This window comes from Schistosoma mansoni (assembly GCF_000237925.1).
Source record: "Schistosoma mansoni, WGS project CABG00000000 data, chromosome 3 unplaced supercontig 0077, strain Puerto Rico, whole genome shotgun sequence".
Classification (NCBI taxonomy): Eukaryota; Metazoa; Platyhelminthes; class Trematoda; order Strigeidida; family Schistosomatidae; genus Schistosoma; species Schistosoma mansoni.
In genome coordinates, this window is record NW_017386007.1 from 1,190,450 (window position 1) to 1,250,613 (window position 60,164).

Below are 60,164 nucleotides of genomic sequence, written 5' to 3' on the forward strand. Positions count from 1 at the left end.
CCTCCAACCACTATCTTACTTCCATATATATAGTGCACGCAGTGTCGAGCCACCTAGACTGGTGGCCACATTGCAACTTGATCGATAGCAATCGATCAGCACTAAGAAGTGGTAACGTCTCTGACTGTGAAGCTGAGTGATACGCGATCGAATCCGTCAGGGAGCATCGATTCCCCCAAGATTACAGGTACACCTTGCTGACGAGTGCCAAGTAGCATGAAACCCGGGTCCAAGGTTTCCTGTTGACTACCTCCAACCACTATCTTACCTCAACACAAACATCTTAGTAGTATAATGAACATTTTACCTAAAGACCTTCATGTAAAATAAATATGTAACATACTTACTTGATTTTGGTTTTTTTTATAATTGAATAGGGATTTGTGAATTCATGAGTCGATTAAATCTTGACCACCATCGAAAGTCTGGAAGCATTGGACTTCCGTTTATTAATTACAAATAAATCCATGTACACATCCGCTCTAACTATGATGGTGGTCTAGGATAATAATATTCAGATAGGTTGTCTATTTCTATACCTTAATGAATACTGAAGCATAAATGGATTGTCATATTGTACTAAAATGTTTAGGGAATTAATCTGTTTTCTCGTAGTGAATAGTAGATTAGTAGATTCATCAATCATGTTGAATCAGGTTTTGGTTTAAGTATTATCAAATTGTTGTCTTATTATTAGAGTTCAGTAAGGTCTGAAATGTTATGGATCTAAAAATAACAATGATTGAGCTGCTCTAATTGAATCAGTTGTCTTCAGAACTGAAAATAGTCAATTAGACCTAATACATCAAACCTCAATGACTAATATAGGAAGAAGATGTAATTGCGTGTAACTTAATATTTGTGGTAGGACAAAGAACTTAACCGAAACTGGCACAAAGTTGTCAGTACAGTAGCAGGATATGGCCCTTAAGCATGTAACAAGTTAGCAAACGGGGTTGTGGATACGCACAACTGACGAGCCCATATTAGGACAAAACGTCGTCCAGTGCTTTCAAGTCTTCAATGGTGGTCTAACATCAAACGGTTCATGATCTAATTAAGATTTAATAAAACCTTACGACGAATCAGGGGACAATGGTCATACGAAAAACCGAATTGATAGAACATAAGCGAACTCTATTTTTATAATCATTCACAAAGCCCATTTGATGTTATAGCGACCATCAACTTGCTATTAACAAACCTTATAAAACAGTTTCTTAGTATTCTGGTAAAATGAATTATTATTCAGAGTGAGTTGGAAACGAAATGTTAAGACTAAATAAAGAATGTCCTATTACGAAGTAGATTATAACTTAATAGATGAATTCATCAGTAGATCTCAGCTGAACCACCACTAAAAACCTAGAAGCATTGGACAGCCGTTTCATCGTAGTATGGGACACATCAGCAGTGTACATTCACGATCCCACACGCGGGACTCAAGCTCATGATCTTTGGTCTTGCGAACGAACACGTAACCTTTAGACTACTGAGCTAGCGGGCATCCAACGGTGTTAATGTGTAAATTCAACCAATTTAATGTAGAAAGAAAGACTTGTGTAAAACCATAGATCGATTGACGTTAGACATTAACACTGCTGAATGTCAGCTCAGTGTTCTAGAGGTAAAACGTTCATGAGCGTGACTGAAGGTCCTAGTTTCGAGTCCGTTTGTTGTTGGGTCTTGGGTACGCATCATTGAGAAATTTCATACTAGGACGAAATGGTCTTCCATTACTTCCAGGTTTTCATTAGTGGTCTAACTTAGATCAACTCATGAATTTAACTATTAGAACTACTACAATCTCCACGAATCCTTCATTCTGATAACACTTAACATTTGAGTTATTTAATTCAGATAAGTTAGTACAAATGTAAAAGGGACACTACCCCTAACTCAGGGTCTGGAAAGTCGGAAAAAATGAACATTTCGCAAATGCGATAAAAGTGATCTTGGTGGTCTTGTGTTAGTATTCTGACATCAGACAATGAGATTTAAGCGTTATTTATACCCTAACACTTCAGGCTAGGCTATTACGCTTACTACCCTATATGTGTGTTGTATACAGTATAAGCTATATGGCCATTTAGACCTGAAGGTCTCACATGAGACTGCAGGTTTGCCATTGATATTGTGGATAGTTCGGTATTTCATTGGCCTGTTACATTCTGTGATGACTCTGGATAACTTTACTGATCGCAATCGGCCTTGTGTCAGCGACGGATCTTTCTAGTGTCTGCCCTATCAATTTGTTGGTAGGTGATTTGCCTACCATGATGATAACGGGTAACAGGGAATCAGGGTTCGATTCCGGAGAGGGAGCCTGAGAAATGACTACCCCATCCAAGGACGGCTGCAGGCGCGAAAATTACCCACTCCCGGCACAGGGAGGTAGTTATGCAGAAAAGTGTGTTCACGAAATCCACTGTCTCCGGCTTTTCTATAGAATCTTGTCGTACGCACCTTTCTATAGGAATTTTCTAGGTCACATTTTCCTTCATAACTTTTGAACGGATTGATATTTTTCAATGGGGTTTTCTTTTTGTTACTTATCTAATTAAGTGCTATTAAATGATGTATAATATGTACATGTACATTGAAATTTACATTTTACTATTTACACCTGCTCTTACTCGCCATGTTATATAGGGATACTACTCCTAACTCAAGGTCTGGAAAGTCGGAAAATTTCGCAAATGCTATAAAAATGATCTTGGTGGTCTTGTGTTAGTATTCTGACATCAGACAATAGGTTTTAAGCGTTTTTAGGCCTCAATGCTACAGGTTTGGCTGTTTCGCCTACTACCTTATGTATGTGTTGTATGTTGTATAAGCTATATGGCCATGTAGATCTGAAGGTTTTATGTGAGACGGGAGGTTCGCCATTGAAATTGTGAATAGTTTGGTATTACTTTGGCAAGTTTTGCTGACTGTTGATGTGATAAGTTGGTTGGCAGGTTAACCGATTCCATTCATACTGGTGGTTGCTTCTCAGTGTTCTCAAGGGCTTTTGTCATTGAAGCATTGTAAGGCATAGCGTCATTGCTAACATTAATGAGTTTGACTGTCGTGTAAGCGGAATGAGTCAACTTTGGCCTGTTCATGCTGTACATAATTGATTTAGGCGATCACTGATCAGAATAATTATACACGTGATGTGAATATGTGTATGAATGATGCGAATAGTCCACCAGGATACTTGGTACCTATGTGGTTGAGACACAGGATTGATCTGTACTGTTCAGATTGTAGCGTTGAAGCCAATTTAGTGTCTGGTTCTCCTATGGGATTGAGCTGTACTGCTTGGGTTAAGCCTGGGTAGTGTCTAGCTTTCCAGTTAAACGGGATTGAGCTGTACTGTTTGGATTGTCACGTGAAAGTCTGGATAGTGTCTGGTACTCCTGAAAATCAGTGCAAAATTACCCTAGCCCATAAGGGTATATTATATAACTTATATAACTAATTACAAATGTTAAATAATGTTAGAAAGCGTTTTAGGTGGATCTTGTTTTTTTAAGGGTTGTCAAAAGTTTTTACAAAACGATCGACATTTATGATGATGATAGCAGACAAAAGTTTTAAAAACTCGTTGTCATAGTGATTTTGACATTTTTGTGTAGGAATGTATATCCGTAGTTTGTCATATGTATAGTACTAGTCACTGTAGTTGAGATGGTTATTCTAACAAACAGCTAATGTCAACTAAATCATTCACTTATTTTATTTATTTATATAAACACATAAATACTGGTACAAGGAAGCACCAGATAAATATGCGCCGCACAAATCTCATTCGACTTGTGTGAGGGCTGTGGTACTGCCAAGGTGCCCAAATTGAAGCAGGTGGTTTTCTGAGGGGGCCACAACCGGAGCCTTTAACCTGAAGGTCTAGTCCACAAGGCAGTGGAGCATCGTGAGGAGATGCAGTCCCATGGTAGCCGGTGACTAACGATTGATTCATACACCATTTGTTTCTTCAGGATACTGGAACCCATGTGCACCATTGGTTTGGAATGAGGGGTTTCCAACTCCCCTGGGTGAACTTTCCGTGTCCACCAACCCGGTTAAAGCGCTGGGCGTTCGCTTTTCGTCCTCTCAATTTCGTAAACAACAGTAATGCCACGAGAAGGCAGTGAGTAGTACTTCAATATCTTAACCATATTACTCTAGTATATCATTGATGATCCTAATTTCTGAGACTAACTGAAAGAATGATAGAAATAATCTATTCAAAATTCAATTCAGAGACCTTCCAAAAATCAGTAGTTCACAGGGAAAACATATTGAAGTTCTATGGGAATTATATCGAGTTCAAGGGGATAGATCTCAAACAAGCTGAAATGGAGCACTTCAATACTATTGTTAGGGATTATTCCACTTTATTATCAGAAGGGGTTTTAATGGAGATTTAGTATTAGTATTTTCATAGTTGAAAGCTTGAGCCAATTGAAGCTAGACCACTAGGGAAAACCTGGAAGCACTGGACGGCCGTTTCATCCTATTGCGCACTGCTGAGGTATCCCACTTTACTAAATACTAAGGTCTACTTTTCATAACCAAACAAATTGAATGTGTACACAATACTGAAAAGAACATCTAACAGACTCTTACCATTTACTTCATACTTGATCGACATCAACTCATCACCTTAAATAAGGTACTTTAAACTTATAATTCAGAGCATTCATTTAAATTAAGGTTCCAAGATTCCCCTGAATACTCTAACTTCATAATTATGACTAAAATGTTGTTTCTTATACTGAAGATTTAATCTCTGAAGCTAAACAAAGGACTTGTCTTGAACCACAATCTTATTAATAATAATAAGACGGAGAAGAAGAAGAACTTGGTAAAGTTAAACTTTAAGGGTGAGCTTGAAAGTCTAGTTAAGTCATAGTAAAAAGATTCCTAGCCAATTCAGTCAATCAGAAAGCAAGAAATATGGATCATTATACTAGGATTATGATTTATGATAAGAAATCCAAATGAAGATAAATGTTTGCATCATAAACTAACATCAATGTTTGTTCATTTGTGACGGAAGCAGATGGTTTTCTTAGGGGCCATACCCACCTGATCCGCAAGGCAGTGGAGCATCGTAAGGAGATCAAGTCCCATGGTAGCCGATGACCGACGATTGGTTTATACGCCATTTGATCCCTCAGGATAATGTAGCTCATGTGCAACTCCCTTAGATGGACACTCCATATCCGTCAACACGTTTAAAGCGTTGGACATTCGCTTCTCGTCCTCTCAATTTCGTGAAGAACAACCTTGCCACGAGAAGGCAGTGAGTAGTACTTCCCTGGCAGAGGCTATGTACGTGTGGCCATGTGAGAGCACTTCGAGAGAGGGCGGGCCCTCCCCACTCTCGACCGTACCTGGGCATTAGGTGTTAAAAAGTATCCTTACATTATAGCTGTTATCAGTTCATCATGAAAACCATAATCCACTTTTAACTTAATAACTAAAAGAAACTTGATGAGATCATTTTGTAATACCATCCAACACTGTTCATAACCTATGATGTCTACATCAGTAAGTAATAATTCCTCTAGGAGATCTCTTATTTTATCAACCATAGATACCGACTTTGAGGTGTTTTCAACACGATCATCATTAGGTCAGAGTTATAATTCAACTTTACCCTAACTTCTTACTATAATATTCTAACAGTTTACATTTAACATAATACTTAGATAAGATGTTATCATCTAAAAATCATCTTCTTCCATATACTACAAGATAATTTATTTATAAGCGCTCGCACATGAAACTGATATGTCCTGGGTTCGAATCTCGCTCACGAGGCGGGATCGTGGATGTGCACTGCCATTGAGGAGTCCCACAATAGGACGAAACGGCCATCCATCGCTTCCATGTTTCCTATGGTGCTCCAGCTTGAATTGACTCATGATTTCTCCACAAAAACCCTTCTGTTAATGATAAATATCTACTCGAAAAAGGAAGATATGAAAACCAGAACAACAGTACACTACTACATTCTTACCATATTTATCACATTCTAAAAATGCTGGATTACGAAATCCTATCTCTTCTATTACTGTTGTTGTTGATGTTGGTGGTGGTGGTGGTAGTGGTGGCGGTGGTGATGTTAAATGTAAACTATTTAAATTCATTAAATCATAATCTTCATTATAATCAATAAATCGTACATTATCTTTTAAACCAAGTGTACGTGGACATATAGCACCATTATGATGAGACGATGAGGATGTCGATGATGATGATGATGATGGTGACATATTACTATAATCTTGACTACTTCTTAATTTATTTGAACCTAATAAACGTTGACATATATCTATTCAGTAGTATAGTTAAATGGTTCAGTAGTGTAATACATAGACAATTATATATATAGATATAGATAGACACATATACCATAAAGAGCGATAAGATAGAAAGCATATGATTATGAAAGGAGTTCAATATCAACACATCGTTATAACACCATGTTAGTTGTCAGTTGTCATAGTAACAGTCATAAGAGTCAAATACAGTATTAGTAGTAGTAGTAGTAGTAGTAGTATGTTTATTGTTGTTGTCACATTCATACACAAGTACAAATAACATTCAATAGTATATATATAACCGATTAGTTTAATTATAAATAAGATGCATGCATGCATGCAGTTTCAAGACAATAGTAAGTTTATTTGTTTGTTTATTCGAACCAAAAAAGGAACAAACAAAAAGAGAAAAAAAGAGAGAATCGTTTATTAATAAACAGAAGATAAATAAAAAAAAATGAATTTCATAGTGTTTAGTAGCTTAAATTAAAGATGGATAGTGGCTAGCAGTGGAATCCAGTCCTAGTTGAGACTTGTCAGCTGGATGTACTTGCATCTCAGACATGTTGATGTTCACTCTGGGACTCAAACCCAGTGATTTTCGATTCAAACACCACCGCGTTATCCACTCAGTTACTAAGTCCTGTTAGTCATTGGGTTCGAGTTCCAGAATGAACATCAACTCTGAGATGCAGCTACATTCAGCTGACGAATCCCAAATAGGACGAAACATGCGTATTTGCATACATACATCTTTGCTTATAATACTTGTGAATTAAGGCTATATCGAGGCAATACGCACTGGATGCACATATGCCAATAAGAGACTGACCAGTTGCAGTCCTAAACATTAATGGGAAGATTCAAACAAACAACAATCCCCAATTTAACGAAACTACTAATATTGAATTTAAGTAGTATAACATTAACGCATGTTATATTAAATAAACAAAAGAAGATTTTAATAGTTGAGATCATAAATCAATTGAAGCTTGACCATCATGGAAAACCTAGAAGTACTGGATGGCTGTTTCGTCCTATTGTGAGACTCCTCAGCAGTGTACATCCACAATCTCGCCCCGTGAGATTCGAACCTAGGATCACCAGGTTTCCTATGATCGTTTAGCTTCAATTGATTCATGATCACAACTATAAAAAATTTACTATAATATCCACCAAACCCCTTCAGAAGAAGATTTGTAAATCAATCACTTTAATTAACAATATTTACCCAATAACAAAAAGGGTACACCATAGGAATCATGTAAATGTATATCAAATAAACTACCTCTTATGTAAAGGTGTATATATATATGAATTAAGCTTTCTTTCATATAGTTAACGTTTTCATGAATGGTATAAGTAACAACTTGGTCACATTTGATAGAATAAACTATTCAAACATCAATTATACTACTTAAATTAGATCAATCAGCAACCAATAACCTTTCATATACTTTATATTGTTAAATAGAAATAATGATTTATATCCATTGAACACCTTGAATGTAGACTATAATTTATGGATGAACCAATCAGATTGATGGTAATACATCTTTGATTTTGGCGCCTGTAGCGTTTTGGCATTATAACTGATGTCAGTTCATGATGAAAAATCCTAAATCTAATTCTTAACACTAATCATCATTTAACCCTATTAAGTAGGTGAACATTCTTAAGGTTAATTTAGCATCGTTCAAAAAGTTGCTCATAAATTATGGTCTCATCAATCTTGATTGGTTTAGCGGGGGGGGGAGGTAGATACAACGTGAGAAATACATATAACTCATTGTTCAAGCAAGTGACTATCAGGATTCAGTAGGTGAGTGGATAACGTGATGGCGTTTTAAGCGAAAGGTACTAGGTTTGAGTCCCAGAGTGAACATCAACAAGTCTGAGATGCAGTTACATCCAGCTGACGAGTCCCAAATAGGACGAAGTGTCACGCATCGAACTGGATTCCACTGCTAGCTACTATCCATCTATGCTTAGAAATACAAAGTAATTTATAAACATTTATATATAATAATGAATCTTACCAGCTCCTTCTAGCCTTTTTTCAGGCATTAATTTGGCTTGAAATTCTTTACTTAAATACAGAGGATGATAAAAATCACCAACTAATGCTTTGATCACTTTACCAACATCACGTAAAGCCACTTTAGATGTCTAATTATAAAAAAAGGAATAACAAAAAAAGCAATAAAGAAAATCATTAAAGAGAATAAGCCCGCAAGGCGAAATCGTGGATGTGTACTGCTGAAGATTCCCACAGTAGGACAAAACGGTCTTCCAGTGCTTCCAGGTTTTCCATGATGGTCTTCCTTCAAATGACTCATGCTTTCAACTATGATAATAATTAACAATTGAAAAGAAACTACTGACTAGATTAATAGATTGTTCAGTGTCTATAATGTCTCTAAGCTAAATGACAACATTTATGTATGTATGGTATTCACTTGTTTCATACATTTAAGCTAATAGAACAACATTAACATGCAACTACAACAACATCTATATTGAATATTGAAAAGAATATTGGAAATATACAAAATATGATATTAAGTTTTAATTAAGTTTGTAGATAAGATATCAAAAGTTAGCTACCACTGGGGACCTACAAACACTGGACAGTCATTTTGTTCTAGTATGGAACTCGTTATAAGTGCGAATCAACGATCTCACATCAGATAGTTTCAAACCTAGGACCTCTGATCTTGTGCCTGGACTCTTAACTTCTAATGTTACTAGTGCCTAGTGACTAGCTCCAAGAAGTGACTCTCGAAGTTCTAGTGGGAAGCTGTGATCGGTGAAGTTCAATTAGGTCTGTTGTGAGGTAATTACCCAATGAAGATGACGAAGGATGATGCGCCAATATCGTGAATTGGTTGATGTTAGACATCACTCACGAGATTGAAGGTCCTAGATTTGAATGTGAGATCGTGGATTTGCACTGTTGACGAGTCTTGCACTAGGACGAAATAGCCGTTAAATACTTCCAGGTTATTAATGATGATCTAACATTGATCGATTCATAATTTCAATTAAAACTCAACAAATCTCCACAACCTTATACTGATTTATAAGTACTTAAAGTACTGAAAAATAAATTATAAAGTCCAAAAGTCAAATACTAATTTAAATGTAATGTGGAGTGTCTAAGTCATTTCGTCCTAGTATAGAACTTTTCAACAGTGCACATCCAAGATCCCATAACAAAGGGACTCCAATCCCGGACCTATCGATCTCGCACGCGAACTCCTAAGCTCTAAATCAATGAACTAGCATCCAATTTTGTTAATGTCTAACTTTAACTAATCCACAAAATTGCTTCATCATCCATCATTGTCTTCAGTGAGTCACTGTCTCATAACAGACATGGTTGAACTTCGTTGATCACGGCTTTTCACTAGAACTCCAGAAAATAAATCTGGAGGTCAGTCAGTAGTTAGTACATGATGATTACTATCAGAAAGTGGGGTTTTATGGAGATTGTAATAATTCAATGGTTGAATTCAATATATATTTGCTATATATAGTACAATAAAATACAGATAGATACAATGTATTGATTTGTGTACACTAACTATTGTGCAATAATACATGATTGGTGAATCAAGTGATACATCATAAAATTCAACAGAGCAATGAGAAGATCAAGTTGACTTGATCACATCAACTATTTCCTTACATAACTCTATCGAAGTTTGTAAAAAAAGACTAATACTGTATTGTTTGTTTGAATCTTCCCATTGATGCTTACGACTGCAACTGGTCAGTCTCTTATTGGACATATGTGCATCCTATGAGTAATTCCTCTATATAGCCTGAAGTCGCAAGCATTATAAGCAAAGATGGATAGTAGCTAGCAGTGGAATTGAGGACTCGCGACACCTCGTCCTATTTGGGACTCGTCAGCTGGATGTACCTGCATCTCAGAGTTGATGTTAACTCTGGGACTCGAACCCAGTACCGTTCGCTTCAAACGTCATCGGTTTATCCACTCAGCTACTGAGTCCTGATAGCCACTTGCTTGTGCAACGGGGTGTAGTTTAAATTCACTCAGTATTGTTTGTTTGAACCTCCCCATTGATGTTTAGAACGCGATGGAGTTTGAGGCAAAAGTTACTGGGTTCGAGTCCCAGAGTGAACATCAATTCTGAGATGCAGGTAAATCCAGCTAACGAGTTCCAAATAGGACGAAATGACGCGCGTCAAACTGGATTCCACTATGAGCCACTATCCATCTATCTCTACAATACTCTTAACAGATCCTAATCAGATATATGATCTAAACCTTTTAACAAAGAATTACATTTTCTATACTCTAAGTGTAAACTCATAATGCATGCATTACAATTATAAATATTTACACAAACAGATATTATAAGAAAGAAAAATCATTAAATACTACTTCATTAAACATACTACTATTAAATCACTACTACTACTACTACTACTAATACTACTACTACTACTACTATTACTACCACAACTGTTACTACGGTTATTATTATTACTCTACTGTTACCTTGTGTTCTTTGGATACAGTTCTGCCTAGTTTCTAAAATATATATATTGATTATCGTATACATTTAAAATAGAATAGTTTGTAGAGAAAAAAATAAAAAATGAACGAAAACTGCTTAGGATTTGATTAGCAACAAACTTACCATAATATTTTATATGATAATAGAATACCGAAATGTATAGTTGGATAATTCTTTGACTGAAATATAGTCAGTTTTTCACAATAAGCTGTTGTCTGTTCTGAAAGTATGACTATCGAACCATTTAGGTCATTTAACTGATAATTCCTGGGTTCGAATCTCATTAGGCGGGATCGTGAATGCGCACTGCCACTGAAGAGTCCCACAATAGGACGAAACGGCTGTCCAGTACTTCCAGGTTTTCCATGGTTGTCTAGCTTCAATCGACTCATGATTTCAATTAAAAATCTCTACAAAACCTTCTTCTAATAATTAACTGAAGTATTTATGAATAAGATCTGAAAGGTTAGGATGTTAATCTTTTTTTGACAACAATGAATCTTCTGACGGATTTTTAATGAATAATTATAGAATGTATTGTAGTTTACATCAAGGACTGACTTTAATTAGACGGTCACTGAGAATCAAAAGTCAATGGATATCTCTTTTTTCAAAATCCTATCGTGATAGTCCTCAGAAGTGTACATTTACGAATCCATCGAGGATCGAGACTCAAGTTTGAATAGTCTATTTGAGTGCAACCAAGAATGTGATAAAATCTCAGTCTTTTTTTTATTTACATTCATGGCGTACTTATCTGTTAACATTTTCATACTGACACTTCCTTAACTGCTATTGTAGTGTGGTCTACTTATATCCATATAAGTAGTATATGGTGATGATCAGACATAGAATATATTTTGGCAGAAGATCGTTAAGGAACGAACATAAATGAAGCTCAATCGGTATGAAAATGCATGAACAATGAAATTAGAGAAGATGGATTGATATTTACAGAAGGAACGGGGAAGATTGAGACCATTGATTGTTATTTTGCAAATGAACTGTTTACTGTATGATTATCAAAATTTAGTGAGATAATTTTGTGCTTGAAGACATTCGATTGTCCCCACCCGTGTTCTTGTTCACTACTCTATCATAGATAGAGCATTCAATATTCAGATGATTTGGAATAAGTTTGTTACATCAGTGCTATTCATGCGAACTAAATACTATTTAGTGATACGATTGTTTACAACGAATGTGATATCAGTTGATACCAGTTACTCGTTGTAAACGGAACTAGACTGATAGGTCAACGTAAGAAAGGAAATAAAACTATAGAAGACAATTGATTTATTCATTGAAGATTAAATAAACGATATCCATTGAGTAATATATCCTTTATTCTTTCTGGCTAAATTCAACCTTTCAATATACACCAATCGAATTACACTTGACGGAGAAGCTTTGGAGGATTTGGAAACTTTTTCATAACTGGTAAGCATCATTGATGAACATGGTGGATTTGATGCAGATGTGAAGGCGAGGATCGGCAAAGCAATAGCAGCATACTTACAACTGAACAACATCTGGAACTCAAAACAATTGTCAATCAACACCAAGATCAGAATTTTTAATACGAATGTCAAGACAGTTCTACTGTATGGGATGGAGACGTGGAAAACTACGAAAGCCATCATCCACAAGATACAGGTGTTTTTCATCAGTTGTCTACACAAAATACTTCGGATTCATTGGCCAGACACTATCAGCAACAACTTACTATGAGAGAGAACAAACCGGATTCCAGGAAATCAGGAAGAGGCGCTGGAAGTGGATAGGACACACATTGAAGAAACCACCCAAATGCGTTACAAGGCAAACCATCACATTGAATCCTCGAGGTTATAGGGGAAGAGGAAGACCAAAGAACACACTACTTCGAGAAATGGAGGCAAACATAAGAAGAATGAACAAAAACTGGATGGAACTAGAAAATAAGTCCCAGGACAGAGTGTGTTAGAGAATGCTTGTCGGAAGTCTATGCTCCATTGGGAGTAACAAGCCTAAGTAAGTAAGTAAGTCATACTCATTTCGTTGGGTTGTTATGATAATGAGGATTTGGTGCATTTGCACTACTTAAACCTAGAACTCAAATGGTTCAAGGCTAGTAATCACAATGTTACTCTTCATTCCTGATTCACAGAAGAGTACGTCATTCCAAGTACTTCTTGAAACTGTTCAGGTAATGTTTAACTAAATCGGATGAAACATCCACCCCTAGATTCTGTTGTTCGTTTTTATTTAAATTTACTAAACATTAATTGAATAATTATAGGCAAAGATGGATGATTACTAGCAGTGAAATCCTGGATGTGCGTTTCGTCCTATTTGGGACTCGTCAGCCGGTTGTACCTGCGTCCTAGAGTAGATGTTCACTCTGGGAATATCAATGAGAAGATTCAAACAAATAATACAAAATAAGTCTAGGTTGTATGAGGAACTATTCATTACGGTATTCAGAGAAGTAAATTGAATATATTATTTAGACGACGGATCAACCTAAACTAGACAATTATTTAAAATTCGGAATTACCGAGTAGTATGGGGCTTTTCAACAATGTCTACGACGAACCTATCAAAGATCGAACCAAATACCCAAAGATTATACTTCACTAGAGGTTAATTTTAAGGGAAAATTGCACTTGTTCTAGTGGGAAGTCGTAATCTATCAAGTTTATTCATGCCAAATATCAAGCAGTTATTAACTGAAAACAAAGGAAGGTAATTATATAACATGAAGAATTAATTGAAATTAGACATGTAAACTATTGAATATCGACTTAGTACTCCGTGATTTAAGCGCTCGTTGTGAGAACCTAAGGCCCTGAGTTAGATTACTGTTTGTTTTAAGGATACTCACTACTGGAGAGTCCCATACTAAGATAAAACAGCTATCTATAGCCTATACTTTTTCGATTCAGGTTAGTTCATGAGTTGAATATCAAATACCATGTTCTCAATACTGCTTTGTTTTACATTCATATACTTAATTCTTATCAACATCATTTGATGATTAGACATTTCCGATGCCACGGAAGGTGAGTCAATGTTTAATCAATGTTGATAATGTTCTTGTATGTAACAAGAATACACTTGGATACATAATATATTCATAGGTAAATACATTCACTCCCTAACTACGCTTGAGTAATTATCTGACTTATTTACTGTATTCAATGAAATCAGTAGCATAAGGCTAGTAAATTAATTCAGTCAATAAGTGAATGGATTCTAAACTATTCATTTGTAGGTATATATATATATATATGTAATGAAGTGATTAGCTTCTGCTTTATTAGAAGGGGTTTTCGTAGATATTATAGTAATTTTAGTAGCTGAGATTATGAGTCGATTGAAGCTAGATCACTGTGGAAAACCTGGAAGCATTGGATGGCCGTTACGTCCTATTGTGGGATTTGTCAGCAGTGCGCCTCCACTATACCGCCTTGCAAGATTCGAACCCAGATCCTGTCGGTCGCGCTCACAAACACGTAACGTCTAGACCACTGAATTGGCATCAATGATGGTCTAGCTTCAGGTGAATCATGATCTAAACTATTACCTCTGTTTTGCCCAAAAATTAATGATGCGTCTTCTAAAGTAACAACTCTTGTCTTATGTGTTAAAAAAGTTATCAGGGTTGTTCAGCTTCAAACTTTATATAGCTCTATATATTTTTACTTATTATTATGTAATTGAAATGAATGTTTTGTAGCTGTTTAATGAAGTTAACCCTGTAAAACAATCTATATGATAGGAATACGTGTACTTCTATATATTCGTTAATCTTCCCAGACTAATTCAGGTTAGCTCAACAAAGATCTATGGGATTCTAACACTCTAGAAAACCAAGAGAGTAGACACTTTAACCGTTTATTTTTATGCAATTCGTGTCGGCGTTAAGAACTTCGAGGTGACTATACTTTATGAAGTAAACGGACACGGAACTAGTCTAATTCTTTTTAGCTGTACTGAGGATATAAGTCGAAGAGAACAAAAATGTATACACCGTTATGGGGAGTGGATAAATAACTTTGTAATTACATGTTACATACATATATAGAGTGTATAAACCAAGGTCTATACACTTCATAGTACACGTATAGATATAGGTGCAATTCCCTTTGGTTGCAAAAGGCTGGAGTCCAGCGGCAATGGTAAATATAATGAAGTATTTGCTTTCAATTCACTAGATTAGAATTCGTCCATATCAATAACACGATTAATGTCAACCACTGTGGAATATTTATGGCTTTAGTTTTCATCAGACCTAATAGACCTTCCTACAGATAATCCAGGCAGATACTAAAAGGATTAATGTATTCCTCAATTTCTGTATAACGCATACACTTTTACCATAAGCTTTCAGAAAAGTTCATATATTATGAAAGACTATTCCATTCTTCATCAGTTCCAGCAGATTATAAATGAAATCTATCTCTACTCAACCACTCAAAACAACTGTCAACTAGCTTCCAAGTGAGAATGTTCAATACGAACGTCAAGACAGTCCTACTGTATGGAGCTGAAACGTGGAGGACTACTACATCCATCGTCAAGAAAGCACAAGTATTTATAAACAGTTGTTTACGCAAGATACTCAACATTCATTGGCCGGATACTATCAGCAACAGCGTTTTAAGAGAGAGAGAGGATAAACCAGCTTCCTGCTGAGGAGGGAATTAGAAAAAGACGGAATTGGATAAGACATACATTAAGGAAATCACTAAACTGTATCACGAAGCAATCCCTAACTTGGAATCCGGAAGGGAAACGGAAAAGAGGAAGGCCAAAGAACACATTACTCTGGGAAATAGAAGCAGATATGAAAAGGATGAATGTTAACTGGAAATAACTGGAAAGGATTGCCCAGGACAGAGTTGGATGGAGAATGCTGGTTGGAGGCCTATGCTCCTCTACGAGGGGTAACAGAAGTAAGTAAGCGAACATATTGCCTCCAGGGAGAGTCGAACATCCTGGCACCTGGTTTAATACATCGTTGCTCTATCTACCATTGAGATCTGGAGAGTTTACATCTTCACAAGGATTAAATTAAACATGTTACTATGAAACTGAAATAAACATTCCAATTATTTAAAGAAAATTATTTAAAGTTTTATCATGTTAAATAAAGTTTCATATGAATGAAACAATCTATCCATAGGTATCTTCGATTTTTTTTCTCGGGGGGGGGGGAAGGGGGGTTGTAAATAAATGAATATTAGGTATTCATTGTATCTACAACAATGAGAGTTAATACATCATTATATATGTGTATATGATGTAAGTAAAAGCTGTATATACATGTAAATGTTGAAATTATAATTTATGAAAGAATCAATTAAATTTGATTTTAGTTGGTAATGTTTGCTTGTATCTTCCCATTGTTGTTAAGGACTACTATTGATTAGTCTCTTGTTGGGATATCTGCATCTTGTTCGGACTGCCTCGATAGCAAAGATGGATATTGGCTAGTAGTGAAATGCAGTTTGACGCGCGTTTCGGCCTATTTGGGACTCGTCAACTGGATGTACCTGTGTCCCATAGTTGATTTTCAATCTAGGACTTGAAAACAATACCATTCACTCCAAACGGTGTTGTTTTATCTACTTAGCTTCTGAGTTCTGATAACCACTCACTTGTGCCTTAGGGTGAAATTTAAATTCCGTTGGTATTGTTTACTTGTGTCCTCCTATTGTTGTTTAGGACTGCAATTGAGCAGTGTCTTGTTGGTATATATTCATCTTGTTCGGACAGCCTCGCTATTGCTGTAATTCACAAACTTTATAAACATGGATAGATAGTGGTTAGTTGACAAGTCCCAAATAGGACGAAATGCTCATCCTAGATTCCACTACTAGCCACTGTCCATCTTTGTTTACAATCTAATTTGAGATATCAAATAATGGATTTTGTCACAAAATTCATAATCTTATATGACTCAATACAAATTTTGCATTATAGCTGATGTTAACTAATGATAAAAACCTTAACAATCAACTGCAAATCCTAATCCTAATCTCTAACACTCATTTGACATGTGCAAGTGGGGTGGATATTTTCAAGGTCATTTTTGTATTACTCAAACATCATCTATAAATGATACTGTCACCATGACAACTATAAAATATATTTTTTTCCAAAAAAAAAACGAAAAAATTTTTATATGGTTGAGATCATAAGTCAATTGATACTAGACCACCATGGAAAACCTTGAAGCATTGGACGGCCGTTTCGTTCTATTGTGCGACTCCTCAACTATATAAAAATACTAAAATCTCCATAAAACCCCCGGCGAGACTATAAATTATGGATGAGCCAATCAGAAGCGTTTGAGGGATTTCAAGTTCACAGCGCCAATTTCAGTACCTGATGCTCATGTACGATAGGTTTACACAGAAGTTTATAGAAGACTTGACAATTAACCGGCTACAACAAATGAGACTACTATGAAGTTCCTGTATTTGTAATTGTGGTAATTAAATAACTTGTAGACCTTGTGCAGACTACCATGATGTTGTCCTTCGATGTAATATATGCTGAAGGAAGACGTTTGCTAAAATAGAAAGCTTTGTCGCTCGATCCAGATTGAGACTAAGGCATATCATAAGAATTGCCGCCAACTGTATAATAAAGGCACCAGTAACATTGGCTGCAATAATCTAAGGTGTTACTGAAGCTTCGGCTATGCAGTGGTATGAGTTTTGTAGGGACATATCCATAATAAAATTGATAAACTTACACAACTGGAGTACACACAAACAATAATGAAGCTATATGGTCGAGGCTGAGAGGATTTTTGTGACCTTATCATGGCCCCAGAGATCAACTATTATGGAGCCATATTGATGAGTTCCTCTATCTTTATCCATTACGATTTTGGAACCTTTGAGCCTTTTTCTAACCTTGACAAATTTTTGGACCATACTAAAGAATTGTATCCACTTTAATTATTTGGTTTTGTATAATATATTTTTACTCTATACTGACTGTTTACTGATTGGCTTACATTTCTCAAGGTCACTTAAGATTCGCCCAAATGTCGCCTATAAACCCTTTTCTAATATTCATCATATGCTCATTAGTGACTGGCACCATAAAGTATTTCCTGAAGTTCTAGTGAGAATCAGTAACCAGTGGAGTTCAATCACGTCTGTTGTGAGATATCAACCCACTGAAGACATTAATGAAATGGTTGCTCAATTTCGTGGATTGGTTGAATTTAGACATTAACACCGTCAGATGCCAGCAAGTTCAGTGGTCTATCGGTTAAGTGTTGGCGCGCGAGACTGATAGGTCCTGTGTTGGAATCTCGTGAGGTAGGATCGTGCATGAGCACTGCCTCTGAGGAGTTCCACAATAGAAAGAAACAACCGTCCAGTGCTTCCAGGTTTTCCATGATGATCTAACTTCAATGGACTCATGAATTCAACTCTATAAAATTACTAATAATCTCCATGACAACCCCCCTCTGATTATAAAAATACTCAAGTAAAATGAATATATATATGAACTTACTCGATGTGAACGATTATATTCCCACATTTTATTAAAAATGGCTACTTTTGAATTCTAAACAATAAAAAAAATTTTTTTATTATTATTTTTTTATATTTTTTAATTTACCAAATTTTTTAATTGATCCGTATATAATTTTTCTAACATGTAAATCGTCAGAAAATCTTCTAAACTAAAACCTTGTTCTAAGAATAATTTAACAAAATCATGTCGATCACTCATTAATGCTTGATACATATAATCATTTAATTGACCTTTCTAAAAGAGAAAAAAGAAAAAGAAAAAAAGAGAAAAGAAAAGAAAGTAAAACTGTATAGATATAATATAAGCAAAGATGGATAGTGGTTAGCCGTGAAATCTAGGACGTGTGACACTTCATCCTAGTTGAGATTCGTCAACTGGATGTACCTACATCTCAGAGTTGATGTTCACTCTGGGACTCGAAATCAGTACTGTTTGCTTGAAACATCATCGCGTTACCAACTTAGCTACTGAGTCCTGAGAGTGAACGTTAACTCTGAGATACAGGTACATCCAGCTGACGAGTCTTCGAACGGGGCGAAACGTTAGTCAAATTGGATTTCACTGCCAGCCACTATCCATCTTTGCTTATAAGGCATGTGACTTCAGGCAATATCGAAGCAGTCCGCACAGTATGTACATATGCCAACAAGAGACTGATCAATTGCAGTCCTAAATAACAATGGGAAGATACAAGTATACAACATCAAGTGAATATAACTTCACCCCATTGCACAAGCTAGTGGCTATCAGGACTCACTAGGTGAATAGATAACGTGATGGCGTTTCAAACGAACGGTACTGGGTCCGAGTCCCAGACTGAACATCAACTCTGAGATGCAGGTACATTCAGTTATCGAGTCCCAAATAGGACGAAGTGTAGCGCGTCCTGGATTCCACTGCCATCCACCATCCATTTTTGTTTATAAACGATATTATATCTGATTTTTTCAACAGAAAATATATACGTTCGATCAAGAATAAAAAAGTGATAGTTGAGTTAACTAATCAACTATCATTAAGAACTTACTTTCCATTTTTTATTTTCTAAAAATATTTTCTCACGTGCAATATCAGCACGATTCAATGTTAATGTGATCTCTAATTGTTCTAAATTAATTTGATCTGATGCAACTGTTGAACCAGCTGTATAAAGAAGGAAAAAAGTAAGAAAAAGGATTACTGTTAGATCTTGGATGGGAATAGTGGATAGTCACTGTTGAGATCTATTTATGGACTACTATGCTCTTCCACGAGGGGGTAACAGGCGTAAGTAAGTAAGTAATTAATACTATACATATAGTTTTTATTGTGTAACTGATAAGTAACTAAACTATGTATATTCATATTCTTAATATTATAAGCTTGGAAGCATGATTGATAAACAAGGAGGATCGGATGCAGATGTAAAGGCGAGGATTGGCAAAGCAAGAACAACATTCCTACAATTGAAGAACATATGGAACTCAAAACAACTGTCAACTAATATCAAAGTCACAATCTTCATTACGAACATCAAGACAGTCAATTTTAGTGTACGTAGCTGAAACATGGAGAACTACTTCAACCATCATCAAGAAGGTAAAAGTATTTATAAACAGTTGTCTATGCAAAATACTCAGCATTCACTGGTCAGATACTATCAGCAACAGCGTTTTATGGGAGAAGACAAACCAGCTTCCAGTTGAAGAGGAAATTAGGAAAAGACATTGTAAGTGAAAATCACCAAACTGTATCACGAAGCAATCCCTAACTTGGAATCCGGAAGGGAAACGGGAAAGTGGAAGGCCAAAGAACCCATTACTCCGGGAGATTGAAGCAGATATGAAAAGAATGAATAACAACTAGAAAGAACTGGGATGGATTGCCCAGGACAGGATTAGATGGAGAATGCTGGTGGGTGGCCTATACCCCTCCACAAGAGGTAACAGGCGTAAGTAAGTAAGTATATTATAAGCTTGATTTTGAAACATAGACTATTATTATATGATTTACCGTTCTTGAATCGTGCTCAGTCTCTCACAATCACAGCCACTTTGGGCTAGATCTGTTCGGTTTGTATATAAACCCAGTATGTTTGAAATACAATGATTCATTTCTTGGAGGGTGAGATTTGTGTTGTGGACTCTACAGGTTCGGCTAGGCAGGAAGAAGTACCGATGAAAACTCTGGACTGTTCTGATGGGTTATTATTATTATTATTATTATCACCAATGGCTATATTCAAAGAAATGAAAAATAAATCTAACAATCTTTTCGTTACAGAGTATATTTGCTAAGTAAGGTATGATAGAACGTTTATGGATTTATATCAGGAGGGTTTTTTGTGGAGATTTCAGTAATTTTGACAGTTGAGATCATGAGTCAATTGAAGCTAGACAACCATGGAAAACCTGGAAATACTAGACGGCTGTTTCTTCCTATTGTGAAACTCCTCAACAGTGCGCATCCACGATCCCACCTCACGAGATTCCTACCCAGGACCTACCATTCTCGCGCGCGAGCACTTAACCACTAGACCACTGATCTAACCTGCATCCAACGGTGTTAATGTTTAACTTCAACCAATCCACGAAATCGAGCAACCATTCACCACTGTATTCAATGAGTTACTATCTCACAATAGACGTGGTTGAACCTTATTGAACTCTATTAAAATCTTAGCTACATTATGATATCTATATTCATCTTTGATCACCTTCATATGTCAGTTACTATGACAACTTTGATTGGATCAGTTTGTAAACAGTTGATGAGAATCTAACAAAATGAGATGAATTCATATTATCCTTCAACAATCTTCTTTGCTTTTCTCTCTTTAAGATAATCAATGAAACTATGTATTGAAAGCATGAGTCGATTGAAGCTAGACGACCATGGAAAACCTGGAAGTACTGTACGTCTGTTTCGTCCTATTGTGGGACTCTTCAGCAATGCGCATCCACGACCTCATCTCGCGAGACTCGAACCCAGGACCTGTCAGTCTTGCGCCAGAGGACTTAAGCGATAAACCACTGAGCTGGTTTTCTTTGGTGGTCTAATTTCAATTGACTCATGCTTTCAATTATGAAAATATTGAAATCTCCACAAAACCCCTTTTGAAACTATCTGTATTAAAATGAAGTAGTTGACCCAGTAAATCTTTATACATGAAGAATCAAACTTATATGATAAATCATTGTTCATAGTTAAGATCATGAGTCAATTGAACCTAGACCACCATGGAAAACCTGGAAGCACTGGACGGCCGTTTTGTCCTATTGTCAGTTAAGTGCTATGGCGCGAGACTGGTAGGTCATGGGTTCGAATCTCGAGAGTGCGGGATCGTGGATGCTCACTGTTGAGGAGTCCCACAATAAGACGAAACGATCGTCCAGTGCTTCTAGGTTTCCCATGGTGGTCTAGTTTCAATTGACTCGTGATTTTAACTATGAAAATAGTAAAATCTCCACAAAACCCCCTTCTGAATAAAATCATTGTTCATTCATAATTTTATATGAAAATAATACAATCCATTTTATGGATTACGTCATAGACATAAGTTATATAAAACAATCTGACGAGTACTACACATGAATATATCTCTATATATGTATATATGACAAAAGTATTACCTACCCCCTCCCCCTCCCCCCCCCAATTAACCTACCGAATAATATAGAAAAATGTGAATGTTAGTGTTTGTTTCCTCCGCCTCCCCCACCTCTCCCTTTTAAAAAGTAAACTTCCTTATTTGAATTAGGAACAATCTACATTCAAATTAGTTGGACACATCATTAATCATAATATAGTTTTTTCCCCCTTTCATTTATTGGTTGTTTGTTTTTTAAGTACAATCAATAAACAGACTATGGATACAAAATTATATCGTGAGAATTACCATAATCATTATATTGTAGGAATTAGCCATTATTAATGGGTATTGAATGGGTATATAAATGTCAATATATAAATGAAGTGAATTAAGATCATACATTATATTGACTGTAACATCTTTGATCTGTCTATCTAATACAAAAAGAGAACTTATGTTGATCTATGTACATTATAGACTTGATATGATTTGATAACTAGTTTATGTTTAAGTTAGACCATCATGGAAAACCTGGAAGCATTGGATGGCCGTTTCGTCTATATTGAGACACTCCTCAGTAAGTATGTATCTACGATCCCCCGGTTCAGTGATTCCAGGTTTTTCATGGTGGACTAGTTTGAACTGATTCATGATTTCAACTATACAACTACTGAAAACTCCACAAAACCCCTTTCTAATGGTCATCATATACTCACTAGTGACTGACTTCAAGAGATATTTCCTGGAGTTCTAGTCAGAAGCAGTGACCATTGGAGTTCAACCAGGTCTGTTGTGAAATGTTAACTCACTGAAGACAATGGTGAACGGTTGCTCAATTTCGTGAAATGTTTGAAGTTAGACATAAACACCATCGGATGCCGGCTCAGTGGTCTATCGGTTAAGTGCTCTGGCATGAGACTGGTAGGTCCTGGGTAGGAATCTCGAAAGGCGGGATCGTGGATGCGCACTGCTGAGGAGTCTCATAATAGGACGAAACAGCCGTCCAATGCTTCCAGGTTTCTCATGCTGGTTTATCTTCAATTGATCCATGATTTCAACTATAAAATTACTGAAATCTCCACAAAAGCCCCTTCTAAAGACTATATTTTAGCCAATGTATGACCTGAAACATCTCTAGTTAAATGTAGTTCAATGGACTACATTGCATTGTATGAATTAGTTCCTTTGATAAATTTCGATAATGTAATAAGAAGACAATGATTATGAGAACTATGTGATATATTAACGCAATACATTTCGAACGATCTGATCACATATATACTGGTTAAAAACATTTATATATAAAAATGGAGGGTCAACTAGAGTAGAAATGAGAGTAAGAGGAGACAAGACGTATTACATAGCAAAGGTTATTATCAAAGAAAGAACAAGGTTCATGCTCCATCGAAAACCTAAAAGAAATGAAAACGATTTTGTCACATCCCACTATGTTTACCAATTTAAATGTGTGTGTGGTCACACATACAAAGAGAGGAGTAATCATGATCTCAAAATTAGGGTGTGTGAACATGTACCTAAATGTTTGCAGAAACAAATAGAATCAAGTGACCCAATACGAGTAGAGGATGTTTACATCTATCATCCTCTATTGAGAAACATATAATGGAAATAGGTCATAAGATTGATCTTAACTCAGTTTTTGTGCTGTTGTACAAAAGTGTTAAAAGGGAGTATGTAAAGCGAAGAGGGATAGTGACTAACAGTGGAGTTCAGGACGCGCATTTCATCCTATGTGGGCCTCTTCAGCTGAACGTACCTGCATCTAAGAATTGATGTTTACCCAGGGACTCCAGCTGGCAACTCCCCAAATGGGACTAAATGAGCGTCAAATTGCATTCTACTGCTAGCCAATATCCAACTTTGCTTATACAGTTTATGAATTAAAGGAATAACGAGGCAATCTGCACATGATGCATATATACCAATAAAAGACTGATCAGTAGTGCGCACTGCTGAAGAGTCCCACGATGGGATGAAACGGTCATCCAGTGCTTTCAGGTTTTCTCTGGTACACTAGCTTCAATTGACCCACGCTTTCAACTATAAAAACATTTAATTTAAACTGTATAAGAAACAAAAAGAAAGGTATGAAATTCAATTTACCACTAGCAAGTAATGAAGAGATAACATAACCATCTAAATCAGAATCTTCTTCCATATCAAATACTGATACTAAATTTGTATATTCATTTATAATTTCACATAACATATTCACTTCATCAGTATAATTTGTATAATCTGGATGTAAATCACCAAGAAATTCTTCAATGATGGATTCAAGCCTGAAAATGTTAAAAGGATGTAAACAAAAAAAAAGGGTTAAATGATGTTCCATCCATTGTAATCATCTGAAGAAACATTGAAAATAAGGAGATATGTAAGTTGGAGTTTATGGGTATACTTACTTGTTTACGCCTGTTACCCCTCGTGAGGGAGGAGTATAGGCCTACCATTAGGACTCTACATCCAACCTTGTCCTGGACAATCTTTTCCAATTGCTATTGATCCTTTCCATATCCGTGTGTTCTAAAGCATTCCACTTTTCTGCTTCCTTTCAGGATTCCAAGTTAGGGCATGCCTAGTGATGTAGTTTGGTGATTACCTCAATGTGTGTCTTATCGACTTCCATAGTTTTTTCCTAATTCCCTCTTCAGCTGGAAACTGGTTTGTCATCTCCCACAGAAGGCTGTTGTTGATAGTTTCCGGTCAGTGAATGTTGAGTATTTTGTGTAAACAACTGTTTATAAATACTTGTACCTTCTTGACGATGGATGTAGTAGTTCTCCATGTTTCGTCTCCGTACAATAAAATTGACTATCTTGACGTTCGTATTGAAGATTCTCACTTTGAAATTAGTTGAGAGTTGTTTTGAGTTCTATATGTTCTTCACTTGTAGGAATGTTGTCCTTGCTTTGCCGATCCTCAACTCTATATTCGCATCAAATCCTCCTTGTTCATCCATGATGCTTCCCATATGCGTCAAAGTTTCCACATCTTCCAGAGGTTCCCCATCAAGTGTAATTGAGTTGGCGTTCTCAGTATTGTACTTGAGGATCTTGGTTTTTTTGTGTATATTGAGGTCAACTGATTCAGAGGCTGATGCTACACTAGTTGTCTTCATCTGCATTTCTTCGCGTCCATGGGATAAAGCTAGGTCCTCTGTGAAGTCCAAATTTTCTAATTGATTCTCAACTGTCCACTGTATTCCGTGCTTTCCATCAGACGTGGAGGTCTGCATAGTCCAGTCAACCACCAGAAGAAAGAGAAAAGGGGAAAGTAAGCAGCCTTGTCTGACTCCGGTCCTTACTTGAGATGTGTCCGTCAGCTGTCTTCCAAACTAGGCACTGAGACCTGGTCAATGCTTCCAGATTCACAGTGCTCCTACAATCCATCATGTAAAACATCTTGAAATAGAATTTATCGTGGAAAACTATCTGATTTGGAAGTCACTTTAAAATATAAACTTATTCTGTAGGTATCTGAATAAGAGTAGTTTTGCCTGGGTAATACCATTTTCTAGAGGACTTATTTGGGTTTATTATAAGACCATTGTACTCATTGACAATATTTTCTGTACGTAAAAAGATCATCTATTTAACATCAAAAGTGTGACATTAATTGGAGAGAAACTCGAAAAGACGAAACATCTGACAGATGTATTGCCTACTTATGAAGTCCGTCGTCCAAGTCCATCTATCAATATACACTTCAGTGAGTTCAGAATGGTTGTGTCTCTCTGTGATCACAACAACATCAGATCTTTTAGTTGACTTTGAATAGTCTAGATATCCGAATCCGAACATTTGTAAGATAGGTTGGTTTTAAGCCATCTCAACACTCAGCTTTTCTCATCATCAATTTATTCGAGTTTATAGGTAACAGATTTTAATTGGAACTTTGTAGAAGGTGGTTCTATGCTGACCACTAGGGTCAGTTGTTTTGTCTTACTGAAAACCTCAAGAATATGCATTCACAGCTCCATCAGGTATCGGACATAAAACCTTCTAGACTATCGGATCTAACTTAACATTTAAACGACGGAGTTGCCTTTCAATGTTGGTCTTAATGATTAAAACATTATATGATAAGCGTCTACGGGATCAAATCCGTCAGGGAGCACCAGTTCCCCCAAAATTACAGATAAACCTCTCTGACGAGTGCCAAGTAGCACGAAACCCGGTTCCGGGATTTCCTGTTGACTATCTCCAATCACCATATTGTCTCAACATAATGCACGCAATGTCGAGTCACCTAGAGTGGTGGCCACATTGCAACATGTTCGTTAGGATTCGACTTGCACTAAGAAGGACCTGACATACATGACGTTTATCACCACTCAGTGATCAGTCAATTGGGTAGAGAAATTTGAAAATCACCATTGAAGAGAGATAGATACAGTTGTCAGTTATATGATTAGATCAATGATTTAAAAGGAGGAAAAGCATAATGTATAATGCAAGTTAACTGATGTGTATAATTTTACATCATAGACTGATTTCAGTTAGATAATCCTTGAAAATCAGAAAGTACTAGACAGTTGTTTCCTTCTAATATGGGACTTATTTGAAGAATGCATCTACAATAGTATTAGTAATAGAAAGCAGAACTTTCGGCCTCCCAGTTAAAACTTGACCTTTAGACAGCCAAGTCACGATTAATTGATTTATCTATCTTAATCAGAAGGCGTTTTTTGTGGAGATTTAATGGGTGCGCATTGTTGAGGAGTCTCACGAAGAGACGAAACGGCCGTTCAGTGCTTCCAGGTTTTCCTTGGTGGTCTAGCTTCAATTGACTCAAGCTTTCGATTATCTATCTATCTATCTAATCAGTTTAATATACTTTTAAATCATCTTCCAGTCCCATTGTTGAATAACTGTCTCACACCATACATTACTGAACACCACTTTAGATGTCTTCTTACTATAACTCAAAGAGCCCCCTTTTGGAATTAACCATTAGCAACATATGTTGATGTTCCATGAACGAGGTTCTACACATAAATTAGACAGTTGCCCAATGCTTACCGACTTATTTAATCACAATTGATTGATCACTGGGTGATGATCAATGTCATGCGTAGCAAGTCCTTCTTAGTGCTGATCGAGTGCTATCCATAGATAACCATAAAAATTCAATAATCTTCACAAACTCCTATCTTAATAATATATATTTCACTCAAACTGAGAAACATTCAGTATAAATTCAACATTGAAAGCTCAGCTTCCGCGTAAACTCTTTCTTGAACCTCTGTACTACTTCGGCTGATGATCTACCTTTTATCAGCGTAGATTAATGAATGATGATGTACAGTAAATGTGTGTAACTTTACTATTAAGTAAGTATCACAGGTTTTCGTTGATCTTGATAACGTTCCATATAATAATAGGCAGATGTGATTAAAACTAGTCACTTGTAAACATGCTGAATACAATCCATATAGAGTTCACCCTCGATTGGCACCTGTGAAATTGGAGCTCTCTAATGAACCTATGCTCACTAATGAATTAAACGATGAGCTATTCCAAATGACCATTTCAGTGTGTATTGATCGATTCATCTGTCACCCCGGATCTAAGTTAGTCAACGGATTCTTGTTGTTTACATATACAAATTATCAGTTGTCATCTGTTAATTAGATTTTGATCAATACATAACCATCAATAAGTAATATAAAACACCTATTGAATGTAAATTACCTGGCCTCCAATGGTACTTGATCTTTATCATCAACAACTTCTTCAGATGCCATTTTATTCGCCGCATCTAATCCAAATGCTAATACATCAGCTGCACCAGATGTACCCTAATATATTAGATTAAAGGAAATTAAAATGTTGTGAAAATGAACTGATTGTATTTGAGGGTTTGTAATAATGTTGGTGTTCACTTAAATTACTGTTTTTAAAGAAAATCCACCTATTTAGTTTTATAAGCAAAGATGGATAGCGGCTAGCAATGGGATACAGGACATGCGTTCCGTCATATTTAGGACTCTTCAGCTGGATGTACCTGCATCTCAGAGTTGATGAACACTCTAGGACTCGAACCCAGTACCGTTCACTTCAAATGTCATCGCGTTATCCAATTAGCTACTAATTCCTGATATCCACTTGCTTGTGCAATGGGATGAAGTTTAAATTCACTTGATATGGTTTACTTGAATCTTCCCATTGAGGTTTAGGACCCAATAGCTAAGTGGATAACATGATGGTGTTTCAAGCGAACGGTACTGAGTTCGAGCCCCAGAGTGAACATCAACTGTGGGATGCAGGTACATCACTCTAACTAGTTCCAACTAGGATGAAGTGTCGCGCGTCAAACTAGATTCCACTTCTATTCACTATCCACCTCTGCTTATACTGCTTGTGACTTGAAATAATATCGAGGCAATCCGCACAGTTTGTACACATGTTAATATGAGACTGATCAATCGCAGTCCTAAATAACAATGGGAAGATCCAAGTAAGCAATATCAACCGAATCTAAAAAATCCATCTCTTTAATGTTGTTCAGTCGTTAAAACAGTTAGCCTACTGTTTTGATAAGTTTAGATTATGAATAAACCTTATAACATTTAGTATTGTTTGTTTGAATCTTCCGATTGATGTTTAGGACTGAAACTAGTCAGTCCCTTATTGCCATATGTGCATACTGTGCGTATTGTACAAACAAGTGGCTATCAGGACTCAGCAGCTGAGTGGATAACTCAATGGTGTTTGAAGCGAAAGGTACTAGGTTCGAGTGAAAGAGCGAATATCAACTCTGAGATGCATGTACATCCAGATGAGGAGTCCAAAATAAGACGAAGTATCGCGCGTCTTGAATTTCACTGCTAGCCACTATCCATCTTTGTCTATAAACCATATAACACTTACCATTTAATAATTAAATATTTTAATTGGTCAGTTAAAATACAACACATGAGAGATGACTGTCCAATGCTTCCAGGTTTTCCATGATGGTCAAGCTTACATCGACTCAGGAATTGGACTATTGAATTCATGATAAGGTTTTATTATTCATTCATGATTGAATAATAGACAAAACCTTTTGACCAAGTAGACATCTGTTCATCTTAATGAAGGAGATCCGATGAATGGTCTGTTTAAGGGGTTGATTTCATCGACTAGATATGTATTTAGTACATTGACATTTCAATACGACGTTGTACTTATCCTACACACTTGCAGATCATTGGACATGGATTACTTATTGATAATGTTATTGTAAAACTGACTTTTACTACGTTCTAATATCGGATGGAAAACTAACGGTTAGAAATTAAAGAATACTGGAAAGAAGTCCCACAATAGGACGAAACGGTCGTCCAGTGGTTCCAGGTTTTCCATAGTGGTCTAGCTTCAATTGACTCATGATTTCAACTATCGAAATTACTGAAATCTACACGAAAGCTCCTTCTGATGATATTTATATGAATATAATTGCTATTACTAATAATATTATCAGTAGTAGTATTAGTCGTAGTAGTGTAGTGAGCGAGAACACAAGCGGGGACAACCATATGTATATAAATACGAAATTACAGAATCCCTCAGTAAAATCTGAGGACCATACAGTAAATATTTCATTAGCAAAATGTCAATCAATTGTCTCAGACTTCATTGTTCCATACCAACCACTCTATCCTGGCAGCGACATCCCATTAGCCCCCAAATGCCCTGGTACGGCCGAGGTTGGTGAGAGTCCGCTCTCCTTCTCCAAATGCTCTCACATGGCCACGCGTATATAGCCTCTGACAAGGAAGTCCTAATCACGGCCTCCTCGCACCACGGGTGTTGTTCACGAAATTGAGAGGACGAAAAGCGAATGTCCGGCGATTTAACCGGGTTGGTGGACACGGAAAGTCCACCTAGGGGAGTTGGAAAACCCTCATTCCAAACCAATGGTGCACATGGGCTCCAGTATCCTGAGGGGAAAAATGGCGTATGAATCAATCGTTGGTCACCGGCTATTATGGGACCGCATCTCCTCACGATGCTTCACTGCCTTGTGGGTTAGACCTTTAGGTCAAAGGCTCGAGATGTGACCCCTTAAGAAAATCACCTGTTTCAATCTGGGCACCTTGGCAGTATCACAGCCTTCACACAAAAAAGTGTGGCGCATATATATCTGGTGCCCCTTTGTACCAATATGTATGTGTTTAAATAAAATAACTAAATAACTAAATCCTTCTTTTAATTACTCTACAAAGATAGAACCTGATAGTAACTATTTGTGATTAATGAGTTACATTACCTACTCTGCTCAGTGGTCTGGAGGTTAGTGTTCGCACGCGAGTCTGATGGTCCTAGGTTCGAATCCAGCGTGCATAGTCGTGTATACACACTGCTGAGAAGTCACATCCTAATACAAAATGATCTTTCAGTGCTTCGATGTTCTCAGTCGTTGCCTGAAATAGATTGGATCTTAATGTTATTAAATTTATTCGTATCAAATATAAAATATGGTAATTTATGAACTATTCCTTAAACTTTAACTACCTTTGTAACAACAATTGGACAACGATTACGAATCATTGAACAATAAACTTGACGTAGTGTAAATCGATCACCACCTACTACTAATCCACACATTGGAACTAAAATTTCTTCTTCACTACCAACTGATTTCCCACTTTTAGCTGGTTTAAGACTTGATTCAGTAGTAAGTTTATCTTTTGTTCCACGTGTAACAGATGCAGTTGATACAGGTTGATTACTGACTACTGGTTCACTTACACCTTTACTTAGAGCAGAATTACTAGAAGAACCACCTGTTATTGCAGACGTTTTACCAATTGATGTTGCACTTGTCTGTGGACCAGATGTTGTACTAGCTTGTCCACCCATAGTACTACCTTGTCTTTGTAATCCACCTAAGTTGACATTATTATTCACGTTAGATGATGTAGAAATACCATTTTGAGGTTGTTGTAAATGTGTTGTAGAACTGATAGGTCCACTTTGTTGACTTGTAACAGTTGTTGTTTGTTCTTGTGGACTACTAGCACAATTCCATAATGATATACATCTTTCAAACCTGGCACGTAGTTCAGCTTCTTTACCTTTTAATTGATCAGTTGTTCCATCATCGACTAAAACAAAAAAATTATGATTAGGATCTAGGGCACGTTCTTCAATATCACTACGAACAGATTTTATACCGCCTTGTGATAATGGATCAACTAAAATTGGTTCACTATCTTCAGCTTCTTCTTCTTCATCTTCTTCAGATTGATACACTGCTGTACCCTATAATATAAAAAAAATTTAATCAGATTAACAGTTGAGATTAGTATTTGTTAATTCATTATAAGGCTCTGAAAAATCCTAAGAACTTCAGTCTACCACTCTTAGTTACGTAACAGCCCATTCTAGGCAAATGTTTTTTATTAGAATGGGGTTTGTGAAGATTTTAGTAATTTTATAGTTGAAATCATGAGTCCGTTGAAGCTAGACCTTCGTGGAAAAACGTGGATGCATTGAATGGCCGTTTCGTCCCACTGTGGGACTCCTCAACAATGCGCATTCACGATCCCGCCCTCGCGAAATTTCGTGGATTGGTTGAAGTTAGACATCAGCACCGTTGGATTCAGGCCGGCTCAGTGGTCTATCGGCTAAGTGCTCTGGCACGAGACTGGTAGGTCGTGGGTTCCAATCTCGTGAAGGCGGGATCATGGATGTGCACTACCGAGGAGTCCCATAATAGGACAAAACGGCCGTCCAGTGATTCCAGGTTTTCCATGGTTGTCTAGCTTCAATTGGCTTATGATCTCAACTGTATGAAAAATTACTCAAATCTCCACAAAATCCCCTTCTGATAGTCTCACTATATCAAACAAAAGTGATACACACATGACTTACGTTCCCTCTAATTGTTTTTAAAGGCTTAAATTTACGTACCGAAGCATATGCATTAGAAAAATAGAAAGAAAAGTAAATATTTTCCTTACCACTTACTACGTCTTAGAAATTGAGGCTAGTTGGTCAACATGGTTTCAGAAGTACGATTGCCTTTTGTCTGTTTTATAATAGACATGTCGTTGATACTTCAGTCATTCAAAAGTGTTATGGTATTTCATTGAAGACATCGATACCTAAGGCTTTTAACCTGATTTATGTATTCAAAAAGATACTGCTGACAGTCTATTACTATCCTAAGAACTTCAATCTACTACTCTTAGTTACGTAACAGCCCATATTGGGCACATTTATTTTATCAGAAGGGTGTTTTGTAGAGATTTCAGTTATTTTATAGTTGAAATCATGAGTCAGTTGAAGCTAAACCACTATGGAAAACCTGGACCGCCGTTTCAGGTCACCACCTTGTTGTGGTCATGATAAAACTGAATCTAAAGAAGTACTGGACAACTGAAGAAACAACATTACGAAGGTCTAATATTAGCCTTCCTTCAAAATACTAACAAACTCAACAAATTCAAAATAGCTCTCAACAACAGGTTCTAAGTTTTTCAAGATCTACACAAAGAAGAACAAACTACTATAGAGGAAAACTGGAAAGAATTTCCCAAGACAGGATTCGATAGAGAATCCTGATGGACGATCTATGCTCCTCCATGAAGGGTAACAGGCATTAGTAAACAAATAATGAATGGATAAAAAAGTAAATTCATATAATTCTGTCAACTTCACAAACACAATTATCTTCTTTTCTGTCTACTATGATACTCTATACAGTATTGTAAGCTTAATCACTAATAAAGTCATTTTATATAATTGAAATCATAGAAGCATTGTTTGGCCGTCTCGTCATATTGTTGGACTCCTCAGCAGTGCGCATCAACGATCCTGCTAAGCGAGATTCTAACCCACGACCTATCAGTCTCGCACGCGCGAGCGCCTAACAACTAGACCACTGAGCTAGCCGGAATCCAACGGTGTTAATGTCTAACCTCAACCACTGCACGAAATTGGGCAACCGTCGAATTGTAATTTGTAACTATGTAAATACTACAATCTCTACAAATCCATAATACTGATAACAATCATGTACTCACTAGTAACTAGTTTTGACAGATAACTCTTATAGTTCTAGTGAGAAGTTGTGACTAGTGGAGTCTAATCTATGTTTAATGTTAGACAGTTATCCATCTAAGGGGTGTGCAAGATCATCGATTGATTGTAGGTAGATATTAACATTATTGGATATAAGCTTAGTTATCTGATAGTGTTAAAATCAGAAATACACTAAACCTTATTTAACTCTTGCTCTCTCTCTTGGTTTGTTAACCAATCAGATAATAGAATAGTTTTTATCTCTTTACCCAAAGTAGTTAGTCTGAATTCAAACTTATTCATTTTTATCAGAAGGGGTTTTGGTAGAGATTTAAGTAATTTTATAGTTGAAATCATGAGTCAATTGAAACTAGACCACCATGGAAAACCTGGAAGCACTGGATGGCCGTTTCGTCCTAGTGTAGGACTCCACAGCAGTGCACATCAACGATGCTGCCAAGCGAGATTCCAACCCAGGACCTATCAGTGTCGCACACGAGCGCTTAACCTCTAGACTACTGATCTGGCCGGCATCCATCGGTGTTATTGTCTAACTTCAACCAGTCAACGAAGTTGAGCAACCATTCACCATTGTCTTCAATGAGTTACTATCTCACAACAGACCCAGTTAAACTACACTGATCAATGCTTCTCACTAGAACTCCAGGAAATACCTCATGACGTTAGTCAATAGTGAGCATATGACCATTATTAGAGGGGAGTTTTGTGGAGATCTCAGTAATTTTATATAGTTGAAATCATGAGTTATCTTGTTATATATATATATATAATCCCATTCATCTATACTAATGAATGAATATCATAGTGTAGTACCTATATATATCTATTCTGTATAATGATTGACAAATTCAATAAGCATAAGTATTACTTCCTGTAGAGTTAACTTAATTCAAGCTTGATTTATCTTTCCTATAATTGTTTCCTTAATTTATCAACTATATATATATAGTTTGTAAGGTATGTAGTTCATTGTATGTTCATTAATCTGGCATAACCTATTTAGGTGTGTTTATAAGAAAAGCTTCCGATCCTTCGCTGTACAACTTACAATACAGTACAATCATTATCAAGGATATCATGGTAGTTGACAGGTTTATTTATTTATTATTTAAGCACATAAATATTGGTACAAAGTGGCACCAGATATATATGCGCTACACAAGTCACTTGATTTGTGTGCGTTTTGTAATACTGCCCAGGTGCCCAGACTGAAGCAGGTGGTTTTCTTAGGGGACCACACCCGGAGCATTTGACCTAAACGTCTGATCCACAAGGTAGTGGGGCAGCGTAAGGAGATGCAGTCCCATGGTAGCCAGTGACCAACGATTGATTCATACACCATTTGTTCCCTCAGGATCATGGAGCCCATGTGCATCATTAGTTTGGAATCAGGGTTTTCCAACTTCCCTAGGTGGACTCGCCATGTCCACCAACCCGGTCAAACCGTTGGACATTCGCTTTTCGTCCTTTCAATTTCGTAAACATTACTACCGGCAGTGAGTAAGACTTCCCTGATATACATTGAAAACAATGAACACTGTTCAGATGTAAATTCGTGAACTGTTAGTTAACATTTAACTTGAGATGACTAATTAGTAAAGTTTTAATGTCCCCTAATCTGACCCTATTTGGATCGTATGCTGACTGTCATTGAGATACACATGTCGGTTATCCTCTTATATCTCATTGACTTAACTTACGTTAGTGAATAACGGAATTAAATAAGTCAAATACGAGAATGAAGTTTTGAATATGTATATTTTGTAGTCCCCAAATGCCCTGGTATGACCGAGAGTGGAGAGAGTACGCTCCCCCTCTCGAAATACTTTCACGTGGCCATGCGTATATAGCCTCTGCCAGGGAGGTCCTACTTACTGCCTTCTCACAGTATTACTGTTGTTTACGAAATTGAGAGGACGGAAAGCGAATGTCCGGCGCTTTAACAGGATTGGTGGACACGAAAAGTCCACCTGAGGGACTTGGGAAACCCTGATTCCAAACCAATGGTGCATATGAGCTCCGGTATCCTGAGGGTACAATTGGCGTATGAATCAATTGTTCGTCACCGGCTATTATGGGACTGCATCTCCTCACGATGCTTCACTGCCTTGAAGGTTAGACCTTTAGGTCAAAGGCTCGTGGTGTGGCCCTCTAACAAAACCACTTGCTTCGTTTTGGGCACCTGGGAAGTATCACAGCCCCCACAGATCAAATAAGATTTGTGTGACTGTTCTTGGTGTTCTGGACTCAACTAGCTGGGCTAGGCAGTTAGCAGGACTGACATGTGCTCAAGACCGTTCATACAGCTTTTGTGTATCATTGCTCTGATCTATAATTAACTCCTCTCTGATTTAGCAAAGATGGAATCCATGAAGCGCGTTTCGTATTATTGAAGACTCAACAGATGGATGTACCTGCATTCCGCAGTTGATATTCACTCTGGGACTCAAACCCAGTACCATCCACTTCAAACGCCATCACGTTATCTACTTACATACTGAGTCCTGGTAGACACTTGCTTGTGCGACCGGGTAAAGTTTAAATTCACTTAGTATTCTACACTTGAATCTTCCCATTGATGTTGGGGACTCAGTAGCTAAGTGGATAACGTGATGGCGTTTGAAGTGAACGGTAATGGGTTTGATTCCCAGAATGGACGTCAACTCTGAGATGTAATACATACATCTGATGAGTCCCAAATAGAACGAAGTGTCGCGCGTCAAACTGGATCCTACTGCTATCCACTATCCACCTTTGCTCATACTGCTTGTGACTGAAAACAATATCTCAGCAATCCGTACAGGTTGTACATATGCGAATATGAAACTGATCAATTGCAGTCCTAAATAACAATCGAAAGATTCAAGTAAACACTATCATTTGAATATAAACACTTAGAATGTTTATTTAGCTAGTCAGAGATGAACAACGAATGATCTGATCCATGACTTGTTTCAATAAGTAGAGAAGAGACTCTAAAGATAAGAATCGTATTACTTTCTATGATAATAAAAAAACAGTGAATATAGTTGGAAGAGATCAAAAGAATTAGGTAGATGGAATTTCATTAAGATTTAAAATGAAGTCAGTCAAACTATCTGATGGATATACATAAACTCCTGTAACCCATACATAACCCATACATAACGTGGAGAACTACTACATCCATCGTCAAGAAGGTACAAGTATTTATAAACAGTTGTCTACGCAAAATACTCAACATTCACTGGCCGGATACTATCAGCAACAGCGTTTTATGGGAGAGGAAAAACCAGCTTCCAGTTGAAGAGGAAATTAGGAAAAGACGTTGGAAGTGGATAGGACATACATTAAGGAAATCACCAAACTGTATCACGATGCAAGCCCTAACTTGAATCCGGAAGGGAAGTGTAAAAGAGGAAGGCCAAAGAACACATCACGCCGGGAAATAGAAGCCGATATGAAAAGGATGAATAACAACTGGAAAGAACTGGAAAGGATTGCCCAGGACATTGTTGGATGGAGAATGCTGGTGAGCGGCCTATGCTCCTCGACGAGGGGTAACAAGCGTATTAAGTAAGTAACCCATACACGACCATGTCATTTAAAGTTGATCACGACTGTTAAGAGTTCTGAGGAAGACCTCCATTAGTAGGTAAGTTCTTACCTCTTAACACGGTTGATGTTGATGGTCACTGATATCATACACTCATCTTCATGTTGACTCTCTCGCATGACTATGATATATGAACAATAACCATGCTCATACTAGCGTCTATTCTAAATACCTGTCAAAGATGATTCATTCATTGTCACTTGGTATGTCTATAGTAAAGTAATCCAAATTGAATACAGCTTTTATCATAAATTAGTATTAATGTAAGCCCTTTCGTTCGAGAGCTAACCTGTATCAGCATTCAAAAGAAGTATATACAATAATAGATAATAAGCAGAAATGGATAGTGACTAGCAGTGGAATCTAGGACGCGCGTTTCGTCCTATTTAGGACTCGTCAGCTGGATGTACCTGCATCTCAAAATGAATAATACATAATGATTAAAATCATATTAGTTACCTCATGTAAAGCTGCTTCAAGTATTTCATTTTTTGTTACACAATCCCAACTTGCTACACCAAATGCCATCATTCGATTACCACCATATGCATCTGTATAATCACGTACAGCTTCACCAGTTAGCTTCATTACTCCTAAATGGAAACCACCTGTTACAATCCAACAACCTATAAAGATTAAGTTACAAATAGAAAAGATATTTTAGAAAAATGAATGAATAAAATGTTTTCATAGTTCAAATCATGAGTCAATTGAAGCTAGACCACTTTGAAAAACCTGGAAGCACTGGATGGCCGTTTTGTCCTATTATGGGATCCCTCAGCAGTGCGCATCCACAATCCCGCACACGCGAGATTCCAACCCAGGACTTACCAGTTTCATACCAGAACACTTAACCGATAGATCACTGAGCCGGTCGACATCCAGCAGTGCTAATGTTTAACTTCAACCAATCCACGACGTTTGAGCAACCGTTCACTAACTGTCTTCAGTGAGTTGATATCTCAACGACAGATCTGGTTGAACTCCACTAGTCACTAGTCGATTTGTGCATATGCTTATCATTTAAAAGTAGTCTAGAAATACTCTTCATCAATACTTTATGTGATTCTTTTGTAATGAACGAGCTCTCAGGTGGGAATAATCAGAATTATGGAGTATCTTCAATAAATTATGAAAACTATACATTAAATACATCATTTGCACATCCTTATTGTACTATCTTTTATATAATCTATTATTCCTCTAATTCCTCTAATTCTCTTATGAGGTGGGATTGAGCTGTACTGTTTGGTTTAAGCCTGGACAGTGTCTGGTTCTTCTGCGAAACGGGATCGAGCTGTACTGTTTAAGTTGTCAAGTGAAAGTCTCGATGGTGTCTGGCTCTCCTGAAAACCAATGTAAAATTATACTGACCCACAATGGTATATTATATAATTGCAAATAATAATAACTGTGAACTTTCTCTAATTCTGTTGTTATACTGCTTATATCTACCACCATGAGTAGCATACACAAGATTCTCCAATACAATACAGCATTCACTAATCGAATTAAACTTGACGGAGAAGCCCTGGAGAATTTGAAAACCTTTACATATCTGGGCAGCATCATTGATGAACACGGTGGATCTGATGCAGATTTTAAGGGTGGATCGGCAAAGCAAGAGCCGCATAATAACAACTGAAGAACATCTGGAAATCAAAACAGTTGTCTGTCAACCAACATCAAGATCAGAATTTTCAATACGAATGTCAAAACAGTTCTACTGTATGGGACGGAATTGTGGAAAACTACGAAAGCCATCATTCAGAAGTTACAGGTGTTTATTAACAGTTGTCTACGCAAAATACTTTGGATCCGTTGGCCAGACATTATCAGCAACATTTTACCGTGGGAGACAACAAACCAGATTCCAGTAGAGAAAGAAATCAGAAGAAGCGCTGGAAGTTGATAGGAAACACGTTGAGGAAATCACTCAACTGCGTCATAAGACAAGCCCTCACATGGAGTCCTGAAAGTCAAAGGCGACGAGAAAGACCAAAGAACACATTGCACTGAGAAAGGGAGACAGACATGAGAAGAATGAACAACAATTGGATAGAACTAGAAAGGAATTCCTAGGACAGAGTGAGTTAGAGAATGTTGGTCGGCGGCCTATTCTCCATTGGGAGTAACAAGCGTAACTAACTAAGTAAGTAAGTTACACTAGACTTATTCCTTGTGTAATAAAGTTGCCCAGAAAACTTTGTAATACCAAGTATGTAATTTCGATATTACAATTGATTAATGTATATCTCACAAAACATATGCATAGTAGACATAGATCCGATAGATTTATGTCCTAATATTCAATTCTTTTGATGATCGGTTAGACTGATCAAGACTTTTAAACTATGTCTACTGTATGTTGATCTACCTATAAACTAAACATATTTAAAACATTAAATTAAAGGATTATCCATGGCACCAATGTAAATTGCTTTGTAGTCAAGAAAAAAACACTATTATCATTATTCAATCTATTTGATGTAGGTAATGCATTGGAAATGATATTAGAAAAAAGGAATACCAGGATAAAACGACCTGACTGTACTTCCAGATTTTTCATGGTGAGCTAACTTTAATTGACTCATGAATTCAACTATTAAACTGCCAAAATCTTTACAACAACCCCCCCTTTCTCTCTGATTAAAATTACATTTCAGTTCATCGGTATATGCTACTTATGTCTGTTGACATAAGTAGTATGTAACACCGATTGGAAGTGAAAATCCTAGCGACAGAAGACTAAGAAGATTGAGTGAAAGAGAAACGATAGGAAATAGGGAAGAATTGTAAACTGGAAGAATCATACAGAATGTGATGGACAAATAATGGAAATTGGCAAATGTAGTATTCAGTGTATGGTTTTTATTATCTTACCAAGATATTCTGTCTTCGGTCAAGTGAGATTGTAGACTTAGTGAACAGCTTTCTTTTCATTTTAACTATGGATTTATTAGTGATTCGTATCCAACATTTTGAACTTAGAACACTTAGTTGTCATAGAGAACACGATCTCATCCAGTCATTAGGTTAGTATACCATGTTACATATTCCCTAATATGAACAACTTACAATATTGTGTAAGGATTATTTTCATAGTTGAAATCATTAGTCAATTGAAGCTAGACCACCAAGGAAAACCTGGAAGCACTGGACGGCCTTTTCGTCCTATTGTGGGATTCCTCGGCAGTGGGCATCCACGAACCCGCCCCGTAAGATTCCAAACCAGGACTTATTGGTCGCGCTCGCTAACGCTTAACCTTTAGACCACTGAGCCGGCCTGAATCCAATGATGTTAATGAACAACTTCAGCCGATGCAGGTACATTTCGATGACGAGTCCAGAAATCGGACGAAACAAGCGTCCTGGACTACATCCACCACAGTATGATGAATATTTTTTCTCGTTAAACATAAACATAAAGATAAAATAGTGAACAGAATATCTCACAAAAATGTGAGAAACATATAGTAAATATAAATAAGCAAAGATGGATAGTGGCTAGCAGTGGTATCCAGGATGCGCGTTTCGTCCTATTCGGGACTCGTCAGCTAGATTAACATGTGAATTAAGGCTATATCGAGACAATGCGCACAGTATGCACATATGCCAATAAGATACTGATCAACTGCAGTCCTAAACATCAATGGGTAGATTCAAACAAACAATATCAGGTGAATTCATATGGTAAATAGCGAATTTGCAAAATAACAATCCATCGTTTCAAACTTGACTGTTCCTTTTGCAAATATCAGTCCATTGTCTCAGATTTCATTCTTCATGTATTTTCTTTCCAATTGCGTTTCGTTTCTGTTCTTTCTTAGTCGATCTTCTACTGAAACATATTCTATGCCTGACCATCGTTATATATACTACTTATGTAGATATAAGTAACGATATCTAGATGTACAATTGAAAGTATCTTGTAATGTATTACAATACAGTTCGTTAGGAAAGACTAGATAAACTACTGATAATTTCCAAGTATTAAATAATCACATAATAACTGGAAGCGCACAACAAACGATGTTCTAATTCACCATGTTATGTTATCACAATTGATTGATCACTTGGTGGTGATCAATGTCATGTGTGTCAAGACTAGTCTAGGTTACTCGATACTGCGTGTACTATGTTGAGATATGATGGTGTTTGAAGGTGGTCAACAGGGAATCCTGGGTCCGGGTTTCGCGCTACTTGGCACTTGTCAGTAATATGTACCTCTAATCTTGAGGGAACTGGTGCTCCCTGATGGATTTGATCACGTATCACTCAGCTTCACAGTCAGAGAGGTTACCACTGAGCTATCAATGTCATGTGTGTCAAAACCTTCTTCTCAATATCAGCTTAAGCTCAATAGATTCTGATTAAAATAATCAATCTATCAAAGACCTGTTATCTTATAGCCTAAGGTATACTATCTGATAACTACACCTTCCGTTCAATTTAGCATACGTATATAGTTAACAATGACTGACCTCATTTTTCGGGTCATATATAGATACATATATATACATTTCAAATCAGACAAACAACTATATTACTGTAAGTGTCCTTTCAAATGGTAACCATTCAACAGTGAAATGTAAGTTCAACTAATGAAAAACTCCATAAACAATCTAATATCTGTCAATTTTTTGAATACAATTACCTTTAGAATTATATATAAAATGACATTGTTCCTAATGAACTCATAACCTAATAATTGAGTTCTACTGTAAATTTCTATTGTAGATTGGTTAGAGTTAGATATTAACACCGCTCACTCGAGACATAAGGTTGTGAGTCTGATTCTTGTGTGAAGGATGATGGATACTTACTGTAGAGTAGTCTCATACTAGGACGAAATGATCTTCCAGTGTTTCCAGGTTTTCATTGGCTGTTAAAATAGGTCATGAGTCAATTGAAGCTAGACAACCATGGAAAACCTGGAAGCACTGGATGGCCGTTTCGTCTCAATGTGAGACTCCTCAGCAACGGGCAACCACGACCCCGTATCATGAGATTCAAGCCCAGGACCTATCAGTCTCGCGTGTGAGAGCTTAACCTCTAGAACCACTGAGTCGGCATCCAACGGTGTTAATGTCTAACTTCAACCAATTCACGAAATTGAGGTGCGAAATATGGAAAGAATGCATTACTCAAAGGTCAGTTTATGAATAGGAAATTGAGGATATTTACATTTCAAATGGCCTTGGGCTTCAGGAAGATACTGAAATCTTATGAAACACAGTAACAGGATAGATAATCATTCAATCAGAAATATGATACGTGACTCTTCATTTTCTAGATGTTTCTAAAAAACATCTGTTCAGTGCTAATGTGATAAAATAGTTTCGAACATTTTCAGAGCTTTTCTGGGCATTTTTGTTTCTGAGGGATACTCTGGATCTCCCCAACACACAAATGGTGAAATACTTCTTTACTGATTTGGATTTTTAAAAATAAATCTCCATTATTTTACTGAAAGCAGTGACCAGTGGACTTCAACTAGGTCTGTTGTGAGATAGTAACTCACTGAAAACAATCGTGGACGGTTGCTCAATTTCGTCGATTGGTTGAAGTTAGACATTAACACTGTTGAATGCCGGCTCAGTAGTCTAGTTGTTAAGCGTTCGCACTAGAGACTGGTAAATCCTGGGTTCGAATCTCGTAAGGTGGGATCGTGAATGCGCACTTCTGCAGAGTCCCACAATAGGACAAAACGGTCATCCAGTACTTCCAAGTTTTCCATGAAGTTCTAGCTTTAATTGACGTATTATTTCAACTATAAAATCAGTAATCTCCATTAAGAATATTTCTCAGATTATATAAATAAACGGAAGTGAATTATGTAGACAGATTTTTGTTGTTGTTTCCTATCAACTACTTTTTTTTGTAGTTTTAATGTAAAGCAAACAACAAACAAAAAAAATACCAAAAAATTTATGCCAGTGTTTATCCACATTGATGTACATATGAATGTTGCATACATATGCATAGTTACATAAACATAGATACATAGACCTCCCAGCAACTGGAGCCATGATTGGAAAAATGGTGAATTAATGGGGAATGTGTCATGTTTGTTTGTTTCTTTTGTTTTTGTTTTTTCATTTAGATTTAATGAATTGAATATTCTTAGATGTTATGTAACTGGTTTGATTCAATTCAAGTGTAGGGAACTCAACATTGAATAACTTGAAGAGCTAAACTCCCTGAAAAAAGACAAACATTATCATCGTTCCAGATGACCAAAATAAATGTACAACAATATCCTCAGATAAAGAAGATTACATAATAAAGGCTAAAGATCAACTCAACAATAGCAATGGCTTTCAGGACTCAGTAGCTGAGTGGATAACACGATGGCGTTTGAAGCGAAAGGTATTGGGTTCGAATCCCAGAGTGAATATCAACTCTGAGATGCAGATAAATCCAGCTGACGATTTACCAGCATCTCAGAGTTGATGTTCACTCTGGGATGTTCACTCTGCACACATGACAATAAGAGACTGATCAATCACAATCCTAAACATCAATGGGAAGATTCAAACAAACAATACCAAGTGAATTTAAACTTCACGCCATTGCACAAGCAAGTGGCTTTCCGGACTCATTAGCTGAGTGGATAAAGCGATGTCGTTTGAAGCGAAAAGTACTGGGTTCGAGTCCTAGAGTGAACATCAACTCTGAGATGTAGGTACATCTAGCTGACGAGTCTCAAATAGGACGAAGTGATGCACGTCAAACTGGATTCCACTGCTTACCACTATCCATCTTTGCTTACCATGCTTGAGAATTAAAGGCTATACCGAGGCAATACGCATAGTATGCATTTATGCCAATTAGAGACTGACCAGTTGCAGTCCTAACACATCAATGGGATGATTCAAACAAACAATACTAAGTGAATTTAATAACAATGATAGATTAAAACCACTGACGGTCAATTCTGTTGAAAGGTTAGAAACTAAAATTAACGGTAGTTAAAGTAATATCATTAAAGAAAGACGAATGATGAAACAGGCTTAATGCTGAATGAATTTGCTCTCTTTTGATTTAACAACGATCAGAACCATACAAACCTGGATAGTCTTGACGACAAGGTTTGTCATTCCTTGGAACTTTAGCTTTTAAATTGTTCAAAGAACATAACAGAATATTGACTGATCTGATCGAACTATATTATTAGTTTATCCACTGGTCAGTGAAGATCAATAACTTATTACTTGACAACGATGACACAATTGTGTCGTTCAAAGGTTACAGCTTTCTCTCCTCTACAACAGATAATATTTTACAATACCTCAGTAATAATGAACAAACCATAGAACACACAAACACACTGACTAAATTTAATTGAACTGATCTATGTCTTAAAACATGTTTCTAATTCAACATAACCGTAGACAGAGTAGTACTCATTGTGAAATATGGTAATGCGTATTCGGATCCATTGAAGTATTAATGTTAGGCATTGTTGTGTAGTTCTAATCAATCATCCAATGATCTTTTAGTGCTTTTTGTTGTACAATGGATCTTTTAACGATTTCAATTAAAGTAAAGCATTTGCTTCCATATTTCGCACCTTTTCTCTCATGTTCAATTCGCTGTGTAGATTTAGCCTGTATGTGTGGGGGGTTACTAGAAAAGCTTAGGAAACTAAATCTAACGTTCAATTATAAGACTTATCATGGCTCTCTAAGAAAGCCACCGGTATAGGTTTAGACACCTTGGTCAATATGACAGCCCATACACAAAATGAAGTAACTTGTGCAGTGCATATCTTGTCGGTGCTCCCTTTGTTTATTTTGTAGTGACCTACTTTTCTCGACGAGAACGCGATTAGTATAATGAAAACAATTATTATTATAACTAATTGCACCAGTGATTGTTTTACTGAACTCGTTTTGTTTAACTATATCAATATCCCCCTTTTTGTTTCATCGTCCATCTTGTCCGTTCGAACTTTCTTACGCTCTGCCTTTTTGCCTATACTCTTAGGCACGTCTCAGTATTCTTTCGAAACCACGAGATTGACAATAAATATACAGTGGTCTTGAGTGCTGTTAGAGGTATGAGGGCAGTTATCACTTCCCGGTCTCCCACACCGTGAAAGGGTTCTTCTAGAAGTACCTGAAAAGGAAATTGGGTTAGAAGTGGTCTTAATGACCTGAGAGCGTGACTGCAGTGCCTAAGGGACAACTGCTTGAGGTTGGTCACATACGACCTTTTTGTGCGTAGTTTTTGTGTTAGATTTACAGTTGCTGAAACCTTACCGCCGGAGACGGAAATCCGTAGGATAAGGCGAGGTGTGCATTTTTGGAGTCGACCTTTTCTAACTCCACCCTCTTTGTGGGAAGGCAGCATTGCTGTTATGCTGGTTGTCTGAAGGAAACACCTTATTGCTGTCACACCTCTGTACAGTCAGCAGTACGACTTCACCTTCGGACCTTGGTTTGCCGCTTTTAGTCTTACCGCTCTTCAACCGACCTGCCTGGCATGGTAGAACCTTGAGGAACGATTGTTCCAGTCAGTATAGCTCGATTGGTTCATCACGATAGGCAAGCCCTAGCACCACGTCAAGGTAGCAGCAGACTACTTTCTTCCTTCCTATACTATATCCTTATATACAACCTATCTTTTATATACTACCACCACCACTAAATTAACTACTTCTATGGATCCGGTTTTCGTATTGTTGTGCTAACGAGGTATGGCAACTTGGACCGATACATAAATGTGCCTGGTTCTAAGTTGTAGCTGACTGGCTGACTGACCAAAAACTATACCCAATCTGGACCATAGACAGCCTTCTGGTTTACGACCTATCAAAGGATCCAAGTCATTTTCTGGCACGTCATTTTATTGTAGTAGTGATCATAGTCAATCAAGACTCGACACCATCTACAATTCCATTATTAAACTGGTAGGTCCTGAGTTCGAACCTCGCTCGCGAGGCGAGGTCGTGAATGTGCACTGCTGAGGAGTCCCATAATAAGATGAAACGGCCGTACAGTGCTGAAAATGCTAACTATCCGCAAAGACCTTTTCTCATTATTATTTTATTATCAAAATTGTACAATCTAAAATGTAATTGATACTTACCACTTTCAGCTGCTTTCCATAAACCTTTTTTAAAAATCATTTTTAATTTTCTTTTCTTTTCAAAATCTGTACCAAATACAGTAATAATTAATGTAGGCGGTTTTAAACCCCATTTACGTTTAAGTATATCACGTAATATAGAATCTGGTGTTTCACTATTTAATTTACAAAACTGTAAAAGAAATAAGAAATAAGAGAAGTGTAAAGAAGTAGTTAGATATTAGAAATAGTATATATATATATGTGCAGGTACACCTTGCTGATGAGTGTCAAGTAGCAAGGAACCCGGGTACATATGCTCACTAGTGACTAGCTCCTTGAAGTAATTCCTGGAGTTCTAGTGAGAAGTCGTGACCAGTGGAGCTAATCCATGTCAGGTAGAGACAGGTATCTACCTCAGTACAATGGAAGTTAGTCGCGCAATTTCGTGGATTGATTGAGGTTAGACATTAACACCTTTGGATTTAGGCCGGCTCAGTGGTCTATCGGTTAGGTGCTCTGGCGCGCGACTGGTAGGTCCTGGGTTCGAAACTCGCGAGGGCGGGATCAAGGATGCGTACCGCTGAGGGTCTTACAATAGGACGAAACGGCTGTCCAGTGCTTCCAGGTTTTCCATGGTGGTCATGATCTTAACTATATAAAAAATTACTCGAATCTCCACAAAACTCCCTTCTGGTCAATGTTTCCTGTTGACTACCTCCAACACTACCATGTTATTTCAACATAGTGCACGAAGTGTCTAGCCACCTAGACTAGTGGCTACATTACAACTTGATCGATAGCATTCGATCTGTACTAAGAAGGACTTGACACAAATGACATCGTTCACCACCCACTGATCAATCGATTGTAATTGTATATATTCACATTCTACAATCTATTGACATGGTATCATTGAAATCATGCACCAAACAACGTTAGACAACTATTGAAGACGTTCGTGAAAAATTTTGTAATCTAGTTAAAGTTAAATATTCAAAGTGTTAAATCACAACTTAGTGGTCTATCTGAAGGTTAAACATTCAAGCGTGAGACAAAACATTTCTGGGTTCCATTCCTGTGTGTGAGATCTTGAATGTGAAATACTGAGGTATCCCATACAAAACGTCGGTCCGGTACTTTCATGTCTGTAATAGTGATTTAACATGGATTAGTTTATGATTTAAATACAATTTAACAATGGAAACAATAACGGGGCGAAGTTGCATGCATATAGTAAACAATTCTCTTTGAACATAGCACACAACAATACTGTCATACACTGTCCTATCGCCCTTGGCAGATCAGGCAACCCGAAAGTCACGAGAACACCATCAGGGCATATGACAGGCTAGATAGGCAATTTAACAATTTCCATAACCCTTATACTGAAAATACAGAATGATAATCACAAGTCACATACAATGGATAATTCATAAGCTGATAACATTTTCTACTGAATAATGTTTTCCTATGAAAGTAAATCTCTGAGGATTGATGAATGTAAAATAAAAGTGACAAATATTTAAGTTCACTTAGTATTGTTTGGTTGAATCTTCCCATTGATGTTTAGGATTGTAATTGATCAGTCTCTTATTAGCCATATGTGCATACTGTGTGTATTGCCTCGATATTACCCTAATTCACAAACATTATAAGCAAAGATGAATAGTCGTCCTATTCGGGATTCGTCAGGTGGATGTACCTACATCTCAGAGTTGATGTTTACTCTGGGACTCGAACCCAGTATCTTTCGCTTTAAACACCATCGTCTTATCCACTCAGCTAGTGAGTCCTGATAGCCACTTGCTTGCGCAATGGGGTGAAGTTTAAATTCACTTGGTATTGTTAATTTGAATCTTCCCATTGATGTTTAAGACTGCAACTGATCAGTCTCTTATTGTCATATGTACAGATTGAACATCCCAGAGTGAACATCAACTGTGGGATGCAGACAGATTCAACTGACGAGTCTCAAATAGGACGAAACACGCGTCAAACTGAATTGCACTGCTAGCCACTATCCATCTTTGCATTAAAAGCTTGTGACTTAAGGTTATGTCGAGGTAATCCGCATAGGATGCACATTTACCAATCAGAGACTGATGAATTGCAGTCTTAAACAACACCAAGTGAATTTGAATTCAATGCTCTTTCATCAAACACTACTTCCTGTTATATCCAACACCAAAGAACAGCTGCAGTGAGCAGAAAACTAGTTAGGGACAATCGAATGTGTTTAGACACAAATTACAGACTATCTCACTAAATTCTGATAACCATACAGCGAACAGTTAATTTGCATAGTAACAATCAATGGTCTCAATCTTACCCGTTCCTTCTGTAAATATCAATCCGGCTTCTCTAATTCCACTGTTTATGTATTTTTGTACCGATTGCGCTTCATTCCTCTTCATTCCTTATCGATCTTCTGCGAAAATACATTCTATGTCTGACTATCACCATATACTACTTATATGAGAATATAAGTAGACCACACTATACAACAACATATTCAAATAAGTAGTATCTTTTTAATACCTTCCATTATGATGATTACTTTTCTTCCTTTTCTTTGAATATATACTTTATTCTTAATATCTACTTTGATATTCAAATAAGATAATCATTATACCCCTCAATAAATAGTTGATATACTGGTCAGTTACATATTGGTTTCATGCACACACACACACACACATACACACATATGTATCTCCATGGATTATTTATCTCAGTTTGTATTGTTTCATTATAGAAGACAACTTCTCTTTGTTTTTTTGTTTCTTTAAACAAACTATCATTTCTATAGGGGACAATTGATAGAATAGACAAATCATGAACATGTCATCTTCATTCAATGCTTTGATATAACATATACAGATGGATAGATAAGTGTAACCATTGATTAAACGATTGAAAATCTTATATAATCTAATCCCTAAATGAGAATTCGTCAGTGTTTAACTAAATTTCTTTTCATATAAAATAGTCATAATAGTTGAATTCATAAGTTCATTGAAGCTGGACCACCATGAAAAACCTGGAAGTATTTGATGGCCGTTTCGTCATATTGTGGGATTCCTCAGTAGTAAGTATCCACAATCCTGTCCCGCAAGATTTCAACCCCAGGACTTATTGGTTTCGTTTGCTAACGCTTAACCTTTAGACCACTGAGCCGGCGTGAATCTGACGTTGTTAATGTTTAACTTTAACCAATCTAAGAAACTGAACCACCAGTCACCATTGTTATCAATGATTTACTATCTCACAACAGACCCAGTTGAACCCCATTGGACACTGTTTCTCACTGGAACTTAAGGATTTGCCCCCAAATGCCCTGGTACGGTCGAGAGTGAGGAGAGTACACTCTCTACCTCTCGAACTGCTCTCGCATGGCTACGCGTATATAGCCTCTGTCAGGGAAGTCCTACTAACTGCCTACTCGCAGTGGGGGTGTTGTTTACGAAATGGAGAGGATGAAAAGTGAATGTCCGGCGTTTTATACGTGTTGATGGATATGAAAGGTCCACCTGGGGGAGTTGGAAAACCTTGATTCCAAACCAATGATGAACATGGGAAACCCTGGACCTAGGTTTCCTGTTGACTATCTCCAACCACCATCTTATCTCATCATAGTGCATGCAATGTTGAGTCATCTAAACTAGTGGTCACATTGAAACTTGGTTGATATTATTCGATCTACACTAAAAAAGACCTAAAACACATGATATTGATCACTACCCAGTGATCAATCAATTATAAATTAATTTCAATGTTAATAAAGGAGGGACTATAATTTATGGACGAACCAATCAGATTTAAGATAACAGATCTTGAATTTTGGCGCGGAATTCACTCATCCATTTGGCTAAATGATTTAGTGAACTACCTAGAAATTAATTTCAACAAGATAGTGGTTAGAAGCAGTCAACAGGAAACCTAGGTCCAGAGTTTTCTTTGACTACCTCCAACACTACCATCTTATCTCAACATAGTGCATGCAATATCGAGTCACCTAAACTAGCGGCCCCATTCCAAATTGGTCGATATCATTCGATCTGCACTAAGAAGGACCTAAAACTCATGACATTGATCACTACTCAGTGATAACAGATCTTGGATTTCGACGCGAAATTCATTTATCCATTTAGTATTTTAGCTGATGTCAGTTCATGATGAAACCCCCCTCGCCTCAAATCTAATTTCTAACTTAAACCATCAACTATAAATCATAATCCTTATTCTTTACACAGGTTTATCACCCTCATTTAGTTCTAGTTACTAGGTGGACATTCATAAGTTCATTTCAGCATCATTCAAAGACCGTCCACACCTTAGAATTACACCGTTTTAAGATTAGAAAGATATTCATTGAGCAACAAAATTGAGGACATATACTTTTCTTTTCCTGATAATCATTTACTACTACTACTAACAATATGACTCAGCAATACGGGTGTGGTTATATGTTCAACGTCATATTATTACATATTTTTTTTATTACTTATTAACGGAAATGTTACCTATCACTATGGAAAGGAAAAATCACATACTTCATTAGCTGACTTCAATAAAAAAAACAAAAAAAGTTTTTTTAATCGATTGGAAAAAATTATTCACCAGTGATAAAGTGGTATATAACGCTAGTAAAGAATAGTATGTCTGGCAGTAGAAGGTCAAGAAGATCGAGGAGAAAAGAACGAGAACAGAAGCAAATGGTACTGGATTCGAGTCCCAGAGTGAATATCAACTCTGAGATGTAGGTACATCCGACTGACGAGTCTCAAATAGGACGAAGTGATGCACGTCAAACTGGATTCCACTACTAGCCACTATCCATCTTTATTTACCATGCTTGTGAATTAAAGGCTATATCGAGGCAATACGCATAGTAGTATGCACATATTCCAACTAAAGACTGACCAGTTTCAGTCCTAAAACATCAATGGGAAGATTCAAACAAAACAATACTAAGTGAATGAATTGACATGTTGCAAATAAAGTATTTGCTGTATAGTACTAAGATTTTTTTTGAGGATGTTCTGTAATTTTGTATTCAAATTACATTTGATTGTCCCCAATTGTGTTCTCGTTCACTACAATATCACTGCAGTACCTTTATAGGTAGATAATTGAATCTCGGACATAGCATGACTTAGTGTAAACTGTTTCTTCAGAAAATGAAAAAGTATGGAAATTTATGGAGATTGTAGTATTTTCACAGGTAAAATCATGAGTCGATCAATGTTAGACCATTATTGAAAACCTAGAAGTACTGGATGACCGTTTCATCCTGGTATGGGACTCCTCGACAATGCGCATCCACGATCTCACACCAAACGGACTAGAATGCAGAACCTTCGGTTTCGCGCGCTAACGCTTCAACTCCAGACCACTGGACTTGCTGGCATTCAAATATGTTGATGTTTATATTCAGTCGTTCCGTGATTTCGCTCAACCCTTCATTCATTATCTGAGGTGGATAACTGCTTCACACCTGACAAGAATTGAACCAAACTGGTACGACTTCTAATCAGGTCTCTAAGAATTACCCGTCGAAGCTGGTCACTAGTGAGCACAAAATTATTATTGGTGTGGGAGTGTGTGGACAATGTTGTAATTTTACAGTTGAATTCCCGATTCGATTCCACTGTGTGGGATCGTGAATGCACATTTCTGAGGAGTCCCATACGAGGACGAAACGTTTGTCCAGTACTTTCAGGTTCACAATATTCATCTAACATAGATAAACTAGTGAATTCACCTATGAAAATAATTAAGCGATCGATTTAAACTAACATAAATTTAGACACTATAGACTGAATTGCTGAAATCTCTAAAGATCTGAAATAGTTGCCCAATAATTATCAGTCATAATCAAAGCTTATTCAATCGAGTAAACTTTTTATAATTAAATAAAGTGTACTACATATTGTGCTTTCTTTATAGATGGGTGTGGTTAGGTTCAGAAATCAATGGTAAATATAACTGCATAGTACTCAGAGTAAAGAACGAAGATTTGACATGAATCCTTTAAGGAGTTTATTGTGGATATTATAGTCGTTTTAATAGTTGAGATCATGAGTCAATTGGAGCTAGATTACCATGGAAAAATTGGTCCTGAGTTCGAATCTCGCGACGTGGGTTCGTGGATGCGTACTGCTGAGAGGTCCCATACTAGAACCAAATGTCCGTACCTTGCTTCCAGATTTCCCATCATGGTCTAGCTTTTTTCATTCTTATTTCATTCTTAATTATGATTAAACTTTGGATATTATGAAAGGTTGAGTCAACTTATTGATGTTTCAAAACCACTATAAAGGTAGAAGTAATGGACTTTCTTGACATCATAATATGGGACTGATCATTGGTGAACACCCTCGACCCCACACTCGGGAATCTACCTTGAGGGCCTTGGTCTGGCGAGCGAATACTTACCCTCTAGACCATAGCGCTGGGGTCCAGTGGCATGCAAGGCCAACTTTGTTTGAGTCTTCACTTATATGTGTTGTTCTTATTTTGACAAAGAGAGTCATTAATGAATTAAATCATTATCTGAGTTATGTTTGCTGATTCTTAAAAGAGTCAATATTGACACTTTATAACGTGAAAACCACACATTTCTAATCTAAATGAAGATGAAGTATATGCATTAAAACAGCCGAGAAATGATAAGACAATTATCACTATGAGAGCAGGTATGAGTAAAACGATTGTAGTCATGAACAAATCATAGTACGAGTAAAAGGCCAGAGAACATCTCCAACGGTAACCAAAGTTTGGTTATGGCACTCAGATAACATTTTTGTTATCGTTTGGCGAAATAGCTCAGAAGTGATATTTGAAATTATAAGCAATATATAGGGTTAAGTTAGTCAATGAGATAAAATTCACTGATGAGAAACTAGCTTTTCTCAATTGTTTGGATGAAAAGAGATATATTTACTTACGCCTGTTACTCCTCGTCGAGGAGCATAGGCTGACCATCAGCATTCTCCATCCAACACTGTCCTAGGTAATCCTTTCCAGTTAACATTCATTTTTTTCATGTCTGCTTCCAATTCTTGACACAGTTTGTTCTTTGGCCTTCCACTTTTCCGCTTCCCTTCAGGACTCCAAGTTAGGGATTGCCTCGTGATGTAGTTTGGCGATTACAGTAATGTATGTCCTATGCACTTCCAATGTCTTTTCCTGATGTTCTCTTCAAATGAAAAATGGTTTATTCTCTGCCACAGTAGGCTGATGTTGATTGAATCCCGTCAACAGATATTGAGTATTTTACCTAGACAACTGTTTATAAATACTTGTACCTTTTTGATGATGGTTGTAGTAGTTCTCCATGTTTCAGCTCCGTACACTAAAATTGACTGTCTTGAAATTTGTATTCAAGATTTTGACTTTGATATTGGTTGTTTTGAGTTCTATATTTTTTATTTTAATTGTATGAATGCTGTCCTTGCTTTGCCAATCCTTGCCTTAACGTCCGCATTGGATTCTGTTTGTTCAAAACTAAACCAGCAAATGAACCTCGAACATTCAAATGATGAGATGAAAGTCTTACTTGCAAACTCACAACACAAAACACAATAATCTTTATTAATGTATACCATTTACATTTCACTTATATTCATTTACATTTACATTTTTGACAGAAATCATTCATACAGAAGAGTGTTTTTGTGGAGATTTTAGTAATTTTATATAGTTGATATCATGAGTCAATTGAAGTTAGACCACCATCATGGAAAACCTTTAATTACTGGAAGGCCGTTTCGTTCTATTGTGGGACTCCTCAGCAGTGTATTGATTGAAGTTAGACATTAACACTATTGAATGCCGGCTCAGTGGTCTAGTGATTAAGTGCTCACGAGCAAAACTGATAGATCTTGAAGTTCGAATTATGCGAGGTAGAATCGTGGATGCTCACTGCTAAGGAGTCCCACAATAGGACGAAACGACTGTCCAGTGCTTCCAGGTTTTCCATCATGGTGGTCTAGCTTCAATTGACTCATGATTTCAACCATATAAAATAATTCATACAATCTAAATGGAGTCAGATCTAAGGCCCCTACAACATATCAACTCTGTAAGATTATTATTAAAACGATCGATGTTTAAAAAGAAGAAGAAAAAAAGAAGAAAAGAAAAGAAAAACGATTAAAAGTGAATTTACATTTTAATTAGTTATCTCCTTATTACAAAAAAATCTGACAGTCTAAGTTCACAATCACCAAGGTTATAAATAAGTTTGTTGTTGGGACTTTTCTTTCTTTTTGTTGTTGTTGTTGTTGTCGCTATGATGATACACTAAACCCTTGAAGAAGTGTATATATATATATATATATATGTATAATCAGTTATGTACATCTACGACATAGATTGGATATAAAAGATGATACAACTGAAGGGATACATCAACATATAGAAAGGGGGGGTTAGATTAAGAAATATATTCTTATCTATTGAAATAAGGGTTATGAATTAGGAACAAACAAAGATTATACTATGTTGATAGATGTCAACAAATATAACAGACTATTTAATAAGATGTGAATAATTGATGAAAAGTGTTTTGTTTTACTTAAAGTTATCTTAGTTATTTTATAGTTGAAATAATGAGTCAATTGAAGCTACAACACCATGGAAAACCTGGAAGTACTGGATGGTGGTTTCGTCCTATTGTGGGACTCCTCAACAGTGAGCATCCACGATCACACCTCACAAGAATCTAACCCAGGACCTATCAGTCTCGCGAGAGAGCACTTAAGAACAAGACCACTGAGCCGGCTGGAATCCAACGGTGTTAATGTCTACTTTCAACCGATCCATGAAATTGAGCGACACATCCACCATTGTCTTCAGTGAGTTGATATCTCATAACAGACCCGGTTGACGCATGATCTCAACTGTTGAAATCACTATAATATCCACATTTATGATATCCCACAACAGACTTGCTTGAACTCCATTGGTCACTGCTTCTCACTAGACTTATTTACTTACGCCTGTTACCCCTCGTGGAGGAGCATAGGCCGCCCACCAGCATCTCCATTCAAGTCTATCCTCCGCAATCCTTTCCGGTTTCTTCCGGTTGTAATTCATTGTTTTCATATCTGCTTCTATTTCCCGGCGTAATGTGTTCTTTGACCTTCCTCTTTTCCGCTTTCCTTCAGGATTCTAAGGCAGGGGTTGCCTTGTGATGCAGTCTGGTGATTTCCATGATGTATATCTTATCCCCTTCCGACGTCTTTTCCTAATTTCCTCTTCAGCTAAAACCTGGTTTGTCCTCTCCCATAAAACGCTGTTGCTGATAGAATCCGGTCAATGGATGTTGAGTATTTTGCGTAAACAACTGTTTATAAATACTTGTACCTTCTTGACAATGGATGTAGTAGTTCTCCACGTTTCAGCTCCGTACAGTAGGACTGTCTTGACGTTCGTATAGAAGATTCTCACTTTGAAGTTAGTTGACAGTTCTCACTAGAACTCCAGGACATATCACTTGAAGTCAGTCACTAGTAAGCATATGTTGATTAATATCAGAAAGAGTTTTGTGGAGATTTCTTAGTTATGAGTATGAAGATTTGTAGAGAGTGTAGAATTTTTATAGTTGAAATCATGATTTGATCAATGTTAGACCATTAATGAAAACTTTGAGACACTGAATGACTGTTACTAGTCTTAGTGTAAGATTCATCAGTAGTGCTCAAATAACATTCACTCAAGTAGGACTCGAACCCAGGTTGTGTTAAATCATGGATCGATCAAAGTTAAAATGTGTTGTCAACAGTAATATAAGTGTAAATCTTAATAAGCAATTAGTTGTTTACATAAATTCTGATTTAAGACATCTTTTCATATACTAAGAGAATATATCTTAGTCTATGAAATTAAACTTAATGAGCAAAGATGGATAGTGACTAGCAGTGGAATCTAGTTTGACGCGCGTTTCGTCTTATTTGGGACTCATCAGCTGGATGTACCTGCATCTCATTGTTGATGTCCACTCTGGGACTCGAACCCAGTACCTTTCGCTTCAAACGCCATCGCGTTATCCACAGTATGCACATATGTCAATTAGAGACTGACCTGTTGCAGTCCTAAAACATCGTTGGGAAGATTCAAATAAACAATACTAAATGAATTTAAACTAAATAGTTTTTAGTGGGTAATATTATAATTGTAACTTGTGATAAAATACCAGGAATAGGACTATTCAAAGATGTACATACGTCGTTTCATACGGAACTAAGTTCAAGCTTCATAAACACACGATTATATACGATATGTGCATCGAAACCTTTAGATTAGTCTAGTAATCAAACCTGAAAGCACTGGACAGCCGTTTCGTTCTTATGTGAGATTCATAAGCAGAGCACGTTCATGATCCTTCAAGCGAGGCTCGAACCCTGGACCATCGGTATTGTTTTCCTAAGTTGTTAACATTGATCATGTGTTATTTGATATTATGAAACCCATTAATTTAAATAGTTTCACAAGTGAATGTCGCGGTGACTTTATGAGCAGTGGAACACTTGGAATATCTATATTACATCTACACACACATACACACCAAGGTATTCCATTAAGACATAAGTATGATAAGCAAAGATGCATGGTGTCTTGAGGTGGAATTCAGGACAATGTACCACTTCGTCCTATTCGGGTCTCGTCAACTGAATGTATCTGCATCTCAGAGTTGAGTCCCGGAGTGAAAATCAACTCTGGAATGCAGGTACATCCAAATGACGAGTCCAAAATAGGACGAAATGGTACACATCTTGGACTTTACTGCTAGTCACCATCCATCTTTATTAACATTCAGTAATTTGTAATTTTCTTAAGTTTTTAAAAATAAGCGGGATTATTCAAAAGAATATGATTGAATATTTAAGGTATATGGCACTTAGTAACTATTTTTTTTACTGTACACATCTTATTTTGTCTAGTCATTTGGGTTTTATTCTATCCTTAATAAATCACTTAGCTATATGACTCATCATCTTAGTGTACTTTAGTTGAAAGTAGGGGAATGTGAATGGGTAAACTTAGATTCTTACTAGTTGACAGTCTTCTGTGGAACGTATTGGAACTATAAACAGAAATTATGTTACTTGTAGGTTTCTAACTCTTGTCATGGTTAACATACAACATTGAATTGGAATGATAAATGAAAATAGATTGAAAAAAGAAACATTCCATAAGTCATGTGTTTTTAAAATTGATTTACTTAATCATTGTTAAGTGGTAATAGTGTGATGTATGCTACTGATTTCGATAGATATAAGTAGTATATAGCATCAATTGAAAGTGAAATAACTGATGGCAGAAGGTTAAGAAGATCGAAGAAAAACAAACGAGATCAGAGAATGATTGGTGTGGAAATGAAGAAACGATCAAGTCTGACACAGTTGATTGACATTTTGGAAATGAATGATTTACTGTATGGTTCTTAGATTTTACAAAGATGTTCTGTTAGTTTGTATTCAAGTATACTGCGATTCAACCCTCCCCCCCTTCGTGTCCTCGTTGACTAAAATATTGTCGAAATGGGCAAAAGTCATATTGTGGTACTCCTCAGGAGTGCACATCCACGATCCCGCCTCACGAGATTCGAACCCAGGACCTATCAGTCTCGCGCCTCAGTAGTCTAGTGGTTTAGCGCTCGCGCGCGACTGTGGTAGGTCCTGGATTCGAATCCGGTGAGGCGGGATCGTAGAAGCAGACTTCTGAGGAGTCGCACAATAGGACGAAACAGCCATCCAGTGCTTCCATCTTTTCTATGGGGGTTTAGCTTCAATTGACTCATGCTTTCAACTATGAACATACTGAAATCTCCAAAAAAATCCCTTCTGATTATGTTATTTTAAATCAACATATCTTTTAAGGCAAAGTTTGTACTTTAATGAAAAGATCTGGTTGAATATACTTAACAAAATGGTTAATACTGTGGCATCCTTTCTAGTAAATTAGGGTACTCAGTTGACTGTAGTTACTCGCTATTCAATGTGATTGATGATAACTTATTAAAAGCAATAAATCCAACACTTGTGACTAACGATCATTGGTAATCATTAGGGTTACTTTTTGTAATCGTATTGATTTGAGTAAACAGAGTGCTTTCTTTAGGTGTTAAGTTTATCGTGTCACTGAATTGTAACCAAACTATATAGGCAAGTAATATCACAGTATAAGCAAAGGTGGAGGGTGGCTAATAGTGGAATTCAGGACACGTGACATTTCGTCCTATCTGAGACTCGTCAACTGGATTAGCCTAAATACCAGAGTCAATATTCACTCTGGGAATCCAATCCAGTACAGTTCGCTTCAAATGTAATCGTGTAATCCACCTGTCTACAGAGACCAGATTACCATTAGCTTGTGCAATGGAGTAAAGTTTTAATTCAATACTAGTCACCATCTGTCATTGCTTACAATGTTTGTGACTTAATGGTAATATCAAAGCAATGAGTACAGGATGCACATATACCAATAAGAGACTGTTAAGTTGTAGTCCTAAACATCAGTGGGAAGATTCAATTAACCAATGCAAAAAATGAACTCATATTATAGTGTTTACTCGGTCATCAATATGAAGAAGGGATTCTCTCAAAAGTTTATTTATAAGTTTATAACTTTTATAGTACACCTCTTTGAATAACTGAACCCAGAAAAACAGATTAGAATGTTTTCTACCTTCTTCTTTATACTAACAATTATGGAATATCCACTTTAAGACTGAACAGATCATTGAATCATAAACTGATCCATATTTTAGATCACCATTGAAAACCACAAATCCTACATACAGGATCGTGTATACTTACTACTAATTAGTCCTGTAGTTTGGTCTACTTATATTCATATAAGTAATATATGGTGATGGTCAGACATAGAATGTATTTTGGCAGAAGATTGATAAGGAACGAATAGGAATAAAGCGCAATCGGTGCATAAAAATGCATGAACAATGAAATCAGAGAAGATGGGCTGATATTTGTAGAAGGAACAGTCAAGATTGAGACAATTGATTGTTATTTTGCAAATTAAGTGTTTGTTGTATGGTTATCAGAATTTAGTGAGATAGTCTGTGATTTGTAATTAAATACATTCGATTGTCCCCAACTAGTGTTCTTATTCCCTACAGTGGCTAGCAGCCACTATCCATCTTTGCTTACAATGCTTGTGAATTAAGGCTATATCGAGGCAATACGCACAGTATGCACATATGCCAATTAGAGACTGACCAGTTGCAGTCTTAAACATCAATGGGAAGATTCAAACAAGTAATACAAAGTGAACTTAAACTTCCCCCCATTGCACAAGCAATTGACTATCAGAACTTAGTAGCTGAGTGGAAAACGCGATGGCGTTTAAAGCGAACGTTACTGGGTTCGAGTCTCAACTCTGAGATGTAGATACATGCAGCTGACGAGTTCCAAATGGGAGGAAGTAACGCGCGTCGAACTGGATTTCACTGCTAGCCACTATCCATCTTTGCTAACATTGATTCAGTTTATAATTTCAATAATATCAATATTGTATACCCTTTAGACAGTCATAAAGTCTTATTGAAAATCAAGAAAAGAGAAAAAAAGAAGTAAAAGAAAAAAAGAAAAGAAAATCACTAATAACTGACTTTATTATTTATTCAATAGAATATTCAGTCTATTTAGATACAATTATAACTTTATAGTTTAACATTGATTGAATAATAAAATACTATCCTTCTCTCTCTCTCCCACCCTCTTACTCTCTCTCTCTCACCCTCACTCTCCCTCTCATTGTCTCTGCCACTTTCAATCCTTTCTCATATATCTATACTATCTTATCTAAAGTCGTTTACACTAATCTATACCATAGATATAACAAAGTCATTTATTATCATTTCACTATAATCATAATTCATTATTCAACAATTTTTTTTCTGTGAGGGGGGGGTAGGGGGTGCAAAAAAAAAGAAAAATAATAAAGTGATAAAAAAAACATTTTAAAAGGATACAAAACGCACAGATACACACACACACACTTGAAACTTGGAATGCGAATAGTTTCCAGAAAAGAAAAAAAACATAACGGAATAGAAGATAATGATGATGATGGTGATGATCAAGGAGATGATGGTGAAGAGGAAGAAAAAGAAGGAGAAAAGTTTTTTTCCCATTTTTGGTGTCTTTTTTTCCTATAACAATAAATAATAAGTTAAACTTGAGTTTATGATGACAATTAAAGAGAAAATAAATAATAAAATAGAAAATAATTTAAATGAGAAAGGTAATCAGAATCTTATAGAGTTGAGATCATGAGTCGATTGAAGCTAGACCACCATCGAAAACTTGGAAGCTTTGGATGGCCGTTTCGTCCTACTATGGGACTCCTCAGCAGTGCGAACCCACGATCCTGCACTCGCGAGATTCGAACCCAGGACCTACCAGTCTCGAGCCAGAG

General features: G+C 36.8%; 1 protein-coding gene and 2 non-coding genes across 3 annotated transcripts; 2 read left to right on the top strand and 1 right to left on the bottom strand.

Moving 5' to 3' along the window:
* Positions 1–4,865: 4,865 nt before the first annotated feature.
* Smp_161640 (transient receptor potential cation channel,subfamily m, member, putative) lies at positions 4,866–47,163 on the bottom strand (the record flags this gene model as incomplete). The annotated part of the gene is made up of 9 exons (XM_018791395.1): positions 4,866–4,885; positions 8,357–8,486; positions 19,443–19,558; positions 24,111–24,289; positions 27,704–27,810; positions 30,509–31,251; positions 37,148–37,264; positions 45,735–45,906; positions 47,137–47,163. 9 exons carry the CDS (start codon positions 47,161–47,163, stop codon positions 4,866–4,868), a joined length of 1,611 nt encoding a protein of 536 aa, XP_018645452.1.
* Smp_tRNA_01082_Pseudo_TTG.1.1 lies at positions 42,968–43,038 on the top strand. Its single transcript has one exon. It is a non-coding gene (tRNA).
* Positions 43,238–43,309, top strand: Smp_tRNA_01427_Pseudo_TGA.1.1. Its single transcript has one exon. It is a non-coding gene (tRNA).
* Positions 47,164–60,164: the final 13,001 nt, after the last annotated feature.